Raw genomic sequence first — 72,089 nt, 5'->3', positions numbered from 1 at the left:
TGGTATCATTATAATAAAAAATTATGATTTCAGGTAAACGACCACCTTTTCTAAATATCATTACCTTTGTTTAGCAGTACTGACAACCATTTTCCATTTAATACAATAATCCAATAATAAATTTAAACTGGCTTGTAACTCTTCTCTATTATTTGCAAATATAACTATATCATCTGCATACAATATCAAGAATATTTTAAACAAATTAACATCTATACCCTCAAAACCATTTTTTACATATATATCTTCAATATCATTGATGAACATTGAAAAGAGAAAAGGAGATAGACATTCACCCTGTCTGACCCATAAAACACATTCAAAGCTGTCACTAAGCCCATTACAATACTTAACTCTTGACTTTACTGTTTTGTACATTGACATTATAATATTCAAAATATTACCTCGGATACCTATTAATACAGAATTAATTTCTGCCATATATTTTCTCGATTTATGTAGTCAAAAGCCTTACTAAAGTCTATGAATGCACAATATAATTGGTTACCACTATTAATCATATGGTTTATAAGACCATGTAAAAATATATATTATCTACTGTGCCTAACTTAGAACGGAAACCTGCCTGTGCCTCAATATACACACTATAATTTTCAGCCCAGTCTTTTAATCGGTTGTCTAACATTCTTGTAAAAAGTTTACCTAATATGCTCAAAAGTGTAATGCCTCTATAATTATTGACGTCATTTATACTACATTTAATTCTTCGAACATGATATTAAACTACCCTTGTTCATATCTTTCAATAAAATATAATACATCTTCGTCAGCATTGAAAAAATGATCGTCTGGATTATTAACAGATTTAAAATACTGTTCAAAAACATCTATTGATATATTTGTTTCTTTGATAACAGCACAGCTTTTTAACATCTTCCAGTATAACTTTGCATTTTTATATTTCGCCTCTACCAACCTATTAGTTTCATTTTCATCATATTCATATCTAGATTTTCTTAAACAAGATTTATACTGTTATCTTGCATTTACCATATTATTTCTATTAAAATCTGATTGTTCAGCCCTGTACTGGTTTAATGCACAATAAAATAAATGTCTTTTATTTTCACATTCTACAGTATACCAGTTCTGACCATTTTCAACATAATCATTTTTTCAGAATTTACATTCCGTTTAAACAAAGGGGAAGCAACTCCGTCAACAATATCGGCAAGTTCATGTATAAAGTAATTAATATCATCATTACATGTACATTTCTCAATATCTTCTTGAAAAGTCTGCAATGCAATTTAACTTTTGTATCATTCGCTGACAAAACCTCTTCCAAGTATATTTATAATTTACTTGCTCATAACAATTATCTTCACATACTGTATTCATATGAGGCTTATCAAAGACAAAAGTAAAATCATCAAGCAATGGTCAGACAAAATATTCGGATCTGGTACTTTAAAATACTTTGCATACTGAAACAGATTTTTCGAACTTATTACAAAATCAGCCACGCTAGATCCTCTATTACCGACAAATGTATACCGACAAATTAAATATATAAAGAGTATATTTTACAAAAATCTACTAATAGCCTACCCTGTGTATTTACAGTTTTGTCACAAGATATACGTTTCTCTTCTACAGGGCTTCTTTACATATCGTTATATTCCTCAAACTCCTTAACATTATCTTCAGTAGATAAACAGTAACTTAATTCTCCACTTCTAGCATTTAGATCACCTATTATCATCATGTAAACATCTTTATATTCACCAATGACAGATATCATTACATCTTCTGATAATGAAATACCTTTTAATGCTTTATCATCATAAAATGGCGATTCAGTTGGCGGGACATAAGCAAAACATATAATTGTATCATTACTAAATTTAGTCAAGATTTTGTCAACAATAAATATGATCACAATACAACAATCATGGTTTACACGTCTTATATACGGTTCTAGTTCATTTTTCACGTACACTGACATTCCGCCCAACCGTGCATTTTTAACAGCTGGTAAAAAATAACATTTATGAGAAGCCAAAATATCCTTTGATGTATCATTATCTACTTCCCAAGTTTCTGCAAGGGCGAACAAATCAAAACTATTTACACAATGTACATATTGTATAAAATCTACAAATTCAATGTTTTTCAAAATACCCCAATATTCCAAAATGCTATGCTTATACTGTTATTTAGGCCTTGGCCTGCCTGCTAGTCAACATTTACTTCCATCGGATTTCCACTATTATGAAAGCTGACATCACTGTAAATACCTTCCGTAAAAGGCTCAGACTTATTTTTTCTTTTAGCGATAACGAAAATTCTTTCGCTTTCATGTTTAACATTATCCTGTCTTATGTGTAATTTCCCCCTGTAAAAATATCCTTTCCCACGCTCCTTCAACTCAGCTAAACATGACCTCTGTCTAGTAGTAAGGTCTTCAGAAATTCTGATGTTACGTTCGCGTAAACGATCTCTACCAACAAACAATTTTTGTTTATTTTCGACTGATCTGAATTTCGCTATAACAATTCTATTATAATCACTTTCCGGTCTACCTAAACGATATACTTCAGATAAGCAATCGGTATTCCATCCATCATCTGGACATGCCACTTTACATACGTTGTTAATGATTTTGTTTTTCGGCGATTCCTCCGTTTCATTAGAGGACGCTTCGAGTCCAAATACACATAAATTAGTTTTCAAATGCTGACGTTCGACTCTCTCTACTGCATCTTCAAGTTTGACAAGGCTTTCGAATTTCTGTTCACAGCTTTCCTGGATGGCATCAACGTCTAACTCTAACAAGTCTTTGTCACAACGTATATTTTCAACACAAGACTCAAGTTTAGCAACTCTTTCTTGTAGAACTTTATGTTCATAACCAAGCCGATCAACTCTAGTTTTCACTTCATCCCTTGAAAGTATCAAAAGTCTAGATGAAAATCTTGAATATATATACTGAGTCCATAATGTCTCCTGGTGTGCACAGATTTTAAAATTTTCATAAATGTTAGGAGGCATGTTACAACCATTAATGAATAATGAGGCTTCATTTGTAGTTGCCGCCATGTCAAGGATAGTATTTGCAAGTTTTATACTTGTCCCTATCGTGAGAATAAGCCAGATTCCCATCAAAAGCAGTCTAAGTTGTATATCTGTACCGTATGTGAATGGTGTATATTTGTCATGGTTTAAAACCTCTGCCTGGCCCGATCCTTAAACGGTATGCATCAATTTCAAGTATGACCGTGTCGAGTCAATATAATCAATCTATTGTCTTCTAAAAACCTTTTATAGTGTCAAAAGTATTATGCAATACATTTATTTTACTACCCGAAATCACAACCAAAACATCTGCTACATTCACATTTATTACGATCATGTTTATTTGTACATTTAAGATATGCTTACAATCGCATATTTTAAATACCAGCGCATATGACACTGTAAACAGTGCAAATCCTACATACGTAATTCTCATTTACAATAAAAAGTAATTATCAATAGTTTGGCAAAATATGGCCACTCCAATGTCTCTAAATCAGTCGACCGGGAGGAAACCAGACGTATTCGTAAAGCACCACGCCATTACTCCCCGGTGGCTTGGAAGCAATAAGCAGCGCCACACAGACACAAGGGATACCACAGTACACCACACAATTAAACATTCCCATAACGCGACGGTAACTGCCAAGTAATGAGGAATATTTAGCGGACCAACAGAGCAAGGCAACAACGTAGTGCGACTGTAAGCAAGGCAAATACTATAATAAGCAAGGTTACAGTACACCATAGTAAATTAAACATTCCACGCAACTCGACGGTAATTGCCAAGTAATGAGGAATATTTAGCGGACCAACGGAGCAAGGCAACGTACTGTAATTCTAAGCACGGCAAATACTATAATGAGCAAGGCTACAGTACCCCACACTAAATTAAACATTCCCCATAACTCGACGGTAACTGGCAAGTAATGGGGAATATTTAGCGGACCAATGGAGCAAGACAACGTACTAAAATTCTAAGCGAGGCAAATACTATATAATGAGCAAGGCTATGACATCAGCGAGGCTATAACAAATTTAAGCAAGACTAGTCAGATATTGCCAAGGCACTAGAGCAATACCTTATACACAGCAACTTCCCTACTATGACAGCGTCCGAAAGCACGCCCGATCGCCCCCACGGTCGACAGAATTTTTCCCGGCTCTTAATAATAGGAGTGACAAAAGGATAGAATGTGTATTAACGATGAAATAATCAACCTTAACTCTAGCAATAAGGTGTATATATTCAATTACTTGATAAAAATATTTAAGAAGTCATGTAATAATAAAACACAAAAAGTTCTTAGATTCTCATTCACTGACCATAAAAATTGTCTTTGAGAAAAACAAGCTAGGTTCACATTCATGAGTATCAACGTTTTACAGTTCTTGAATCCACTATCTAAAAGATTGCATCCAACAGTCTTAATCTGTGCTGCCTATTGGTTGGCGGAAAAGTTCCATGTATTTCACTAATTCCAAGAGCATATAACATTGTGTCTACTTTCAAAACTTGAATATATATGTAGTGTTTGTCTATTGGAATAGTAATCCAGTTAGTTTACAATTTACTTCGAAACATATGCATTTCGCGTTAGATTTTTGTCTGGAGAGATGCTGATAAGCATTTCGATTTGACTGTTTAAACTAGTGATTTGTAGCCCAGGAATCCAACTGGTTCAGCATCCGTGAAAGGTACCTGGATTCTGATCACTTCCCATGTTAGCATCCAGACAGCAGCATGTTATCTGAAACAGTCAGATTGCCATTACAGAATTAAATGTGCAATAATAAAATTTATTGTAGTATACAACAAAAATTTTGTATTGGGGTGTGGCGTGAGGGCAATTTAACATCGATCTGAAGCGCTAGCCAATACACCTTAAGTTCAACTGAGAATATTGCACGTGGTCTCGAGTTAATATAACGCTCGAGTGGTTCCCTGACGCATAGGCGTTCGTCCTTAATCTGTTATATTTAGACAAGAAACTAGGAAACAGGATAACTTGACAACAACGATAGTTTATAGTTTAAACACCTAGCAACGAGATACTGTTGATTTCGGGAGAAAACAAATGTAATTATTTTTTAGGCAAAATATTTTCTATCAATCTAAAACAGAAACATATTTCATCAAATAATGATAAAATGAAAATTTTCTTTAATTTCCCTTAAAATTGAGAAAAAAAGCTGATTGTCCCTTTTTGGGGCCTCACAAAAACAATAAAAATGGATTTTTTAGCCTGGTATTTTTTACTCTGGTTGAATAGAAGAAACAATAACAAACGTTTTAAGGTATGATGCCATATTGTACTAAAAAAAGTCTACGGATTTGTTAACCAGGCCTCTTTTCCCAGTTAGCCAACTGTCTAGTAAGCATAAGAACGAAAAACAAGGGTCAATCTATTAAGTACATGTATTATAAATCACACTTGGGAACTTGTTATTTTGATTCTAACCGCTTAGCTAAGAAGGGAAAGCGTTGTCTACGGATTGCGGGGTCGCGAGTTCGATCCCCGGGCGGGGCGCATGTTCTCCGTGACGATTTGATAAAAGACATTGTGTCTGAAATCATCCGTCCTCCACCTCTGGTAATTCATGTGGGGAAGTTGGAAGTTACTTGCGGAGAACAGGTTTGTACTGGTACAGAATCCAAGAACACTTGGTAGGTTAACTGCCCGCCGTTACATGACTGAAATACGGTTGAAAAACGGCGATAAACCCAAAACAAACAAACAAATATACTAGTATCAACAGCGTTGGAAAAAATTATAACTATTTTTTACGACCGTGCTACGCACCTGGATGACGTCATTGCACACGCGTGGGTTATTGCAGAACAACCCGAGATAGATTTTGCTTTACATGTATGTAGGTTATTTGCTGGTCATGTTAGAATAGTAAATAAATAGAAACCTAATATTATCAAATTTTTGTAATAAAACTCACGAAATAGTTATATACTTAATAACTTAATAAAAAACATAACATTTTAAGCCGCATTAGCTCTAGTGGGTTTGGTGTGTTTTAGGGGGGAAAATATGTGAGATTTATTCGGATAGAGCGAAAACTACCGTTTTGTACGCCATTGCCCGCCCGTTGTGCGTAAACGGTTTGGAACTGTGATTCGAAGTTAGAATTTTCGGAAAGTTTATTCACTTGCCCAAAAGACGTCAAATCAACGATAAAGAAATATTGACCTGAAACAATGCACATGTCAAAATGCTCATAAACACATTTCTATAACAAGGGCTAAAACAATTTCAAAATGACTTTTTCGATTTTCTTGAGAAAACATTATACATATGATTGCAGTATATTTAAGTGTATATGGCTCATGGACCCATACAATGTCCTAAATACGTTACTGCCACCAGTGGTATAAAATTAAAGAAGAGCTTTCTCTTTACGCAGTGCATATGTGTCGGGCACCATTATCGTGGAAAGAAATCGATACACGTGTACATCTTTCATATTATCAAAACTGAAATCTCTAGGTCTATTTATTTTAAATCAACATGGAAAATTTTGCACTCCACTCCGTCTCGATCAAAGTTTAATAAGCGCACCGGTCAAACCTAAATGTATTTTTATAAGGGTGGGAGCGGGACCGATTTTCTGGCTAAGAGTAGGGTATTCTACACTCAAAACTTTTATAGAGTCTATTTGATAGACCAAGACCTGCATATTTCTGTGGAATTCAAGCGTTCACGTGTGTAAAAGGCTTCAAGCGTGTTTGTATAACATAACGGTAGGTTTTTACAGTGCTCCCTCTCTACAACACCACCCATTAGGAGACGGAAAATTTGGTTGTTGTTCGAAGGGAGTTGTTGTAGAGAGGTAAAATAAAGAACAATAAGCATATTTTGGAGTCAGTAGCAAGTGTTGTTTCAAGGAGGGAATTGTTGTTCAGATGGCGGCTGTATATATCTATTATATGGATTCAGAGAAGATATTTAAGGTTTCTGTTATATTAGCTTATAATTGTATACATATCACACACGTGGGCATAGCCATTGTTTAACCTTGGGCAATAATTTGAACAACTGCGGTAGACATACTACTTAAGTTATGATATGAAGATAATGTATTATGATATGAAGATAATATGTACTATGGTATTAAGGTACTGCACTATAATTCTTATATATTATCGACACTAGATTATTGTTGTACCGTGTGGTGGACAGGAAATAAGTGCATTAACTCAATACATATGCTTCAGACAAGAAATGATTAATAAAAAAGAAATAAATAAATCAGACCAACCGAACTCTATATTATTTAATGAACTGAAATGGTTATCATTTAGAAACAGATGTCATTATCGCGCAGCGGCCTTTGTGTATAAATCTCAGAAAAACCTATCACCCAATTATATAAAAGAATTGCTCAACTTTTCCAGTAATAACGCATATAGCCTTAGATCGATTTCAAATACAAATGTAACAATTGAGTAACACATAATCAACGAATTAATTACATTAAAGCTTTTTTTTTCATATACCGTTGCACATTACCAGAATAACACTCCTACAAATATTTGTTCTCTAACATCTCTAAACTCATTTGAAAAGTCACTGAAATCTTATTTGTTACATGAATGTACCAGCTAAGGTTTTAGATTATATGAAGTCTTTGACTGTAAAACTTACTCTGTTTTATGTATAATGTTTAAGTATGAATGCGATTTTAGATAATGTTTTGAGAGATAACGTTTGTACATTATATTTTTATATTACAGAAGGCCATGTTGTAAAAATTTCATTTGCATGTCTGTGCATGTTACCTTCTGAAAATGAAGAATTTAATATTATTATTATTATTATTATTATTATTATTTTTATTATTATCAATATTATTATCATTATTATTATTATTATTATTATAGCCAAAACATTTTGTGTAAAATTGTTTAAAAACTGGGGCCTGCTGTTTCTGACAAGAACATTATTAAAGTGACCACGCCCTCTGGCGGCCATGTTTACGACAAATCAAAATAATACGAACAAACTTGGTAGAAGGTCACACAAGGACCATTTGTGTGAAATTATTTTAAAATCGGGCCATCGGTTACATACAAGTAAATTTGGTGGTGTTGCACTTTCCATTACCTTTCATGAACAGACTTGTTTTTACGATGGAATGATAATGTAGAGGTTTGAAGATAAATGAAGAATTTTAACAGAAGTAAAATGTCAGTTAATGCGCATAAAGAGCTATAATAATCTATATTTGTACAAATTGTACATTTTCTGTTTTACCTAGTCAATGTAAAAAAAAAAGCAATTATATATTTTTACCATAAAATAAGTTTATTTCTAAATCAAATCATGAATGAAGAGCAAAGGTGACAAAGGGGATTAATTTATACCTTAATGACCTTGCTGTGTATTTAAAATCTTTACACATTTGAGTTTCCATTGGCTGCAAAATTATTACTTGTATCATTCTATTTTACGCTAATGATATTGTTTTGTTAGCTGAAGATAAGCATGATTTGTAGGGATGGGAACGAATACTGAAATCAATATTCGAATATTCGGTTTGCCATATTCGAATATATTCGAATATTCAGTTTGTTTTAATGGAAGCTTTAAAATCTTATTAAGTAATTGGCAATACACAATGTATCTCCTAGTTTAAAACGTGAATCATCGTACGTAATAAGGCCTAAAAAGATCTTTGTTTCGGGTAACCCGACCCTACCTAGTTAAACTCGCCGACCCTAGCGTTTCATTTCACGATTCTGTCAGTATAATTATGAACATATTTAACTTGTTCAGTGTTTTAGCTTCAAAATGATTTAAAAAATCAAATCGATTATAATTTAAACCGTCGCAACTTTATCTAAAATAGCAGGTCGTCCCATTTAGGCTGATCACTACCAAATAGAACGTAGGCTGAACTCCACTAAACCCAGCTGTTCTTTATTTCATATAAAATCCACTTACTTCATAACGGTTCTTCGACATTTTCTAGCATATCAGATTTTCAAATATAAATAGTACTAATCTTTTTTCCTTTCCCAGTGCCTTTTCTCAACAGCAACGCGTTTAAATTACTTTTACCCTATCGTGTTTCAGGATGTATCACTTTGCATTCTATCGAAATCGGCATGTTCCTATTGTATCCTATGTAAAAATGGTGGCGTAAGAATCTAATGTTTTGAAAAGAGAAATTGAAAGACGCGTAAAGGAGTAAATTTAGCAGGTTGTATTTAGCGAAATGTAGTTTTCTGATATAAAAGTTAACACCCCCTTTTCTTTTTGTTTTTCTAAAGTAGCCATATAGTTCTTTATGGGAATATAAGTCTCTTTAAAATCTGATATGCTAGAAAACGTCGAAAACCCGTTTAAAAGTGAGTGAATTTTATATAAAATAAATAACAGCCGGATTTAGTGGTGTTCAGCCTTAAAGCACGTGTCGCGTTGTTGTATTACCGCCGCTATTTTGAAAATGTTCAATCGGCGTGTAAAAAGCAAGTAAGGCAGACTAAAACCTCCTTCAACATGATCTAATTCATCAGTCGTATGTTATTTCCTGATTATAATTGAGCCGCGCCATGAGAAAACCAACATAGTGGGTTTGCGACCAGCATGGATCCAGACCAGCCTGCGCATCCGCTCATATCATAAACTACTTCGAATACGGCCGATTGCGGATGAAAACCGATCCTGTGGACGGTCTGAAATGAAGTACCAAAATATTAAAAAATCGTCAATATTTACAAGTTTGGAACCGTTTTCGAAAAAAAGAAAGTTCTAGAACTTGTTGTTACATAAAACAGGCGCCAATAAAAATGAACAGAAGATAATAAGGTATCACTTTTACGCCTAATGCAAACTGTTAACCCGTAACGATGACCCCAGCTAGCATGCGCGGATCCAGAGTGGGGTCCGGGTGTCCCCTGGAAATTCCCACTCCCCCACCAAAAGAAAGAAAGAAGAGAAGAAGAAAAAAAACAGTTTTTCGAAAAAGCAACATTAGGATTACATTCAAAGTGTATGTAGCAGCTGCTACATACGACCCCGACGTAATTCATATTGATGTTAATTATGTCAAAGAAACTAAGAATTTTACCTTTAAGAAAACTTAATTTTATAATTTTTCCCACACTTAACAGGTTAGTCGTTCAAACTGTGAAAATAAGGAGTGTATTGTATATAAAATTGCGGCGGAAATGGTGTCCTTAAATGCTCCTAAAATGCCCCAGAATGCAGGAAATGAAGCACTGAATTTTAAAATTTGCCAGGGTGGGCATGCCTTCGGACCTCCCTAGCTGGGCCGCGATTTTTCTATTTCAGCCTGTTCAATAAAGACAATTCCTGTTCTTTTATACGGCTAACATCTAAACACACAAAACACACCGTCAAATTATTTAGTGTATAAAGACACATGTTTGTCATAGCTGGAACGATTGATACGTAATTAGCTAGACCTTCCTGGTCTTAGCGAGGGGGCCGGTTGGACCCTCTCTGAGAAAATTGGCTGGGTCCGCCCATGGCTAGCTATGCATTGCATTTTTCTTGTTAACTGGACATCTTTTGACATGCATCTGACACATTTACGCCTGTTGCAAACTGTTAATTCGTAACGGTGGCCCCGGCCAATTATGCTATCTTCTTGCTAATTGAACATCTTTTGATAAGCGATAAACAAACACGACGAAACAAACGGTTCTATTCTGTAGAATTAGCATGCTTATATTGCCAAAAATCAATGATACTTATTTTTTAAAAAAATATCATACAGTCATTTACGAATATTCGAATTTGATTTTCATATATTTTCGAATATTCGTTCCAATTTCTAATGATTTGCAAATGTTGCTCAATGCTATGAGCGATTGGTGTAATGTTAACGATATGCAAATTCATTGTACAAAAAAGTAATATCGTAAATTCTAGATCACCTTCGGTTAACAAGGTTGACTTTGTATCTATATTTAGCACATATACTCGATATGTTTAATAATTTAGGTTACTTAACATTGAAATGTACAATACGGGGATATATTTGGACGAGTACCCAGCTGCGGCTCGTCCAATATGGTTTTCCCAGCTGGGTTAGAGTCCAAATATATCTCGTATTGTACAGTTCAATGTTAAATAACCTTTTTATTCTATATATTTTTTTTATTGTAGTGTAAATTAAAATGATTCACTGAATATTGTATTTCTGCCTTCCTCATTTCAAGACGCATAATCTAACTCAGCACACAGAGCGCCTACTTCACCCGTTTCGTTCAAATTTAGTTAATCCGGTATATTCCGGGGTCTGTAATTTATCACGGGCGCACCAGCTCTGTTTTTAGCCACAGCCTTTCGGACTTTGTCGTATGTTTAACATAATGTAATATATTGTACGACCACATGTTGCGAATGAACGTTCACGACTGGATAGATACATACTTGGGTATAGTACTAACAGAACACCTCCATTTTAATGGGCCAATTCGTTTCACTTTTGCGGCGTACGCCGTTTCACCGCGTGCAACTGTCTAGGCGTTCGCTTGGCTTCCCGGCACTGCCCGGGTCTGTCCGGCGTATGCCGGTGTGCGCCGGTCTTGCATGATAGGCAGAGCGGCAAATAATATATTTTCGCGGTATAAAATCGGGTAAACATTTGTGAATTTGCGTTAGTACCAGTAGATGTAGAAAATACTGCAAGAACTTTGCTAACTTATTTGGAACATGCCACAAGAGAAATTCATAATAAATTTCCATTTTATTATTATTTTTTTTTGTATTTGCATCTAACGTGGCCGGCGTACGCCAAAACGTTCGTTTATCAATAAACGAGATTTTTTTTTTTCCGCCCACGTGACCGGCGTGCCCCGGGTTGAGTGAAACGAATTGGCCCAATATAAAAGCTACGGCATTCGCCCAAAGTGAAAGCCGTGCTTGCAAAATGTAAAATAACTGGTGGCGTGTTCACTACGTTGTATGACATCGTGGTGTGGCCTGTAATAAGCTATGGTGCGGCAATGTGGAGTTATTGGTCATTTTCTTCTATCAATGCAGTCCAGAAGAGAGCGAGATGGAGATATATACACACCAAATGCGGCTTTTGTATGAGAAATTCCTGGCAACCCCCTATTGTTCACGAGTGTAAAACTATGTCCGCTTACTTAGCCTGTATTTGTAATACTCTTTCAATTATACTTACAAGACATCGGCCATATTTCTCCATCTGTTCTGCGTAAAATGCACCGCTCAAACAACGTTGGAACCACTTGATCTGATAAAGCCATGACCAGTGTGGTCATGTATGAAGAGGAAATTGATAGCTGAATGGCTTGAAATTATCAATTGGACCACGAGTATTACTAGAAGAGGTATAAATCAGAATTTACCACAGGGCACTACTGTAATATGACAATGCCTCCAAAGCATCGCTCTGCATATTGTACTTTTTTCTGGACGAGTAGTCGTTAATGCACATCTATGAGCAGTATAAATTAATGATATATTATATTATATGTCCAGTTGTTCAGTTGTTTCTGAAAGTTTTTGGAGTGGCTGGTACTAGTTCTCGGTAAACTTACTAGCATTATATGTTGTGTAAAGATATGAAAGGGGAGCCAGCGTTCAACTATTACTGGATGTGCTTTTTGTTGTTGGATTTAACGTCGCACCGACACATGATAGGTCATATGGCGAATTTCCAGCTTTAATGGTGGAGAAAGACCCCAGGTGCCCCTCCGTGCATTATTTTATCACGAGTGGGCACCCGGGTAGAACCGCCGACCTTCCGTAAGCCAGCTGGATGGCTTCCTCACATGAAGAATTCAACGCCCCGAGTGAGGTTCGAACCCACATCGATGAGGGGCAAGTGATTCAAAGTCAGTGACCTTAACAACACGGCCACGGAGGCCCCCTTACTGGATGTGCTATCGCTTCGCAAGTATAATCGGTTATATTCCTGATATACCTGTGACGAAGCCCTTTCCTTTTTACTGAACAATATTTACGTCAGGTTTGGGAATGCAGTTTTCAGACAAGTAATTGGTTTTCCCATGGGAACAAATTGTACACCCCTTGTCGGAGATTATTTTTTATATTGTTATGAAAAATATTTCATGTTGGGCCTTTCTCCAGATACACAGGCAGACATTATTACTGCATTTAATATATACATCACACTATCTAGATGATATACTCAATATTGATAATCGTTTTTTTTTTTTTTTTTTTTTTTTTTTTTGCTCAGTTGGTGGATACTATTTATCGCCGGGAGCTGCTGTTAAATACAACTCGGATACTACTGCTTCATTTCTAGATTTACATCTCTCTATTTACGACAATTTTATATGTAGCATAATTTATGACAAGAGGGATGATTTTAATTTAATACTGTAAATTTCCCCTATTTGGATGGTGATTTACCCAAGAATACATCTTATGGGATATATATTTCAATTAATTTGGTTTGCAAGGGCGTGAAGTCATGTTGTTGATTTCAGTGAAAGTAACAAATATATTACAAATAAGCTTCTTCAACAGGGCTACCGTTATTATATATATATATACCTTAAATACATTGCTAAATTTTACTATCGTAATTCAGATTTGGTTTTAAGGATAACATGGTGTAATAGCCATATTTCATATCTTGTAACTGTATGGTAATATTTAAATGAAATTTGGTCACTTTAAAGACATTAAAAATTAAAAACATTTCACAGAGAAATATTTCGAATTTTATCATTTTTTGGGGACATAATCAGTATTTAAATTAACATTGATGCTTATGGGAAATATATGATTTCTTTGATTATGAGAATCTGAGCTTGAGTTTCGAGAAAAAAGTTTGCGATAGAAAGCTGCATAATATGATTCTGATACAAATATAAAAAAGAAATCTAAAATTACCAATAGGTAAAAGGAAAAAAATATTTTTGTCTAGTTTTCAGGGGAGATAACTTATGAAAAACCAAAATATCAGGAGAGGTAATCTTAGAAGGAAATTTTTGAGAAGTTCTGACACTATATGACTTGTCAATACATGTATGGATCTTATTTCAAGCGTTTGACATTTTCAAAGCTTACATTACCAAGTTGTATGTACGCTTTTGGTGAAATTGAAGCCTATTACGGGTAGTCATCCTTAAACTACAGTAGCAATTTAAAGACACTTCTTCGAGAAGGTATATCAAAACCCGATTTTTATGGGGATGTTGTTAACATACATCGTACGATTTTGGGTCATAGCAATTTTCCAATTGTATTTAGTAAAGTCATTAAACGTTTTTATTAAAAGAGGTTATGACCCCACTGTTTTGAGGCACACCGCATGTTTGGTGTTCAGCCCTTACATTTGGACGCTACGCTTTTCTCTTTGATTGTGTCTGATGGAACAGGTGGAGGACTCTGTGGTAAGTAGTTCTTAAATACCACCAGTGCTGAGCTATTTTGATTTCCGTCTTCTGGCCTGTTTCGTCGGGTCCTTAAGTGTGTTTGCCTTGTTACTCTGTCTTCTGCAAAGGCATTGAATACATGCGTTTTATGTTTATAAGGAGATATATAGCCTTTGCGTATGATAAGGTTTCACCTGGCGGGGATAACTTTTATTTACACTGCCCTGCGACTTTGGAACATGGTAGGGGTAAGAGTGAGGTTAGGTGCACCATAAACCGGTTTAAACTCCCCAGCGGAGGTTTTGCCACTGACCGTTCGAAGGCGATGCCCCACTGTGTTCCTTTATTTGTTTGTTTTGTTCTTGTGTGTGTATGTCTGTGGTTGTGGTGTTAGTTGATCGTATGCGCGTCCGCGTGCTGGGTTCTCGCGTTCTCCGCGTCCGACATTCTTTCTTGTTTTACTGAATGTAAATAGATCTATACAATTTTATAGCTCTTCATGTTGAAAAAATAGTGTTTTATCTTAAATTTCAGAGATAGAGGAAAGCATACTTAAAAATCGTAGTTTTAGGTACTTTTAGACAAAGTGCAGATGACCAAGTTTTTGATGCATGAGAATGCTTGTAGGTATGTAGTCCTACTTAATCTTCGTATTTAAGTGATAGTGTGGCATTTTCCGTAAGGGTTTAGAGAAATTTGTAGACATTTGCATTTGCAGAAGTCATCATTTTTATACGCCCGTTTGAAAAACGGGACGTATTATGGGAACGCCCCTGGCGGGCGGGCGGCGTCCACAGACTTTGTCCGGAGCATATCTTCTACATGCATGAAGGGATTTTGATGAAACTTGGCACAGTTGTTCACCATCATGAGACAGAGTGTCATGCGCAAGAGCCAGGTCCCTAGGTCTAAGGTCAAGGTCACACTTAGAGGTCAAAGGTCAAATTCAAGAATGACTTTGTCCGGAGCATATCTTCTTCATGCATAGAGGGATTTTGATGAAAGTTGGCACAATTGTTCACCATCAGGAGAAGGAGTGTCATGCGCAAGAACCAGGTCCCTAGGTCTAAGGTCAAGGTCACACTTAGAGGTCAAAGGATACAAGAATGAAAACTTTGTCCGGAGCATTTCTTCTTCATGCATAGAGGGATTTTGATATAACTTGGCACAAATGTTCACCACCATGAGGCGGAGTGTCATGCGCAAGAACCAGGTCCCTAGGTCTAAGGTCAAGGTCACACTTAGAGGTCAAAGGATACAAGAATGAAAACCTTGTCCGGAGCATTTCTTCTTCATGCATAGAGGGATTTTGATATAACTTGGCACAAATGTTCACCACCACGAGACGTAGTGTCATGCGCAAGAACCAGGTCCCTAGGTCTAAGGTCAAGGTCACACTTAGAGGCCAAAGGTCAGATACAAGAATGACTTTGTCCGAAGCATTTCTTCTTCATGCATGGAGGGATTATGATGTAACTTGACACAATTATACACCATCATGAGACGAAGTGTCATGCGCAGTTCCCTTCTTTAGAATTACTTCCCTTTGTTGTTACTATAAATAAATTATTTTGTAACTTTTTCATTACTAGTCGTAGGGAAAAATCGAGACCACTTTTCTGTAGTACAACATGCATGCTACATCCAATTTTGAGGTGTATTTTGACCAGTCTCTACCTGGTAAAGATTTGCGTGAGGACTTACAATTTTTTTTTTTTTTTTTTTTTTTTTTTTTTTTAATATTAACTTCCCTTAGTTGTTACTATAAATAACTTATATTGTAACTTTTTTATAACTGACCTTAGGGAAAAACCAAGACCACATTTCTGTGGTACAACATAGATGTTACTTTCCAATTTTAGGTGTATTTTAAGGTATCTCTACCTGGTAAGGAGTTTTTTTGTGGACTTAGAAACCACAAAATTAAAATTCCATTTGCAAATACAGGTGCTAGAGTAAAGAAATTTGCTGTGACGGGCGTATATTGTGACATTCTTGCACTCTTGTTAATTATGTCTCCCACCACACAGTGTAGTGGGAGACATATTGATTTACTACAGTCTGTGTGTCTATCTGTGTGTCTGTCTGTCACAAAGCTTGTCCGCACGCTAAGTCGAACATTTCTCATCCGATCTTCACTAAACTTAAATAAAATGTGATTGACCACAAGACCTCGGCCAAGTTTGCAATTGATAACTAGCCAAATCCGCCAAGGCACTTTTGAATTATGGCCCTTGAATTACTGATTGAGTCCACTCGTCCAAGCCGTCTAACTGGGTCCATTCATCTGAGCCATCTAGAGAAACTAAACTTTTTTCATCGGGGCAGTTCTTGGAGACATGCGCTTTTCTTAAAAGCATCTCTAGCCGTATCAACAAGTAACATAGATACGATGGAAGTAACTCTTAATCATGACCTCCACAAAATTAAGTCATGGTCCAAACAAGGGTTAGTAAATTTTTACCCTTCTAAAACAGAAGTTATGTTCTTTTCCTGTTGCAGTAGAAACCGTCCGAACTTATATTTTAAAAATGTACACCTAACATTTGTTGAACATCATAAACCTCTTGGTGTTTCTTTTAGTCAGGACGGGTCATGGCATGAACATATGGCCATTATAGTCTTATCTGCCTCGAAACTTTTAGGGTCAATGAAAATGTTAAGATTTCAAATTCAACGAAATACCCTCGATCAGAAATATATATATATATCTTATTTACGTCCGCGTCTGGAATATGCCTCGTTGTTATGAGATAATTGTGCCAATTATGAGAAAGAAACATTTAAAAAACATACAATACGAAGTTGCTAGGGTTGAACGGGTTTAACAAGATTAGTATCTATTCAAAAACTATTAAATGAAATCGGATGGGTATCTCTTGCGGACAGAAAAATTAATATTTAGTGTACCAAGAAAACCATCATTTATTTTCACAGTTATTCTCCCCTTTAGTCGAAAATGCACATGAAAATCAATACTAGTTAAGAAATAATGTCAATTACGTATCAATGGCCAGAAGAATAGAATATATATTCTAAGTCAGTCATCCCTTCAGCAATACAACTTTGGAATGAATTACCTTTAGATATTAGAGAAACAGACTCATTAGCAAGTTTCAAAAGAAAACTCAAGGATATATACAAACCACCAATTGTTCCATCATATTTTACAAGTGGCGATCGCTCACCATCAGTACATCAAACACGCATTAGAAACAATTTTATCGCAAAACGACAGTATATCTAAATAACATATAGTCTGCTTTGTCAGGGGAGGGCCTCCGATAATGTTGTTATAACTTCTGGCCCAACCCTTTTGTATATTTACATCGATGTATTTATGTATGCTTGTTGTATGTGTGTGTATTGAATATGTATATATATTCAATAAAATATTGTTAAGTTAAACTGATGACGTATCTGAACGAATAGTCGTTCATGCATATATGTACTTTAGTATGAACGATATCACTTAATGATATATTATATTAATATGTCCAATTGTTTTCGAAAGTTTTACGTGTGGCTGGTACTAGTTCTTAATAAAATCATCAGCATTACATATTGTATCAAGATAAAAAAAAAGCGTTTATATGCTACAGCACTGTTTATCGCTTCGGAATTAACCAGTCGCAGCCTGTCAATCAAACTTACATATGATCCAATCAGATATCGACATTTTACAAACACGTGTGTACCACTTATCGCAACCATTTTCCTTCCACAAGTTGATTGTCTGGGTTAGCAACTAAGTAAGCATCTGTCTTTAAAATCTAGTTAAAACTCTAAATTTTATTGCTAAACTGTCGAAGTGAAGTTAGAGTTGTGAAATATATTTTTTCCCTTAACCAAATGAAGAGACATGCAAACATTGGCCTTTTTACAATAATAAGCTGGAGATGAATAGACTCGAGACCTTAAAACTTACATCAAATTTAAAATGTAGCACCTTAGACAATGTATTTATATCATATAATAAAAAATATCAACTTTGTACTCGAAGTAACTGTTATTTAGCAGAGACAAAAATAATTTAGTACGCAATTTTACGAAATACATGTACTAAACAAGTTGAAACATAGCAAAAGTCCCTTCTAGAGCACATATATAAAAATATGTAAATTATAAATGATCATCTTGTAAAGTTTGGGTTGCAATGTCTGTCTTAAATATTAATCATCAATGTGTGGAATCTCAGGATCGGACACAAGGAGAAGAACATTCTACTTTATTGACATTCCGTACCCCCCGTTTACCGGGTATGTGCTCGTGGTGTGGGGGGGGATTACATTTTGCTCCAAGTGTGCGTTTATTTCTGTACCAAAAAATTAAAATTTTGAAAAATGAAAAAAAAACTATATTGTTTTATACTGCATAAAATTGACAAGACCGCTATTTCCAAAGTATTTACGTTAAGTTGTTGAATCTAACAACAAAGTAAATCCGTTACCACTTCCTGTCGAATAAATACGGCAATTAAGAAACACTGGCTATACACATTGACACGGTCAGTTCTTGTCCATATGTGTATCATTCGATGCATGAATGTTTTGTGCACAATTAGAGGGTCGCAATGGGGTTTGTCTTCATATATTGACCTTGCATTCGAAGGTAACGACGTATGTTAACCTTTGTGACAAATACGATATTTGGCTTGTTTCAAAAAAGCCGCTTTTCCATTCTCGGGTTTAGTAACATGTAATCCGCGGAGCGCGTTCAGTCAGAGAGTCGCCTCAATTAGGAAAGAATAATTTTAATGTCAGAGGTTATTTCTAAGGTCATGGAGTTTCATTGGCCAGCATGTAATGACAACAGCTTTCGAGGTCAGTAGATCAGTCAAGTGTGACTTACCAATTCTAAGTGTTCCCTCTCAACAATAAACATAGCCGAAACCTTTAAGCATTAAATTCTAAATTAACAAGGTACTGCTCTGTGAATGAACAAGTACTGTTCAATCAGTACTTTACGTTACATATGAACTAATTGGGCCGGTAACCTTTTTTTATCAGAAATTTTGTGTTTTGTGTTTTTGTTTTCTCAAAATCTCTTAAAGTACTGCACTAACTTTACAAGAAATAATGATGCTTTAAGCTTTTGAGCACTTAGAAACCTTTATTGATATGATAAATACCACTTAGATTTTCAAATACGGATGAAACTTTGAAATATTGAAGAATTTAAAAAGAACTTACTTAATTATGAAATCACACAGACTCCCCAAACTGGACGAAGGACCTGTGTGAATCACGCTGTGAATACCTAGCCGCTTTTAATAAAACATAGAACAAAATATCCCTATATATATATATATATATATATATATATATCAAAAAGGTATTTTCGAAATATAGACTTTTTGGATGTTATGGATACAATTTCAGAGTCCTGTTCTCCCCAGTCAGCAGCTCAGCTCGTCTCAATCTTTGATATTTCTGTATATTTCCAATGGCGCACGCGCAGACAAGCTATCAGCGAGATTCGAAAATATTTCAGTTATTCCGCAAATTACACTTTAATAAATGCATTAGACCAAGTACGTAATCAGCACGCCTTTTATGTCGTGTTATTAGTACTGTTTAGTTTCTCAGCTTTTTGAACATTTCGGCCAAGGTGGTTCCAATACTCCCGCTTTGTATATTAATAGTATCTAAAAGCTCAATACAGATTGAAATTATGAAGTAAATCACCCAACATTACGAAAGTGGGTGGGGTACCATTATTTGCAGTTTTTACGGCATAATCGACAAACGGCCATTTTTTATTATTTTTTTCACTGCTGGACCTTCACATATCTTGTAGAATCCAAACTACTTCCACACTGGTGGTATAGTTTTCCCTGAATAGGGGAATAAAGCTTTGATTGCATTATCATTTTGATCGTACGCAGCATGCTTTCCCTCCGTTTTGGTTAAAACACACTTAATAGCTGTTCTTCTTTTTTCTTTATAAAAGTGACATATTTCCAATGGTCGCAGCAGACATCAGGACCCATTTTATCTGTAACTTATATTTTCTTGAAGACTATTATCATTGCTGAAATAAAAATCAAAAGAAAACAGGGGGTCATGCTTGATGCAAGAAAACTTTTTTTAGTCAAACATGCAAACTTCTTTTTTGTGAGCCTACTATGCGATGCATGGCTCTTTGGCGGTGTTTGTGGTGCTTTGTGCTTCCGGAAAATCTATCCTTACATTTCATCTTTGCTATCAAGACAGCGTTTCTCAGTTTAAGCCGGAAGACGAAAGATGATTACTTTGATACTATCACTAACACCATCTCCATGATGGACGGAGCTGACGACATATGCCCTACAACACCGCTATGTCTAGTAGGTAAACTCACCTACCTAATAGTTTCTCTCAAGTAAACGCAGGTCATAATTGCGCTTCATTCTTTTTGCGGGCTATTACTTTTGAACCAATTCATCTGAGTGTTACCCATCAGGGTGCAATTCCTTTCAGACATCTCCCATGGAATGAGTTCTACAGAATCCTTTAACATATCCGCCACAATGGAGCTAACTCCCCCAGAGTGGTCTACATCCATATCAGAACTGAAAATCACTTCACCATGTAGGCTAATTTTCTCAGAAGGACATCCTGCTTCTGAGACTGCCATTGCAAGGGCTGGCTTGCCACTCTCGCCTTCGGTGTCATCTGGGGTTCCATCTTGAAACCTGTAGACAATTGTACTCATGCCCTTGTTGGTCCCGGGTTTCCCAGATGCTACGTGGCGGCCGACCACAGAAGTATTTTCTGGGTTCATATTTACCAACGGCACTGCGTAGTCTACATCATTATAAAAGGACCACCGACTTTCATCGGACTTCTTACTGTATTTACAACCGCCACAGGGCAACTGCTCCAGTCGTCTCCCAGCATGGTAGTTTTTACAGTGCCTCTCTTCAGCCGGTATTCTAGACAATGCGTCAGCATTACCATGCTCACAGACTGCCCTGTGCTACAGCACCATCTTATATTGAGAGCTCCTCTAACCATCTCGACAGTTGATCTTGAGGCTCTCGAAACCCCATTAACTCGAGTGTTCAGTCAGTACAATAAACGATATACCAAGTAAATAGTGTCTAAACTGCCTGGAAAATTAATTACAGCAAGAAGTTTCTTTCTGGTGACACAGTCATACATCTGCTCTTTCGTAAGAGCATAACTACTTTATGCAATGACCTTCTCCTTGCCGCCCTGGTCTTTAAGTAACTCTGCCTCAATCGATTTATTCGAGGCATCCGTGTCTTGATTGTTTTTTCCTACTTGTTAGGGTGCGTGAATATGCTTGTGAGTCTATAATGGTGCACTACTGTTTTTTTGTATGTTGCTTGTTCGTTTTTCTATGTTATTCAGTTGATTGTAGTTGTGTGTTTATCTTTTGTACACGAATGTCTGCGCTATTGTGGTTTACGTTGTAGTGCGACTGTTTTTAAAGAACATTCCCTTGTATATTCGTCCTTGTTCAACTTTCCGCTTCGGGTTCCTCGACCCTCCCCCCCCCCCCCCCACACACACCCTATTTCGCCCCTTACCATTACCTTCCCCTCCACCCTCCATCAATATTTAGAATAAATTAATATGTACTTGTTGGATGTTTGAAGATGTTTGAAGCAACCCGTCTGAAATATTTTTCTTATTACAGCTTTTTTTTTGTTGTGGGCCTACTATGCAAATGCGTGGCTCTAGAGCTGTTTTTTTTTTTTGGAGAAATCTACCCTTACCTAACCTATTATATTTTGATAATTGTCGACAATGCTAACACAGGCGGCTGCGTTAGAGCCTCTTTCAAAGCTTCAAAAGCTTAAGCCTGCTCTTTCAGCCATACAAACTGATGTTTACCTGTCACAACATAAAAAAGGTTCAGCTTACTTTGAAAAATTCTTAACGAAGCCTCTATGGTAGTACACTAGGCCCATAAACCTCTCCACATGCTTTGCACCTGTTGGAACCGGCCACTGCTGGAGCACTTGAATGTCAGCCTTAGAGATAGCTAAGCTATTGATACTGACATTCCTCCCCAAGAATTATGTATCTTTCTGGAAAAATACATCTCTTAGGCTTAAGTTTCAACCAATATGTGCAAAATTGCTGCAATGCCTCTCTCAGGTTAACCATGTGGTCTCTGAAACTCTTACCTAACACAACGATATCGTCCAGAAAGGCTAACACGGCTTTCCATGTTTAACCTCTGAGGACTAAATTCGTGATCGGGCAGATATGACTGGTGCTCCACAAAGACCGAACGCCATTCGCATATGCTCAGAAATACTATATATTTCGTTATGAAAGCATTTTCCGGTCTTCCTCCCTGATCGGTACCTGCCAGAATTAGCACCCAGCTTTGAAAACCACACCCTACCCGAGTGTCAAGACAATCATCCGTCAAGGGCAATGGAAAAACATCTTTCACAGTTGTTTGTTTTTGTTGTTTTCTTTTTTCATTCAAAGCCCTATTTTCAATACACCACCGTACGGGACCGTCCTGTCTGATATTGGCTCTTGGATGACCCCTGCCTTTAACATTTTATTGAGATGGTTCTCCTCCCTCACAGCGAAATACACAGGCGTGCGTCTTAAAGGGAAAACAATGTTGTTCTCATGTTAAATCAGTCTGCTAGGATTTCTTAAATCATTTAAAGAAGTGAAAGATAATAGGAAAGGATAGATTTCACGGAAGCACAGAGCATCAGAAACACAGCCCCAGAGCCACGCATTTGCCAACAACAAAAAGAAGCTGTAATGGAAAAATATTTCAGACAGGTTGCTTCAAACATCCAACAATTACATATTAATTCATGCTAAATATTGATGGAGGGGAAGTCAATAGTAAAGGGCAAACTGGTTTAAGACTAAGAATGTTAGGAGCATTTAACATTTTTTTAAATGGCGGCTTTTTTGTTTCCATAGCAACAACAAAATCAAAATGGCAAAATTATTAAATTTCTTAGTACATATCTGAACTGTGTATACTTACTTCTGTAAAATGATTTCTCTACATTTTCCAGCTATAATGAAAGAGTTACCATTTTTTTAGACCTTACACTCAAGAAACATATGAAATTAATCTACAGTGAAACACCGCTCGCTCGAGGTCGCAAGGGGATGAGCAAAATGCTCGAGTTATCCATGGTTTCGAGCGACCCGAACATTGACCAACATACGAAGGAAAATTGAAGTTTTATTGTATCAATTGTCATCGGTACCATTTGCAGAGGAAACGGTGATACATGATAATAACAAACCCGTGACATTTAAAAAAAAACGTATCACAAACGTTATCTATGATGTAATAAGTAACTACATGCTTGCTTTAATCTAAAGCAAACAGTAATTGATCAATATTTGATCAATAAAACTTTTCTTTAACCTTTCGTTAATAATTAATCTCATTATCAGATCAAATATACCGACAAACAAACATTTAAGATAGTCGGGGAATAGACAACGCAATTTTCACGGTGTGCGAAAATTTTAATTAACCGATACATTCTGATCGCCGAAGCTGCAAAAAAATTTGACACCTCTGCTCGAGTTAGCCAGAAGCAACAAAGAGTAAATTAATACACAGGGACCAGGTGTCATGCTCGAGCGATCGAGTTATCGATGCTCGACCCAGCCATGGTAATTTCAGATAGAAAATAGAAGGAAATCGGCCGGGACCACATGAATTGCTCGAGCGAGCCCGGGTGCTCGAGTCATCGATGCTCGAGCGAGCGGTGTTTAAATGTATTTAAAAGGTTATTTGCTAAATAAGGAATTCAGCAGTGTGTAAATAACGTCATAATCACACTGAAATGGCCGCCTCCATGATCAATCATTTTTAAAATTTCAAACTGCCATATTTTTTCAATAATGGTCCGAATTTAAAAATTCTTTCAATATGAAACTTTTAAGGATGGATTTTTTTATACAATTAACTTATTGTCAGGCTTTCATTGCCCTTTAATCATTGCTGAACTTGGTCGGCACTACCCGTGTCAATTACATGCTCAACCGCAGTAAAATTTCCAAGATCGAACTCATCTTGTTCAAACACATTTTGGTGCTCAATAAGCAACTGAGTCAGTTGCCGTTGTTGCTCCTCAAGATGTTTACAGGATTCGGAATAAACTTGGTGAAGTTGGTGCGGGAGAGCACTATCACTCTCCTACCTAGGAACAGTGTCCTGTTGCCACCCCTGGTCAGAAATTTGATGAATGCTATACTCCTCATCCTCCTCCCCCAGATCAATGATTTCAGACACTGGATAAGCTCTTCCTATCTCAGGGCCCTTTGAAATCAATTTATACCTATTAATGGGGTTGACGACACATACAACTGGACCAGTGAATCTTTCCCTGACCTCCCTATGCTTCCATACCTTAGAGAATTGGGCGGAATAATCGTGCGTTTAGACACAGTAACTCTGGACATTGATAGAAAACCAGTTAAACCATCTACATCAAGGGTTATGTGCATGTCGTCAGTGATTACTAGTATTATACCCTTACCCATGTCCAAATCGAATGGCCTTTATGATACCCCCACAAAACGAAGTTTGGGCGGGGGGTGGGGGGAAGGTATATAGGAGTGAGCTTGGCAGTCGGCTGGTCGGTCGGTTGGTCGGTCCGTCCGTTGGTTTTGCATGGTTTCCGGATGATAACTCAAGAAAGGCTTGACCAATTTAAAGAATTTTTGGTACATAGGTGTAACATCAGAAAATACAGGTCAAATTGTTCGAATTTGGGGTCAGTAGGTCTACGGTCAAGGTCACAGTGACCCTGAGCAGTTAAATGGTTTCCGGATGATAACTTGAGAACGTTTGGGCCTAGGATCATAAATTTTTGTACATAGGTGTAACATCATGAAATGCAGGTCTAGTTCGACTTTGAGGTCTGAAGGTCAAAGGTCAAGGTCACAGTGACTCGGAACAGTTAAATGGTTTCCGGATGATAACTTGAGTACGCTTGGGCTTCGGAATATAAATTTTGGTACACAGGTGTAACATCATGAAATGCAGGTCAAGTTCGACTTTGAGGTCTGTAGGTCAAAGGTCAAGGTCACAGTGACTCGGAACAGTTAAATGGTTTCCGGATGATAACTTGAGAATGCTTGGGCCTAGGATCATAAATTTTGGTACACAGGTGTATCATCATGAAATACAGGTCAAGTTCTACTTTGAGGTCAGTAGGTCAAAGGTCAAGGTCACAGTGACTTGGAACAGTTAAACGGTTTCCAGATGATAACTTAGGAATGCTTGGGACTAGGATCATGAAAATTGATAGGGTTGGTTATGACTAGCAGATGACTTCTAATGATTTTGAGATTTGTCGGTCACAGGTCAAGGTCACAGTGACCCGGAACATTTAAACAGTTTTCGGACAATAACTTGAGAATGCTTGGGACTAGGATCAGGAAACTTAATCTGGAGGTTGGTCATGTCAAGCAGATGACCCATATTGATTTTGAGTTCCAAAGGTCAAAAGTCATTTAAACCTTTTACGGATATTAACTTGAGAACGCTTGGGCGGAGGATCATGAAACTTCATAGGGAGGTTGATCATGACTAGCAGATGACCTCTGTTGATTTTATGGTCAGTAGGTCAAAGGTCAAGCAAGTTCGGCTTTGACATTGGCTTAGTTCTGTGACAAGGCCATATTGTGGGGGTAAAATGCGCCACTCCTGTGACAACTCTAGTTACAGAGGATGTCAAAACAAAGCATCTGCCCGCCAGTGTTGTTAACAGAAATTCAGCCGGAGTTTTGATCAATGGCTTAAATTTACCAGAAGCTCCTGCAGGCATACTAGGTCTGAAGCTGACAATGGCTTGTGAGTCGCCAGACCTAGCTTGAGCATCTTCGGCCTGAACACATGACAAAAACCTGGGCCCTTTCTTAGCCCCGGCCTCTTCATCACTGTCGTGATGCAACTATAATTTATTCCGGTTAAGACAACTATCCGCGTGATTGGAATAATTTTTCAATTTTTCGACTAATCACACTTAAAAAGTGTCTAAGACCAAGAACGTAATCGCCTAAGCACAACTACGCTTCTTTTGATCCCTTATATCCAACCGTTTTTAGACTGGCAATTTGGTCAAGCATAAAAACGCTTTGGAAGCGATTTATTGGCCGACAAAATATGGACTCTAAATTAAGGGTGTCACCAATATTTTACTTGCTGGATATTTAGTAAAGCACGGAAGCACTTTCTAATTACTTGCAATGGTTGATGATGCTGTTTGACGAAATGGACGTCTAAATGTCAGGAACGTTCAACAGGAAATCACTCCTTTCAGCTCCCGGTTAGGTTATTCTCCCGTAGACTGTCCCAGACTGTACACAGGCACTACAGTACCGATGACAATTCATCTTTGTTATTTCTTTCTCTTCATTTGATACTGAATACTAAACATTGCAGGGCTATTTCTTTCAGATTTTAGGATAATACTGGGTCCAGTAAACTTTGTGAAAATGTTGCGTAAGTTACAGATTTAGCAAAACTATAAAAGAAACAAGTGGTGGAGCAGCAGTAATTATTTGATTGTGGCGAGGATGGCATTTGTAGACCTGTTTGTTTATTTATTAGAATAAAATATTGTTGAATTCCTCTCCCACTACCTATATACAAAATTTGCCCCTACATTATAAAGTATTTTGTTATATACCAAGTCATGTTATTTTTAGGATGTGCAAGAATCTTATCCTTTTCAGTTAGCCGGTATTAGCCAGGGCAGAGTGGCAAAATCAATTGCCTGACTTGCGCAGCTTTACCCTGATATAGGAACAAAAATAGGTTCACCATATTTTACAAGAAAATATACGGACAAATATGTAAAAAAAACATATTTAACCACCCCTGCAGGGGCAGGAATTTCTAAAGGTATTTACCAGTAATCTGTGTCCTCATCATGAATATTATACTCTTGAATTTGTAAAAGAAAGAGAAAAGTAGTTAGAAATACTGTACAAATGACATCAATTCTAACGATATGGCTGTTTAATATAATTAAACATCAAATAACTGAGTGATAATTCATATTTGAATCATACATGTATAATTATGGAACATACTGTACACATACTTAGCACATTTTAGTTCACTGTTGAAGAACAGACTTTATTTTTCACATAATCTGTTCCACTATCACTTCAGTTATATCTAAATTTATTTTTTTAATTTTTTTGGGGGGGGGGGGGGGGGGGGGGGTTAACGTCGCACCGACACAATTACAGGTCATATGACGACTTTTCAGCTTTGATGGTGAGGAATATCCAACGTGCTCCTCCGTACATTATTTCGTCACAAGCGGGTGCCTGGATAGAACCACCGACCATCCGTAAGCCAGCTGGATGGCTTCCGCCTATGAAGAAGCCTATGAAGAATTCAACGAGCCGAGTAAGGCTCGAACCCACATCGGTAAGGGGCAAGTGATTCGAAGTCAGCGGCCATAACCATTTGACCACGGCGGCCCCTCATATCTAAAGGCATTCATGCAATACTTCAATATCATATGGTGAAACGGTGTATGAGCTAAAACTGCATTTGAATTTCACGAGTGAGAAGGCACGAATGAGTTAATGTTAGGGCTGAATGTCATGTTGCTTTGTTTTTATATGCCCGTTTGAATTTTTTCCGGAGTATTTCTTCTTCATGCACGGTATATTTTGATGTAACTTAGCACAATTGTTCACCATCAAGTCTGTGTATATTCCAGCAGAATTGTCATCATTTTAGAATGGCCCGCGTACAATATTTTCCGTATAGGATACATAGATGATAATTGCTCGTTCTAGTGTCAAAGTAGCAAAATTGTGCTAAATATCTAAACTTGACTGGTCTGTCTTTCAATTTAGGCAATACCATTTATTATTCGAAGGGATGTTTAATAAAAATTTACTGACAGAATAGCGAGCAGTCGGACAAAGAGTCTGCCTGCACGGATATGTAGGCTGTTCTTGGTCTGCACTGGTCGTAAAGACAGGAGCACTTTCCGCTTAACCCTTAGCCTGCTGGCGGCAAGTGATTCTGCCTTTGCGACCAGTGCAGACCAAGATCAGCCTGCACTTCCGTGCAGTCTGATCATGGTCTGCACTGTTCGCCATTTAGTCAGTATCTTTTTGGTAAGCATCCCTTTTAACAGATAATGGTACTGTCCAAATTGAAAGATGGACAAGTTCATTATAGAAATTTAGCAGGGTAAGGGTTAATGATTCTAAAGTAGTCACTGACAACCACCAACATAATGGAAATAGAAATTGAACCAGTGGGAGAAATAATGTCAGACATAGACATAATTATTCAAATTCTACAAATAAAGACAACATAAAATAATAGAAACAGGCGAGTTTTACCCTGGGATTCTGTTATCGGGTTGTTTACGAGACCCGGGAAAGCTGAGCTCATTTGGAGAAAGTAAAACACAACGCCAGATCTATTTTAATCTGTAATAAACCAAAGAACCAGTATTTCCTACTTGTTTCAGAGCGTTCTTTTTTCTTGAATAAATTTAAATGATTTATCAAAATAACGAGTATCAAAATATTAAAATATCATATCAAAACACAACTTTCTATAAATTAAAACAAAGTCAACGTAAATTCAATAATAATCTAATGAAAATAGAATTTTATGCCCAAAAAAATCAAACTTCTGATAAACTATGTAAAGAAATTTCTTAGCTGTAATAAACCAAAAGAATCCGTATTTTCTACTTGTTTCTTTTATACACAGTTCTAAGTAATTCATTTACGTAATCACGTAATCACGGAAATTGCTGCAAATTGCTTCACGTGATCATTTACATTTATTTTGTATCTTAGGCACACTTATTCACTAGTTTGTTTCATAGATAAGGTTTTCTAAATTTGCTTCGTTTTACTTTTTTTGTCTTGTAACACGAGACAGGTGTGTCAGAATAATTTGTATATTTGATATATTAATAACGTTACACATAAGCACAGATAGTGACTGACTCCCTTTTCATGCTACCATTGCTATAATTATATTTGCATTGCTGTAAAAAATAGGATTTGGGTCATTTATTGACGATTTGGGTTAATTACAGCGTTAAATTGATCCCAGCATCACACATTATGCTATATAAAATAGTTAAAGGGAACCAGTTATTTGTTAAAGCAAGTATCCGTTATGAGATACTATGTACTGATTTGGACCAATCAGAAACAAGTTCTATAAAAAGCACCAAGGATTCAACTAATAATTTATCCCAGTACCTTGATAAGGAAGTTATTGCAACTACCCTGTCAAGGCGGATAAATTATTTTTAGAAAAGATGTTCGAAGTTCATAGATTAAAGAAGAGTTGCAGAATTTCAACAAGGTTTCGAGCTGTAGGACCAGCGCATAGGAGTTTTACCTTAAGAGTAGTTGAATGCTGTAGACGATAACAAATATAGGCCGAGCATCGGAAAGCTGAGGCAGAAACCCAGAGTTTGGTAGTCAGCTGAGATAATAGGAGGGTTCCAGCTTAAAGACGGCTCAGCTTTATTGGAAAGAAAGTCAGGACCGGTCTCTTATATATCAGAACCAGAAAATACTGACTTAAAGTAGTCCATGTATCTATTGATAAAACTTGTTTTAATAGAAATCAGTTTCATTATAAGATATGTTGATATCAAAATATTCCTCAATACAAAAAAAGGGGTTATCTCGCAACAAATACGCGCAAGATAAGCACAAGCGTTGGTAGATGGGTATGTCAGTTGGTACAGCCAAAGCATCGGGGATATACATAGATATGTTGGTACAGCCAAAGGATCGGGGATATACATAGATATTGTAGTTGAATGTTACATGTGATAGCATATAGGCGTTGAGCATCCAGGAGTCAGGGTAGTCATATATAGTTGCAACTTCAATTAAGAGGATAGAGGCCGAGCATCTATGCGATAGGACTCGTATCCTGTTGATTCAAAGACATTGTCTGACGGGAAAGTTTCAGTAAAGGTACCCGATACACAAATAGGTAACATTTCGATGCCTGGTGACCCCATGCTTTTTCTTTTCATTTGAAAGAGTTGTGTCTAGTAAAAAAGATGACTGTGATAATATGCAAGAATCAATAAAGACATGTTTTGGGACTGCGAAATGATAAATGTTATAGTACAATAACCAGATTTCTGTTACAGTATCATTGAAGACCATAAAGTAAAAATAAGCAAAAATCTCTAACATATTTCGCATGAAATTTATATTTTCCTTTTCAGTAGATAAAACACTTTCAAAAGATACCGAAAATATATGAGCAAACCCGGCATCAAAATTTAATATATCTTAATACGAGGGGTGTTCAAAACGTTTTGAGACTAATGCGCTTCCGTAGTCAGTTACCATTCAATTTTCACGAAATTCACGAGATCTTATTGTTAGCCTTTCGTTGACAATCGAGTAAAGTCTCGTTGAAATAAAATCCATACGTTTTAAGGTTTAGGAGTATATCAACAAAACACAGAAATACTTATTTGATAAACGAACAACATCGTTACCAATATTTTACCGTACAACGGTTATTTAAAATATTCTGAAAATGTTGTCTCCTTTTGAAAAAGAATGCCAGAATGTAGAGTAATATATACGCTATCATTACAAAAACTACAAAACAAGTATCAGTATAATGATATAAACATTGACTTCCGGAAAAGGACTGCCTAAAGGAACCCCACTTCCGGACAGTCAAACGCCTTTAAAAGCTCACCATTTTCAAAGAACTGTTACACATGTTCGTTGTGATGCATTTGCAATAGCGTGCGAGTGTTGAAATTTCACATACCTAGGTGGAACACAGTTTTCAGCTATTGTTTATTTTTATTTCTTTACAAATGGCATTCATTTCCAAAGGGGGACAACTTTTTCAGTTTTCAGAATGTTTTAAGTATCCGTCGTACGGGACAGTACGGCAGAACATGTAATGGTCTGGTAAAATATTGGTAACGATGTTTTTCGTTTATCAAAAATTTCTGTGTTTTGGTGATATTTTAGTGCTACAGTCTCAAAACGTTTTGAACACCCCTCGTAACACTGTTACATGGAACTTGCTTATTTGTGGATAGGATAACTTTAGAGAAATGTACTAGTATTTTATATACTTAGTCATTGTATTGTTGCTGAAACATATCTTTGAGATGATATATAATAATTTTGAAAATTCTATCGATATCTACGCAAGTGACTCATCTGAAACTCGTGTAGGGTTTTATGTCGATTCTTGTCAAAAAGACTAGTTTAAAAGTTTGAAGTTGATATATACAGCAAGTGGTATATAGTGGATTGGGTTAAGAAAACAAATCTAAAGTATATTTATTTATGAAGTTGTTTCTGCTTCCGACAGATTCTTTAAGGTACAGTGATGAGAGATTGCGATTGATCACCGTCCATCGTTCGTCCATCATCACTTTTCTTCAAACGACATCTTTTCAGAAGACCATTAGGTAAGGTTGACACCAGCTATAGCGAAATCCCCGTTATATCCGGGGTTTCTTTAAAACGTATATAGTATATATATATAGTATATAGTGAACAACTTCCTAATACATGTAGTTTGTTTGACTGTTTGTTTTCAGTCTAACGCCGTTTTTCAACAGTATTTCAGAGTTTTGTAACGGCTGGAACTAAATATTTCCAGTGTTCCAGAAATTAACATTTAATGCAAGTCAGTCCCTACATGGTCCCATTTGGAAAAAATGCAACACATAGCCCTGTGTAAGCAAAATCTTACATTTTATCATATTGTTCATGTAATTTTGATTCAAGATCCATTTGATCATCCAAGATATGTCTAATTTTCAATCAAAAGCATGTTGACATTGAGAAAGATACCTTTATTGCGTTATGATGATGTACAATTTACAAAATACAAGATATGCAGCATAACAGTGGTAGATATCAAAATATGTGAAACATTTTAGATAAGAAGTTAGATTCTGTTTCGGAGGTCTGAAATAAATTAAAAAAATTCTGACCTCTCGCTACTGATGATATGCATGACTGTTTAGAATCAAAAAGCTAAAAAATATTGTTTTGCTATCACTAAATACGTAACTAATTTGCGAAGTGTACTGAACAAATATTAATAGGCCTACAAGAATTAACATTTACTACAAATAATTAAAATTTGATATTGCAGTAACCACTCCTAAGCTTTACACCAACTTCAGTATCATTTTAATTTAAGCGTAAAAATGTTTGTTTCCGGTATCCCGACCTACCCTATTTTTTTGGCCCGACCCTAAATGTTATTTATGGCCTTGAGTTGCAAAACTGCCCTTTCATGGCCAGTGATGGTGGAAATCAACTTACTGGTACTCTAAAGGCATAACCCCTTTATTTGTATTCATTGGATGCGCAGGCTGGTCTGGATCCATGCTGGTCGCAAACCCACTATATTGGTTTTCTCATGGTGCGGCTCATTTTATTTAGACTTTTTATTCAGACTTTCTGATAACCATTACGGTTAAAACGAAAGCTTAAAAATTCATTTAATGCTTAAAACAAAAAATAATTTCTAAAACTTTATATTAAGGAGGTAGGTTACCTTTATATCTGTATGTGCGCATGTCCAACCGGAAGCTAACGTGACGATTTACGACGACGTTTACGACAAACTAAATGTGTTTGTATATTCATTCTTCTAAAAACAAATCATAGACCTGTCTTCGATCTGACGCTTAATGGTTTAATAATGCAGAAATAATGAATAAATTGCCGCAGAAACGCTTCAAAACAATGTTGCCTTAAAATGACGTCATTGACGTCATGACGTTACGTGTCAGTTACCGCGCAAAATAAATAGCTTTTATCTTGAAAGTATGTAATTCTGTGCATTTTCTTTATTCAAACTATTTTCAAATAACCATTATTTGCTGAAATATTTTTTAGGAGTCTTTTGCTCTGAATAATAATCAATATTTTGCTTCTTTAATGTAGTTATATTGAAATGTTATGCGGAATGTAAGAAAATGGATGATGGTAACCAATGTTATTTGGAATATAGTTGGGTGAGAGGTTACTTGTTACGGCCATTTTCAAATAAAAAATCTAGCAGTTTCATTTGTAATACCTATTTTTCAGGTTCCGTTGATATTTGTTACTTATATACTAAAACTAAGATCTAAAATTGTTCAATTTCAGTAAAAAATTGTGGTTTCTTATAATGAATTGATGTTACCATGGAAACGAAGCCCGTGACCTATGTATCTAAATGTAAAATTCAAAAGCGTTGACACTAGTCTATTTAAGAAACACAGCTTCGGCTTTTTATTTTCATTTCAACAATATCCATGAGAATAATAGTAGCATGCTGAACGATTTTTCCATGAAAAATGCCAGACGAGGGGCACTGCTGTAAGTATTCTAAGCTTAGAAATTTGTTTGAATAAATGCAGATAACACGAAAATATAACTTACGTTAGAAATAATATGTTTTAAAGCTACATCAACTAGAAAGATAATCTTATTCAATATTATTTTATAAGAAATTACGTCAAAAAGCAAGATATAAGCCATTTTAAACGTCTCTGTTGCCATGGTTACTTTAAACTTTAAGAAAAATAGGGTACCATGTATAGTGCTTGGTATTTTGCTAATAATATTACCCAAATATTCCATGTTGGTCATTAACAGAATGGCACTGAAGCGGTCGAAAACCCCTATTTTTATACATAATTGTTTAAAAATGAGAGAAAATGCGTTACCATAGAAACACGAGCCCCGCGACATATACATTTAAAGCTTATATTAGAAAGCTAACGTGCATACTAGTAAAATTATAGATTATGCGGACTTCTATGAATATCAATGAAACTAAAATACACCGAAAAGTGCTAAATATCCGTATTTTCCTTCTTCTTTCAATAAGAAATACCTTTGGAGGGTCATGTTCTTCAAACCTGGGTAAAAATTGAACTTGAAGGGACAGAGACAAACGAAACTGAGATTTTAGCAGTTAAAACTTCATATTACACGAAATACAAAAAGATGCTGCGGTTCAACTAATTTGAATTTACCCTTGTAACAAGGTAACCTACCTCCTTAAGACGAATGCAAAATGTGCAGTTGCTCATATTGAAAATGATATGCGCTACAAAATTGTTTTTCTATTTTCAAAAGCATAATGTATGAATTTTCCTAGATTCGTATTTCTGAATTTAAAAGTTTTACCAATATGAACAAAGTCGGTGAGTGTCAGTACTTCTGGTATACATTGTTTTCATAAATATTTTTATATTTGACCTTTTATATTTCGGACACTCTGTATGGAAGTGACACGCATTCTCAAGTGTTTGACATACATCTTTTTTTTCATCTAGAGGAATAATAACTGGTTCATTACCCACCAGAATACAGAATCATGACTATCTTTGACTTACCCACCATCCAGTCTCAATCTGTAACCTATGAGAGACGCAATTGACTAGCAAAATTTATGTACGAGAATTGAAACAACTAAGATACAGTTGAAATCTAAACGGCGAAATGTGTAAGTATAATTACGTATTACTTGAATAATTTAGTTTCGATTTCAAGTTTTGGACCAGCATGCCACTTAGTCATGTTATTGGCTTAGTTAATGTGATTTTGCTAAATACAAGAACAGGTTAACGTCACACACACCTGTCCGAGCAAAAACCCTAAAGAACACCAATTACATACATTGTGATGTTCAAAAGAAACAATGGGGGTATTTATTCTTTCACAACAGAATAGGCGAAAACTTAGTGGGAAACAGTGAGTAACATTTTTTTTTTTTTTTGTTGTTTGGAAAATTAATAAATCGTATGGTTAACTTTACTGAAGAAATAAAATTGACGTTTGTCACCTTATACGTCTAACTTCTGTTAAAACAGGGAAATAACACATCGATCCTTTTTACAACCACATTTAATGCCAGAAAGCATTTATAACATTTTAGTCGATAACTTCCTAATATGCTTTCAGACGTTATATTGGTTAAAAAAATAACCTACAGGCGCAAGGAAATAAAAACCAAAATCCATAAATAGATGAATGCTATTTAAATGGTATATAAAGAAAGTAAAAATCAAATATTTCACAGCGAACAGAGTCTGACAAGATGGGCAAAGCTGCGACATCAAAGGTATGTTGAGTTAATATATGCGCAATTAACTATGCATTGGTCAAGGAAGGTGTTTGTAAAACATTTGTAAATGTAATAAAATATGTAAATGTTACATTTTTTTTTATTAATTTCTTTTATGTTGGAATAGTACTAATTTTTGTGTCATAAACTGTAAATCCATAATAATTATATGTCTTATTGGTGTGAAATATAAAGTGCACGCTTTATGCAATTGTTTGCAAGAAAACACACACGCCCGCACGTACGCACGTATGCACGGGGTAAAATACTAAAGACCAAGCACGGGCTGATTCTGATACTATTTGATGTTATATTTAGCGACATAGTACACGCTTATGAATTCATCCAAAGTTTGTTAAAAAGGAATACCAGCAAATTTCCTAGACTTTCTTTTTCATGATATTGATGCATTCGTTCTCTTTCTTTACATGTATACATTTCACGAGGTTTACCTAGAGAAAAATGTCAATATCAGTGCAAATGAAAATATTAAATTGTTAATTTCTATGCATGCCGTTATTTATTCAATTCACCATAACATTGTACGCGATCCTGTTTGGTCGGGTTTTTTTTACTTTTAGATAGTTATGCATGTATTTTGACAAATCCTAAACTTTGGAGTTCGGTGGGTTAGTTCAATTATGATTATCTATGTGATACATCGATCAGTATCTATTCAAAATTTATAGCGAAATTTATCCAACAGAAATTGTTATGGAAACGTCTTATTAAAATGTAAGTAACACTTAATTTAAATTAAATCCTAACAAACATAATTGCAGTCATATTTGGTAAATGGGGATAGTATTCGCAAGTCGAAAAAAAAAATGCGAAAAAAGCAAGGTAATAACTAGACAGCTATGTATATGTCGAGTCAAATGTTGTTGAAATAAAGTTGCAGTTTTATTAAGAAAGTACTATATAACTTTAAAGAGAAGAGTTTATCAGCATTTATAAATAATCTTCATTTGGGAAAATGTTCAGAAGTATTTAAGCGGTTTGGCACCCATATGCAATATTTAATGTTTTCGATGTAAGTAATGTGTGTTGCTAGTGTGTGTACCTTAAAAAGTGTAACTATTTGTGTAATATGTTTCATATCCAGGGTTGCCACGCCTACGTGACTTTTTGGTATCGTACACACACGGAAAATCGCTTGATTGTTTGCAATAAAAACGAGCGCTTTTCTCGGCACAAAACGTCTGCAACTCTTCATCAACACCACTGTCTCCGAACACTTCGCCCAATCGCCCAAATTTCAGCGTGTATGCTATGTACACAGTTTGTCCGTGAAAAAAAAAATACAACAACAAGCATTTTTGCGAAGTTCAAGATTTTCTTGCATACGCTTTGTGACGAATAAAGCACCTAATTTTCTGTATTCGATACACTTTATTTTATTAAAACCTGTCAAATAACAAGTAAATTATAAGCAAAAATGTTACCTAAATCGAGTGATTTTCCCCCGCGACTGTTTATAAGACTGTTTATACGATACCGAAAAGTTGGCCACCCTGAGGGAGAGGACATGTATTATTTTATCTCATCTCTGATCGCGACATAAACAAAAGGATTTTTATTTTCAAACAATATTTTCTGTGTTTTATCTCGTGGCTCCAATATAAACTGAAATAAAATTTTTAAAATGTGTTGAAATCAATGATTTTGAAGGAACAGAAAATATAACAACACTGAGATGAAGTCGGGGCGATATTTTACGGTCGCCACAGCACTTAACACCCGCTGTGAAGTAAATAAAATCTGAAAAGTAGATCCCTCGGATCAAGATTAAGGCAAACAGTGAAAATTGCAGACTTGGTTCTTGAGCAGTAACGAAAAATGCGACACTGTCGAATTTGTTCTTTACCACCAGAAAAATAAGTTTCGCTGTAATAAGTAGGATTTTTCTGTGCGTACGAACGTGCGTGCGTGCTTGCACGTGGGTGCATGTGTGTAATTGATTTAACTTTTGATGTCCGATTTTGAAAGAATTTTCAGAACAACGGCATCATTGTTCGTGTTTTTATGAATGACGACAGGATGCACAGGCAATCTCGCGGAAAGAACTTTCCTTGATATGTTTTTTATGAATAAAGGCACATTTCAAAATATATTTTTAATATAAATACTACTATGACAATATTTTTTTCTGCACATTTCTGACGACATCCAGCTAATATTGAAGATTTGTTGCTTTTGGTGTGTTTAAAAACATTCATAGATTATGTCACACGAGTGCCTTTTCATATTAAATTTATTAAATGAGTTGAATTTAATAATAAAATGCGAGGCCCTGCCAGTTGAATTAAATAATAAAATAAAAAGATAAAATTTAGAGTGGAAAGTCAAAACAATTTTCACTTCATAACATTATAAAACGACGAGGTCGATCGTTTATAAATGTTGTTTGAACACGCTTTTGCTTTAAATTATTTCTTGATTACTATTTTTTTGGTTGGGTTTAACGTCGAACCGACACAATTATAGGTCATTTGGCGACTTTCCAGCTTTTGATGGCGGAGGAAGACCCCAGGTGCCCCTCCGTGCATTATTTCATCACGAGCGGGCACCTGGGTAGAACCACCGACCTTCCGTAAGCCAGCTGGATGGCTTCCTCACATGAAGAGTTCGACGGCTCGAACCCACGTCAATGAGGGGCAAGTGATTTGAAGTCAGCGACCTTAACCACTCGGCCAAGGAGGCCCCTTTAAGTCTTAATTAAAGGTTATGTATTGGGAAATGACATTCTCAAACATTCCTATTTTACACACGCAACACTAATCATTTAATCATTACAAAAGTGTTAATATGGTTCTTGCGGTTACAAAGTGTATCTGACTCGTGCTATTTTCTATTTGTAGCTCGTGTCTCATCTTTTAGTTGTAACCCTTCTCGTTCTGGCAACATGCTCGGCTCACAAGAATGGTTATAATTCACAAAGGGGACGAACATCAAGCCGCCGGGGAGTAGGAGGAATTGGTAAGTCTTTGTTGATATCAAATAAATGGAAGTAAAATGGATACTACTTACGATGATTTCTGCATAATTTAAAAATTTCAAAAACTCAGTATCAATACCATTTACCATTCTATAATTATATGTAACAGTCAACATGTGTTAGATACCCAGCGTATAACATTAACCGTGCCACACTTATGGACGTCACTACTAAATACATATATTCGATACAATGTTGGTTTTCATTTACTCTTTACTACAAAGAAAACGTTAACGTTGCTGAGGTTTATTGTTTAATAAGTAGATAATTATACTAGTAAATATTACATGCATTATTTTTAATAAAGATATTTCCTTATCAATGATTGACCGTCTTTTGGGCAAGTGTATAATCGTCTTCAAATCCCAGTTGCCAACCGTTTACGCACAACAAGCAAGCAACGCCGTATCCGAATAAATCATATACATTTTTAGCATCAAAGTCTTCCATATAAAACATATCAAGCACCGTGACTGAGAGCCAACAAACCAACAAGAATACAAAGAGCTGTCCGTAAGTCAGCAAATGTTCAACTATTCGAATTGTTGCCCCTGAAGCAGGAGTATTACCCTCAATGTTAAAATATCTATAGAGTTTCAATCCAGTGTCTGCATTAGTTTTGGAGATAGTAACTCGGATGCAAAACAAAACCAAAAAAAAAAAAAAAAAAAAAAAAAAACAAGATTTTTCTAAGTCCAAAAGAGGGCATAATACAGTTCGTAAAATACTTTTAAGAGTTATGAGACTTGATGCTATCACCTAGTTGTATAACACTGAAGACACAAATAAGGTTTCACATTAATATCTGCATTAGGTTTGGAGATAAGAACTTGCATAGGATTTTCTAAGTTCCAAAGGGGACATGATTTGTCCGAAATACATGTCTTTAAAAGTCCAAAAGGGGGCTTTATTTGGCTAAATGCATGTCAGAGTTATGGATGCTATCACCTAGTTTAATATCACCTAGTTTTATATCACCAATGACTAATATGAAGTTTCAATTCAATATCTGCATAAGTTTTGGGAATAGTAACTTGCATGCGAAACTTTCAGATGGATTTAAGTCCAAATTTGAAGGGAGCATAATTTGGCCAAAATACATTTCAAAGTTACGGGACTTGACCCAGTGAGGTTGGTAACTGACCTAGAAAAAGAAAAATAAGTTTCAAAGTACATACCTTGATACTTGGAGGCAAAATTTTAACCTAGGTGTGACACCGACGCCGATGTCTGAGTGAGTACAATAGCTTGGACTATTCTTCGAATAGTCGAGCTAAAAACTAGGTTCAATCCTACTTAATTACCTACATGCTTTTTTATTTAACTGTTTTGCTTTCGCAAATTATCTTCGTCCGCCATTCTTTTCGATGACAAAACGGGGGATATAAAGAACGTTTTTATTGACGAAGTCTTCTTCCAGATTTTATACATATTCATACCCGAACATAATGCAGCAATGACAGGTGAAGATAATTTACCGAAAGCAGAAAAAGTAGCTATTTAACTGAGCAGTGAAGGCTATTTATCTTTGAGTTTGAAGTTTCAACTTGATTTAACCTGGGTAGTGTTATCCAGAGAAAGCACTGTACGGACGAACAGTACATACTTATGTTAAAATATCAAAGATTTTAAGTAGTACAATTGCTATTCATATATTATGCAGTTTGCATGAACTTTGAATTGTTCGCATCAACTTTGTTTCTATTTGCATTATTTTATCATTAACGGCATCGTGTTGCTTTTGTAATATAGATCAATGCTATAGACAAGGTGAATATGCATGCCGTCCTTTGGGAGTTTTTGTTCCGTGTTACACCTTCCACCAAAGATGTGACGGAATTGAACACTGTCCATTGGGAGAGGACGAGATGGGTTGTGGTGAGTATCTTCAAACAACTGCTCAAACAAATCAATAAACGAGTTCTATTTATCAAAACGTTTTCAAAGAATTTAAGGTAAAATATAGCTCTGTTTTATAATAATGAGAAATAAGTATTGCGTTCTGTAAAAAAAAACGTAGCAATTTATACAAGAATATTATGTATTTTATTATTGCTAATATAACATTATTAGCTATTAATTGTGCGAGATGTGTCGTATTGGCCAGAAATCATAGGGTACGTAAACTGCACATTTTGATTGGTTAGCAGCCTAGTTTACTAGGCATAGTACAGTATACCCATGTAAGATTGAAATTTGACCCTTCTGATTGGCAAGTCCTTTTTTCTGCTACAATATTGAGAAAAAATCGAAGAGGGAAAAATACATGAACAGTTTCATCTCATCTCACCTCACGCATTATTGGTGTTATTGACTATAATAAAAACTCGAGACTTTCATGATTCAAGCAAATAATGTAATCTACAAGGGCTGTTCGGAAAAAACAAACATACACTATTCTATTATGTAAAGAGCAATGTGAAATATATCATTGTAATTCGCAATCTTTCTGTATTTAAGGTTGTCCGTACGTTTTATGTAACATTCTTGCTGATAGGGGAAGCGGTTAGAACATTTTAATTACCATAGCTACAGATAACCGGCGCAGTCGCTTTTTCAAGATTTGAATTTAAGATATGACTCACCTAATGGTGAAGATTTCAAATGTTCAAAACAGTGTTTTAGCAATATAATGTATCCAGTGGGAGACTTATATGCAAAATTTAAACAACTGTTATCGTGCTTTTGTATAGATTTTGTATAATACATAATTTTTATTTCCACAAGCTCAAGTAAAGACACATTTCAAAGTGATGGCCACTGTCCAAAACATTTGCAGAGAAATCATTATACCATCAATTTTCATCAAAGAAACTTCAAACTATTTGTAAACAATTATAAAATACAAAAAAAGAAAAAAATGTGAATATCATTTTTTTTCTAGGGTGTCTCAAGTAAAAGGATTTAATGAGGCAGAATTCTAACTCCAACGTTGAAAAATTAAGATCGACTCTTGTTGGACTGTTTTTAATTATGGTCACTTAGCTCATAACTTACCTTGGGACAGAAATAAAACCTATCTATATTTCTTCCACAATATGTAATCGAAAGAGTAAAGGCGAAATTTATCGCATGTAACTCAGTATCTTTAAAGATGTCTATGCAACCTTCTGTTTCATAGATAAATTCACTTTGAACAGCAAGAAATCACTTATCAAATGAAAATGTTTCACTTTTGTACAATAAATCAATTATAAGTCTTAAACCTATGCCCTCTGAAAAATCGAAGTAAAAAAATTGAATTCTCTTCAAAAGGAGGTACTCTATTACACGAGTCATACCGTAATTGCCTGTTGGCTAATTCGTTTCACACAACCCGGGATACGCCGGTCACGTGAGCGGCAAAAGAATTCTCGCTGGTTTTAGAATAAACTAACGATCTGGCGTACGCCGGTCACGTGTGCTGCAAGATAAAATTAACAAACATCTAATTTGTTATGATTTTTTATTTTCACCTATTTCAAATTAGTTTGAGACTGTTTTCTTGAGGTGTGTTTCTTCTTTTACTGGTCTCAAATGTTTATCCGAATATATCTCGCTAAATTATATGGTTTGCCGCTTTGCCTATCTCGCAAGACTGGCGCATAACGGCGTACGCCGGGTTGACTCGGGTGGTCCCGGGAAGTGAAACGAATGCCTAGCCGGTTGCCAGCGGCGGAACGGCGTACGCCTCTTATGTTAAACGAATTGACCGATTGTTCGCACTGCATTGATAGTACACTTACTTGGAAGTGCAGCTGTATTCCAGAACAATGATTTTGATATTTTTCTGCAATGGTTTAAGTGATTAAGTTATCAAAATGTATGTCGGAATACTATTATGATATATACAATTAGGGAAAACATAATCGGAGAAGACGTGTTGATGTTTGTCTCTATATCCTTACTACGAAAATGTCGGAATAATATATGTAACGAAAGTAAGCCGGAACATATTAGCATGCCGCAAAACTTTAAGTAGCGATACTGAAATATCATGTATGAAGAGATGTTAATTATGTCGACATGATGTCAACATGATGTGTTCCATTGAAGCACGTCGACATACCATAACATGTCTTTACCTACATGAACACGCCAGCAGGCTGTACGATATACGCGTCCATTGACATACTTTTTCAGTATTCTAACCAAACAACGTATTATGATTTAGGTACTGTTCATCGAAATTAATTAGAAAATCTACAAATATAAATCAATGCGAACTTAATTAATGAAAGGGTCTTGATGACGGCACGACGTTGTTAACGTCGTTGAATTATGATCACCGTGCGCTGGGTTCGTATAATTGACTGTTTTTTGAGGAGGCGTAACTCCTAATTGTATGATCATAATCATGTCAAATTTGCAGCGGGGGTAGTTGAGATATTGAGAATCATGACGGTATATTTCTTGTTTTGCTTCGTTTAAGTATATAAAAGTTAGAGACCACGTCTATGTTACTTTTGAACAGCCTTCGTTGTAATGGTAAGACTTGTCCTGTGTCATATAGCCTAGACTGATCCAGCTTTCTTTTATTAAAAGACCACACAGTTTAAATTTATATGCGGCTTTTATCTAAGATTACCACTTTTGGTATAAATTTTTGGAAACAGATGGTAAATTGGAGTTTCGAAAATTATGTTCCGGTGATTTTGAAGCCCGCCCGCTTAGCTCAATAGGGAGAGCACAGATCTACGGATCGCGGGGTCGCGAGTTCGAGCACTTGGCGAGGCGTATGTTTTTCGTGATGATTTGATAAAAAAGCATTGTGTCTGAAATCATTCATCCTCCTCCTCTGATTCATGTGAGGAAATTGGCAGTTACTTGCGAAGAACAGGTTTGTACTGGTACAGAATCCAGGAACACTGGTAAGGTTAACTGCCCGCCGTTACATTACTGAAATACTGCTTAAAGGGGTGTTAAACCCAAAACAACAAACTAACCGATGCTTTTGACGCACGGTTATAAAAAATTCATTGGTTAGTTTGGCAGTACTTACTTTAACCCAGTAAAAATTGATGTTGTTGTTTTTTTTTGCATACGTCTGTGCTCAAGCGTCAGCTACAGTGATCCCTCCGTCCATCGCCGTCCATCCGTAGTCCGTCAATAATTTTTTCTGTTACTACATTCAGGTCGCCAGACTTGGGGCTGATTATACGTGTTAGTAATTGTTTACATTACAATTACTTTGATATTTTCTAATTACAATTAAATTTGATTACTCTAATTTTGCATTAGTAATTGATTACATTACATTACTTGCACTCTAGTAATGATGACTACATTTGGTTACTTTCAATATAACCATTTGTTTGGATGACAGAAATATAGGCATATATAACTGAATATTATGGGTTTTTAACTTTTACAGATTTGATAATGCAATTAGTGATTCAAAAGATTTGACAATGCAGTTAATGATTCATTAATCTGTAAATCGAGAAACTTCATTTTTGGCATTGTCTCTCACTGTAGGCTATCATGGCACTAATCATCATTAACTTGTGAAATTTATTGCATTTTTTTAACCTTAATTGAAAGCTGTGGCAAACAAACTAAAACATAATTTCCATTTTCTAATATTCGGTATTATGCTTCCAGGTATTTTTATATAAAATCAATTACCTTTAGTCAAAGCTGTATAAAAACTTATCTTCAAATAGGTTAAAAAGTTAGATATCAACAATGCACCTACAGAAATTATGGAAGGGCACATTTTACATTTTGGCCTTTATGGGCCCAGAACAACCCTTTGGTTAATATGAAATAATTCAACACCCACTATGACATCTTTCAGTAAAGTGTTGAAAGGAATGGTTGGTTGCAGGAAAGGGACTGCTCACAAACATTTTGAAGTATAAATTAGCCTTAATCTAATAATTACATTTTGATTTCAATTCGAGCATGTCATGTTTGCATAACCCAGGGGCATTGTGTAAATTGTTGGTATATTAATTGCTAAATGTCATATTCTCTCACCTGTGTATAATACCCGAACCCACTATACATAATGTAGGAAACATAGTGGGTTATTGATTCTTAATAAGTTAAGACTATAATAAGATGGCAAACTGCATTTATCATACCTCTCAATTGTTTAGGGATAATAATGAACTGAAATGTTTTTGAATACATTGAACTTGTTAGGAATATTCTCCAGATGAAGTGAAGCAAGCATATTAGATAATCACATACATGGTAAATTTATATATTTATACCCTGGTGTCATACTATTCCTCATGTAATCAGAGAGTAATCAAAAGTAATCATAATTACAGGCAGAAAAATCACTGGAATTGATTAAATTACATAACATGTAATCAGATTGAGCTGATAATCAACTACATTTGATTACTTGTATTTGAGTAATAAATTACAGGTGATTACAATTACTGTATTCGAATACCCGTAGCCTGCAAATCGCTCATGTCTCGCTAGTCTTTGTGAATCTTTTACATAATGTTTTAATGTTCGGGACCACAATATGTCAGTAAAGTTCCAAGTTACTAGAGCAAGAACCAGTGTAATGATCCTAAGTTAGTCATAGTTGTCATATTTCATATTTTGTAACAATTTAGAAGTCATACTTTTTAGCATTCTCGTGAAACTTGCACAGACTGTTTATGGTTACAAGTTCAAACCACAGTCACTCGGGGTCAGGACCACCACGCACCCCATTCTCCGCCGCCCCTGGTTATGTTTAGCGAACATTTTTTAGCATTATGCAGTGAGCATAGGTGGGGATCATAAAAAGCATTTTGTAACGATTTCAGCTTGTTTTCGGCATTTTATCATCAATGCTATTAAAGTAAGAAGACGTGAAACAGTGAAACTGGCACTAGAAAACAATAGTCGATTTAGCTTTTGAATTAGTACCTAGATCTACCTTTGAATCCCTGGTATTAATCGACGATTTTGTCAAATGACACAGGTCCTGACAACTGACGTTCGGGCCCATCAATAATTATCATAAATCGACCAATGTTAGGCCTAGTAGGCTACTTGTATGGCACACTTCCCTGCGACTTTATCCCAGCCTTGCACAGCGCATATCGTACGCGGGTACCAAACTTGGATCAATACCGTTCAGATCTGCCTATAGGCAACCAGTAAACAATCGCCCCCGAAATAGTCCTAACATTTCAACAGAACAGTTATAACATGCATGACATATAGATATGTATAGCTGTCCATAATACATAGAATGCTAAAATTTCTTCGTGATTCTGTAAATGATTATATTACATAATGAAGGTACATGTAAATTAACTCGTCCCCTATAAATAAAATATCCGTATGAATGGAACTTTTTCGCCTTTGGTAAGGTAAAACTCAATAAAATAATACACATGCAGAGATAAAGCTAGTAAGTCATGAGAAATGTATTAAACAAGAATAGGATAAAGTTTATGTTCTTTTAAATGGAAGCTATGACCTCGGTCTATAAATAGCTTATTAAACAAACATTACAAAACCGCCCAGACTTATTGCATACTGGTTCCGAGCACAGTTTCATTCATTATGAATTATACTGAGCATTGTAATTATATTTTAATAAAGGTATCACTCTAGTAAGATATGATTTTGCATATAATACAATAGATAGGGGCTGCGTGGAATAGCACTAGTGAGCACATTCTACGATTAGTATTCCGAGAGAGCGTACATGTTATATGAGCCACGCCATGAGAAAACCAACATAGTGGGTTTGCGACCAGCATGGATCCAGACCAGCCTGCGCATCCGCGCAGCCTGGTCAGGATCCATGCTGTTCGCTAATGGTTTCTCTAATTACAATAGTCTTTGAAAGCGAACAGCATGGATCCTGACCAGACTGCGCGGATGCGCAGGCTGGTCCGGATCCATGCTGGTCGCAAACCCATCATGTTGGTTTTCTCATGGCTAGGCTCATATTTTGTTACAGAATAATATTTACATTTACAATAGAAACTATAATATTATTTGACTTAACGCCATTGAACAGTAGAATAGGAATTTTGTTTCTAACATATTTTAAAAGTTCCGTATCAAGAAAAGAAGATGACCGCGTCGGGAATCGAACCCCGGATCGCCGCGGCAGTAAAGAAATTTTCCCGTCGTCGTAACCAATAGCGCTATTGCTGAAGTAGTGAATAGTCCCTTCAAAATATAGATAATTTATAATGGAGACAGTTTACCTGGAGTAAAAGCGTGACCAATGCTGTTCGATTTTCATCGCAAAAAGTAGTAAAACCAGTAATTAAGTTTTAAAGCCTTCTTAAGAAATATAGCATTTATTTCAAGATATCTAAAAAACATTTTTTTTTGTTATCGGACGATCTGGAGGCATACTGCTTTAAAGATATAGGTTCAGTGCTTTGGAGTATTGTTTATTTCTGTGAGACTTTGCATGTTAGCTCAAACTTTAGTGAATGTATAGATCTAAAAGGATATCAGTAATAAGATTTTGTTAAGGTGCCGCCACAGTCACAATTCAATAGCAGTTCATATTTTTAGGCCGAGTATTTTTCTCTTGAAAATTGCACTAAAGCCTTAACAGTTGGTCAAATTATCATCAGCATTTATTTTTTTTATTTATCTGTGTCTCATTCACATGCATATATTCACACATAAAACATAAAAGCCATTTTAAAAAATGCATATGACCTTTCTTGACATAGAATTGTAGAACACTATTTAATCAAACATTAAATTACAACCATAACATTTCTAGTTAATAACTGAAACAAGATTTACCCTGTAATCAAAACACTAATATTTTATTTGAACCAGTAATATGTATGCAATATTTATAGGTTATTAGCTTTGTATCGGAAATTATCTTGCCTCCTACAAGTTTCTTGCATTTCTATTGGTCAAAAGACGTCACGTGGAGACAGGATATATTCCATATCCTGCTAGTATATTTCAGATATGAATTTTGAATAAAAAAAATGGCTGCCACACTGTTGGCTTAACTGAGTCAAGTCAGATTATTTATTAGCTCCAGTGATAGTATCGTTTCCGAGAGTAAATGTAGTGTTTTCTTGCCGATTTCATTCTACTTAAGTTGAGGCTCATGAAGTTTGACAAAACGGAATAACTCTGTATGGGATACACGGACGTTGAAAGAAATCTTGTTTTGGATGTTAAACAGTAAAATCATCGTGAAATAAAGGAATTTACATATTTGTTACTCAGCAGTTTGTTGTAGGATCATTTAATCTAGGTGCAAGATAAACGGGATGAAAGCCGAAGTGTCAAGACATTTATGACATCGTGATATCCGGTAACTTTCGAAGGGATGGAACAAGAAGTTTATTCGTGTTTCTAATCTAAACCAGTTCATAACCTGTGTAAATGAGCTTTTGTGTTTGTGATTTTACCAAAACACAGGTCACTGTGTATTTTATGGCTGGTGTAAATCAACTAGTGATGACCAAACAAATGATTTGTAGGACTCCAGTCTGCACTGTAAGTAGCTTTGTTAATTTACAAAATATGTTGATTATAGCATGTTAGTAAAGAGTAGTCGTCAAGATAAAATCGTTACACTGCTTGTTGGTGACAGGATACGGGATATACGCTGTCTCGAAAATCCATATCAGGCTCGAGCTCCGCTATCGCCTGATGTGGATTTCCTCGACAGCGTATATCCCGTATCCTGTCACCAACAAGCAGTGTAGCTAATAATATGCACGAGCTCTTCAGTGGAAATATTGCGCGACTTTAGGAGCGCAATATTCTTTCGCTGAAGAACGAGTGCATATTTTCCGATGCAAAGATATTAACCTTTTTATTACATACGCATCTACACGTATAAATATTATGTAAATATCATAGATATGTTCAATATCCTGAATAGAATTGGCAATACTGAAATAAAAAAAAAATGGTGCAACAACACACACTGAATTACGTCACGCACCCGATATGAAATTCAGGCGTCAGTATATGGAAAAATATTGACGTTTCCAGTACAAGTGTAACTTAATGGGGAATAAAAACGAGTATGTAATAAATATATATATACACATGCACTGATGCAAACAAATACTTATATTAGCATCGCTACATACATTGTATAAACATACATATATATTGCACACATAAATATAACACATACATAAACAGATATATAATACACACCTACACTACATATATATATTCACCCATCCACATATGTATTAAAGAGAATTCCTACAGTTTTTTTCCTTTCATAGATTTTTTTCAAATTCACATATTTGATAGGAAAATTTGTGCTGAAAACCGAAAACAATGAACAAATAAAAACAATGGGTCACCAGGCTTGTTTTTGTGAAAAATTGTTTTGAACACACCCAATATTGCTGAAACTGCCAGCGATTTTTCAGCATTTTTATAATTTTCTGCTTTTTTATAAATATCAACTTTTATTTATGTTTTTCTTGTGTATAAATAATTGTATTGTGAACATAAAAATGGCTAAAATGCATGAGTCACCAGGCTAAATTTTATGTTAAGACCGCTTGAATACAACACCTGTTCGGACGAGAAATGGCGTGAACCTGACCAAATTGATTACATGTATATCTGCTGGAAGTTAAAAAAAGGATTAAAAGGATTAAAAAATTCTTATTTCTTTCTATAATTGAATACCAAAAAATCAGAAAGAGATATTTTCTTATCAATACAAAGTTAATTGTCTAACATTACATGAACAACACTGTCTTTGTACTAAAATGCGCTGGCAAAACACAGCCACAAAAATAGCAAGATACATGTTAGACATGATTCCTGTCAATACAACATAAACCAGCATCAACATTTGATTACTGATAAAACTTAGTTAAAATGTTATTTTATTCAAGATTCCTCATATTTAAGATTGTCTGTCACGTCTTTCAACAAATGTTGACTTCACTTCAATTTTCCATAGAAAGTGTCGCCTGCGCAGAAAGATGCGCATAAAAACTATAGGAATTCCCTTTAATATACTTACATACCCATATACATAAATATACAAATATACCCATACATACATACACATGCATACATATATCCACATTCATATACATACATATATATCGACAAACATATACACATATATCCACACATACACGCACATAAAAAGTTATAAACATACATACACAAATATACCAAACATCATTCAAGAAAGACAACTCAACATCCTGTATAATCTTAGCTGTTCATATGCCCAGTAGATTTATCTTCCCTTTTTACACATTATTATTACATATATACCCATATACATAAATATACAAATATACACATACGCATATAAACACACACACACACATACACACATATTTATATACATATATATATACCGACAAACATACACACATATATCCACACATACACACACATAAAAAGTTATATACATACATACACAAATACCACACATCATTAAAGAAAGACAACTCAACAGCCTGTATAATCTTAGCTGTTCATATGCCCAGTAGATTTATCTTCCCTTTTTACACAATATTCAAGTTTTATTTACATGATAAAACTAAGGAGCCGTTGCTAACACCATATAAAATGTCCAGTTGATACATTAAAAAATGAATAAGGAAAACCGGCACTATCACAACATAGAAGCACATGATGATTCATAGTACATACGCCGCTTGTAAAATGTAAAATGTTTGAGTCTCGTTTACCCCAAAATATTGAAATCTTATGGGCAGTAAAACTTCATTAAAACACGTATTTACAAAGAGAAAATTAAGTTCTTTTTAAGTGCATTATGTATACTGCTAAATCTTAAGGATTTTTTATTGAAATTGTTCCTGGTTGCTGCATTTGACACCAAAAGACACCCCCATGTAAATTTAATTTCAAATGTTGTTTGTACATGCATTACTGACCGCAGCTAGCCACATCGATTGTTCAGTGTAACCCTACACTAACACTATTGTTTTATATTGGGAGATAAGATAGTTTTTCATTGTACAGTCAACCTATAATATCACCTGTTAATATAACTGTAAATTATGTGTGAACAAATAAAACAAATTGGATAAATTGTTGGTGTTTGGATTTTTGTGTTTAATTTAGTAACCATTTAAAATTTCAAAATAAATTCCCTTAAGACAGTGTTCTTCACGGTCTGCTTTACATTTGGCTGTATTTTTTTTTTTTTTACATGATTGAATATATACTGAGTTTGTCTAGATGTAAAATTGCAAAATTATGTCATTTTGGCCAGAGAAAGATATCAAATATTAAAAAAGATAATAGGTAAGGATAGATTTCTCAGAAGCATAGAGCACCAAAAACACAGCTTCAGAGCCACGCATTTGCAAAGTAGGCCCACAACAAAGAAAGCTGTAATGGAAAATATTACAGACGGGTTGCTTAAAAAATCTAACAAGTACATATGAATTTATTCCAAATATAGATATATGCTCGGTTTTAAGGTTAACCCTATATTTTGTTCAGCTAAAGTCAAAACTTGGTAACTGAAATCTATTTCTGATGTGATGTACTGAAATACTCACTGAATTGATCGTCGGTCAGTAGCAGGGTTGTAGTAATGCTAATGCTAATGCATTAGTAATGCTTTCTTTTCAAATAATGCCAAGTAATGATTTATGCCACAATTTTAGCATAAAAATAATGTCAGTTTAATGCCAAAGATAGTAATGCTAATGCTAATGTTTAGCCTTACTTATGCATTATTTTCTTTATCACTGAAAAAAAAAACATAATACATACGTATGCTGTTATTTCCACGGGTTATAGCAGTCCTCTAATACTAGTAGATTGTTGTATGATTTTGTTAAACTGTCTAATGGTATAATTGCCTTTATTTCAGTGTACACCTGAAAGATTTTGAACAAAACATTTAAAACCTGGGATAGCTCCAAAGTACAAATTTATAATAGCCATTAAAGTGTGGCATTATTAGTTTTGTTAACCAATATATCAAACAGAATCTATTGTTATCTTTTGACACCTTTTAATCAATTAACAGTATGCCACCGATAGTGATGTTAAAGACTTAAGGCAGCAAGCTTTTACATGCCATGTCAAATTAGGCTGTTAGGGGGCCATTAAACAGGTATTAGACTTTCTCTTGCGATTAAAATGCCCATGAATGCTCTGTACTTCAACATAAGTATTTTTATAAAGAAATGGTAAAAGAAAAATTCAGATATGATACAAGAAAGTCATACAGGTATTTAACTATAGATGACCTAAGTAAACTTAAATGATTAAATGAAAAACAAACAAATAGTGTATGTGATTATAACAGGCAATGATTCACTAAAAGTAATGCTAATGCTAATGCATCCTATGTAATGCTTATTAAATGCATTATTTTAGCAAAAATGAGTAATACTAATTTAATGCCATTTTTCCGAGTAATGTTAATTTAATGCATTACTTTTGCAAATAATTATTAACAAGCCTGGTTAGTAGTAAAGTTTGTTTGAAGCAAACAGTCCATCTATCTAAATTCAGTTTAAGTATGCGAAGAAAGAAAGCTGTTATACAACAACTTTAGAATTTCCACCACTCATGCCGTTATTAATTTAACATTAAAAACTTGTTTTCATCGTATCAGGTAATAGCTGAATTGGCAGCTATGTGCAAAACAATATGAAAATACTCAAAATTAGAAAATGATTTTTTTTTCGCAAGCCAATATTAACGCTAATTTGAGAATTTTTTTTTTAAATGTAATACCTTGTACTCGTATCGTTAGTGTGAAGTATGCAATTGTTTAGTCGTCGTAACGTGGTTCGTCATTGTAGTGAGAGTTCCAGATTGGAAAATGTATGAATTGATGATAAAACGAAAGATTCAAATATTCAAACTCAGTCCGACAAAAGACCACCAATTTCACCACTTGGATATCACAAGATTACATAGTCGGCGAAAATCAATTTTAAATGCATGTATTTTATTCTAGCATACATGTTACATTTATTTCAGCGACCAGAATAACAGTAACAAGAACGTCCTTCTCCACAACGACATCGACAACGACCACAACTTACACTACGACCTCGTCAACGACTGTTTCTGCGACAACCACCACGACCGTCAGCAGCTCGATAACAACCACCTCGACATCGTCTCGGAAGCTTACAGCCATCGTACCATGGAAATTGACAAGCTCATCAACTACGCTGATTGAAACCACCACAATTTCATATACTCAATTAGTGCAGGTGACCAATCCCGCTATAGGAGCCGCGTTTGGGGCTGTCGCCATCGTATGTTCAGATCTTGCCGCCGTACCTGCCGCTGGAGCTGCTGTTGGTGGTAATAATGTTTACCAGGTTATTGTTTCAACACCGACGGCAGTTATTTCGGCAACAGCACACGTAATGTGCATGCCGTCTACTACATCATTTGTTTAGTCAAAAGAAGCATTTCTAGAACATCTTTGAGAACTTCTACAAGTAATCAAGTTACATTTACTAAATGAAGGGGTTAAGTTTACCAACACATTCATTCTCTTCTGTCAGTATAGACCGCCTTGTTATAACAACCACAAATGGTAGTGCACCTGTAAAAGAAGATCACATGAAAATAAAAGGCAAATGTGTGGCTCTGCTAAGATATATTTGGCTGAATTCTTGCCTTTATGCCTCACATTGCATATTTAATGTTTGTTTAAAAATGACAATGCACGCCTTGATAAAAGGAACAATTATGCAAGAATAAACAAAAGGAAAAAAAGATGAAATACAAGGCATCGAAATTTCGTATAATTTTACCATGTGATGCTTTTTAATACTGATAGACACGTATAAATTTATTGCCATTTACACCAAAATTCACACTCGAATCAATGTATAATGTCTGTAACAGACTATTTCGAAATGCTAAAGCACAATGATTTCATAAATAATGTGATAAGCCCTTATTTTTTGTACTTTTCAAAATGTTTTAAAAGGAAACAAAAAGGCACCGCTCAGGTAAATTCGGTTTTATTGTGTAATTTGAGTCTGAAGTGGGCAATGTGTTTTTGATTTCGATATCTTACAGTCGCATGAAAATATTTTTAAGCTTATATCTGTTAAATATGTAGGTTCTTTTCTGCACAACAAACATTTTTGGGATATTTGTATTTCTAACGTTCATTATTAGACCTGAGCCTTTGAATACGAAATTCCTTAATTATTTTCTGAAATTATTAATAAGAATGGTACAAATAGCGGTCTTCAGTACGTAACAGGTAATAAATATGTTGGTACAAAATGGCCGCAAACATATGCAGTAAGAATACTTCTTAAATTTTTATGTCTCTATTTTCAACATGCATAAAGGTATGTTTCTATGACAGGCTTGTTATTTGAAGCCTTGATGTATAACATTAACCTTTATCCCTGGTGAATAAAATTATAAAACATCGTTAATATGTTTCTTGAAGTGTTATTTTTAGTTACTATACAAGACCTTCGTCGAAGCAAACATTTGGCCAAGGCCAAGAATAAGCCATATATTTTCCCGCACGAAATTCATGAAAATATCTGTCTGAAAATGCATCTTACATTCAAATATATACTGCAATACCTTCTCATTAATGTATTTTCATAATCTATCCGCTAGCTAATGCTTTTATATTATTATTGTTTATAAATTCTCTAGCTGAAATATATATATATTAAACACATTGCCTTGGTCTAATATAGGTCATTATAAGACACCTCATCAGTTTAAGGCCTCATCACACCGGACTAGTTCTCAAAACGTCCAAACCCGTCCTAAAAATCGTAAAACGCGCTGCGATCTGGCTAGAACGTTTGTACTTTGACCGGATAATATCCATAATGTGCATCTTTATCCCGTTTGAAGTCCGTTTACAGTAAGTTCAGTTTTGGAAAAAATGCCATTTCACCTCATATAGACACCGTTTGTAAACAGTCCAAACCCATTTGTAGTCAGATTAAAGCAGTTCGTAACTAGTCATACTTCGTTCCGAGTAAGTCAAAATACGTTCTGATTAGTTTGTAACTCGACCAACTCGTTCACAGAGAGTTTAACTCGTTCTATTACGTCCTCATCTCGTCTCTAGTACGTTCAGAACGTAAATTGCGATCACGATCTGGCCCAACGGCTATAAAAAGCCATCACGTTTCGTCCAGTTCTCATTCTCGTTCCTCTCTTCAACCTCTAAAAACATTCATAGCTATTGGCAAGTACGATATGCCTCCACAAAAAAGTGGGGCTAAACAGATGGGGTGTTAAAGCAGTAAAAGACCCAACGTCTCAAAGCTCCTACATATCAGAAGCCAATACAGGACCCTTAGCGTAAAAGTCGAGGGGATGAGCGTCAAAATTTGTCTCCTGCACCTTCTGACAACTCTGTATCAAAGTCCGAGGATGAAGGAGGACAGTGCCTTCTCTCTTGTGTTATCATCACATTGTATTCTTACTCAGCTCTCACCAAAAACTGCATGAATCCAACATTTAATATGTTCAGGACTACAATATTACCCATGGTTCCGGCTTAACCTTGTGCCCAAATGCTGAACCTGTTTGGCAACGGCCTGAATTTAAACCCTACCTTTGGTGATTGTACTACAGACATGACCGGCGTTGTAGGAACTGCGAACAAACGTAATAAACGTACTAAAAACGAGCGGAGCGTACTGAGAACCTACTGCACACTCTTAGGACTGATTAGAAACTTATTGTAAACTTTGCATTTAATTTTGGTTGTATTCAGACGGAATAACGGCGCACTAAGGATACAATGCGGTCGTGTTAATTCTGTCTGTGAACGGGTTGAACGAGCTACAAACGGATCGGGACGGTGTGCAAATGTACGGAAAATGACGCCCGATCGCATTACGTCATACCACGTCTCTAGTACGATCGAAGTACGGCAGTTCAGTTCTTAGTACGTCCATCTCGTTTTAAGTACGTTATTAGTCCGTCTAATTGAAGAACGGGATGACCGGCAGAAAATTTTGAGCAGGCCCAAATTCCTGGAGCACCATTTCCGTTCGATCCCGTCCCAGCCATTCCATAAAGTTCTTAGACAGACTGTAGAACGTTGCTACTACGTCTGTTCCGTTGGCACAGTTTGAGCCCGTTCGGCTACATTTTTAGAACGTATTGAAAATGAGCTTGGTGTGCTGGGGGTATTACCAAACACCGAAAAATATTGTCAGAAAACGTCATGAAACGCTACTGGTAATATTTTGTTATAAAGAAATACATAAACGTTTTCAATAAGATCTTAAGATTCTTGGCTTGGGAGAGGGAAGGGCGAAACAACAGAAAAAAAACAAATAATCTATAAGCATTTGTCATGGAACCTTCATAATCACTTATTGACATACATGATGTCCCAAAACACAGCAAACAATGAATCATCAAATATAAAACATAATAAAATGAAGTATAGTGATGATGACATGTACAGAACACATCATTTACTAAATACAGACATTTGAATAATTCAGACTAGACATTCACAATTTGGTCTTCATTTTAGTTTTGCATAATTCAACGTTGCATCTTGCGCACTTCAGACTGCAACACAATTCTTATTTCTAGAACTTTATGATATTACTACGAAAGCCGAATCTTGTCGAATGAGAAATATTGTTCGAATCTTTTACAAGATATCTCGTAACAACGACAAAACATCTCGAAATAACAAGAATAATCATCACCTAGTGAAGAGAACAGATCTCGTGAAACGAGGTAAGATCTTGTAATTACAAGAAATAATACATAATTACAACATGATAATCTCGTAAAAAGAAACAAAAATTTCGATATTGCGAAAAAAGGATCTCTTTATAACGAAAAAAATCACAATATTGCGAAAAACAAAGATCTCGTTATTACGAAAAAAAAATCTCAATATTGCGAAAAACATCTCGTTATTACGAATAAGAAAGACATCGTTATTACAAAAAAAGCGGATTTGAACATCAAAACAATAATTTGAAAACAATTTGACCATCATTCTAGCATAAAACCGCTGTTTTTTGTTGTTGTTGTTGTTTTTTTTTTTGTCACTTTCGGGGGTGTTATAACAGGAGACAAAACTTGTGTTAACAGAGAGATTCTCGCGCTCATGTGGTGTTAAAACATCTGTTTAAATATACGCGTTCCGTAGCAAAGCGTATACGTATTGCGGCCCCAAAACAGTTAATTGAAAAGGCATTTTCCAGATGGTTTTTTAAACGTTTCTGGAAAGCCTAAAATATGTTTGTTGTACAATAATGATGTAATGACATTACTCTAGGAAGGTTTACTTACTAAGAATCTTTCGGAAATGAAAGACGTTTGTTTGTTTTCTTGAAGTTTTTTTTCTTTGTTTTGGGTTAAGCGCCGTTTTTAACAGTATTTAAGATATGTAACGGCAGACAACTAACCTAAACCCTGTTCCTGAATTCTTTACCAGTACAAACCTGTTCTCCGCAAGTAACCGCAAACTTCCCCGCATAAATCAGAGGTGCATGACGAATGATTTTAGACACAGTGTCTTCACAGAGAACATCCGTATCACCCGGTCAAACTCATGACCCCAAGATCTACGCTCCCTTATTGAGCTAAACGGTTGCCCTTTGGAAGTTGCATCAACAGAGTTTATACTATATTTCACTGAACATGTATGCATGCACTCGTTCTCTGCAAGTAACCAGCAAATATTCCCCACCCTAAATCAGTGGCGAAAGAAAAATGACTTTTGATAGCCTTTCTTCTGTAGAATTACCATTGAAAATATCTGGCTTTCGATTCACATTCTTGTTTTGATTAGCTCGATAAAAATATTTATGAGGAATGTCGCAAAATAAAAAATATCCATGCATTGGTGAAGGTCAACCCAGACAAAAGGAATTACTTTGTGTGACCTTGACCTAGAAGCCTGGGAATTGGGTCAAGCACGTGACACAGCATCTTGTCGAAGAGAGCTTTTGTGCTACGTCATATTAAAATCTCTTAATGGATCAGCTATAGTTTAAACACTGTTAACAAGTGGCCCTGACCTTAATCCATGGGATAAATGAGTAGCAAATTGTTCCTGTTTGTAAAAGTGGCATCAATTAACTACAAGAGGGACATGGTGACGCTATATTGCACACCTATTAAACCTGGCCTTGGAATCATCAAAGATAGGGTCATAAATATGGCCTCCAGGGTGTTAACACGTTTTTCCTTTGGTTTGACCTGGTGAATTAGTTTTTGACCCAGTATGACCCAGTTGCAAACTTGGCTTAGAGATCATTAAGACAAACATTAATGCACGTTTGTATCAAATCAAAGCATAACTTTAGAACCCATGATGAAATCTAGCCGGTTTTCGAATGAAACCGAGATTATTTTGTGACTTAAGTTGTGTGTAAGTGTGGTTAAAAGCAAATGTAAAATATTACTTCTTTTTTGTTCACAAGGTAAAAATCAACAAAATTTGGCTCTTTCAGGGGTCAGTTAGGGTCCGGAACTCTAGAACCTATGATTGGATCTGAAAAGTTTTTCATTGGTATCAAAATCTGTTGTTGTTAAAGATATCTTGCTACTTTGTGTCAAACCATAAATGAAGTCTCGATATGGCTGCTAAAGCCAAAAAGCATATTTAGGCCCTTTAAGGGGCCATAACTCATGACGGGATCTGGTCAGTTTTCAAAATGAACCCAAATATGATGCCTATACAAATTGTATGCATGTTTTATCAAAATCAATCGCAATATGTGGTCTCTATCTTGTTCACAAGCTACAAATAGCAAATTTTGGCCCTTTAAGGGGTCATAACTCTGGAAACCATGATGAAATCTGAACAGTTTTCGAAAGGAATCGAGATACTATGCCAATACAAGTTGTGTGCAAGTTTTATTATAATCAGTTGCAAAAGGTTGTATCTATCGTGTTCACAAGCCCAAACTAACAAATTGTGGTCCTTTTAGGAGTTACAACTCTGGAACCCATAATGGGATCTGGCCAGTTTTCAAAAGGAATCGAGATATTATGCTAATACATGTTGTGCTTAAGTTTAATCAAAATCTGTTGCAAAATGTGTTTTCTACTGTTTTCAAAAGAAATTGTGAACGGATGGACGCACAACGAACTGACGACGGGCGATCGCAAAAGCTCACCCTGTCACTATGTGACAGGTCAGCTAAAAATGTAAGTCAGTTATAAAACTGTCCATGTGACTACACCCCACCCCGTGATGCCAAAGGTGTGCAGGGAACCTGAAATCATTTGATCAAGTAATTTTAGGCTATTGTCTCAAAATGTCTTTGTTAAAAAGATTATACTTTTGACAAAATAAAAGCTAGAATTTGCCCCGTCAGGTTAATTCATTACATTAAAGACATGACTGTGAGAAGTTTTTAAACATTTTACCTAGCAGATTTTAAGAAACATATTTACATGCAAAACTTGGGAGAGGCTCGTTCACGGACAAAGTTCCAACAAGATCCATAAAGAAGTGTATCAGAAGAAGTCCTTTTAAAGCCATTTTTCTACTTTTAACCAAAGCAACTCCTAAAAGAGGCAAAAAGTCATATATGGACAAACTTATGAAAGGACCTTATGCAGGTGCTACATACCTAGCTTGATGAAAATACAATGTTTAAAGAGTGAGTCATTTAAACAAATTGCTTTTAGCTGACTGGTCCCTTCAAGTGGCCGAGTGCACCCTATTGAGAGAATCTTATAATAATGCTACAAAGTATTATGAAGTCTGTGAAGTGGTTCATTCTTCTTTTATGCCCCAGGAGGATGTGGATGAAGTTGGAAGCCTAGCAGCGTGAAGTTGGCAGCCTAGCAGCCTCACTTTTCGGCGCAACGCCACCGAAAGGCCGGCGTTCGGGCCATCACGTGGCATCGAGTGATCACGTGATGGCCCAAACTCCGGCCGTTCGGCGGCGTTTCGCCGTAAAGTGTATATATATTAACGTTTTAATTATTTATGATGCATTTCAAGGTGAATTTATGTATTATATATTTTATTTAGGTAAGTATTGGAGACTAATTTTGAAAAATAACATGTTTATCTTTATTGTTTTACCGAATTGCGCAAAAGATATCATGAATGTGATGTAAAAATACTGGTTCTAAAATGTATGTTTTCTAACTTGAAGATCATTCAAATGATTTAAATGTTGAATATTGAAATTTGATCTTTGACCAGCTTTGAATATATATGAAATCAATTAAAAAAGTCAACCCTTTTATTGAAAGTACGTGCTTCTTTTATGACAGTATTACTGATAATTACAGTGTTAACTAGATCCCAGCATCACACATTATGCTATATAAAATAGTTAAAGGGAACCAGTTATTTGTTAAAGCAAGTACCCGTTATGAGATACTATGTACAGATTTGGACCAATCAGAAACAAGTTCTATAAATAGCACCAATCAAAGCTCACTTCTGCTAGGGTATAAATAGGTAGATGAGCCAGAGACCCAGAGTTTGGTAGTCTACTGAGATAATAGGAGGGTTCCAGCTTATTGACGGTTCAGTGTTATTGGAAAGAAAGTCAAGGCCGGTCTCTCATATATCAGAACCAGAAAATACTGACTTAAAGTAATCCATGTATCTGTTGATAAAACTTGTTTTAATAGAGATCAGTTTCATTAAAAGATATGTTGATATCAAAATATTCCTCGATACAAAAAGGGGTTATCTCGCAACAAATACTTGCAAAATAAGTACAAGAGTTGGTAGATGGATACATTTGTATGTCATTTGGTACAGCCAAAGCATCGGGGATATACATAGTTATGGTAGTTGACTGCTACATGTGATAGCATTTAGGAGCTGAGCATCCAGGAGTCAGGGCAATCATTTAGAGTTGCAACTTCAATTAAGAGGACAGAGGCCGAGCATCTATGCGAAAGGACTCGTATCTTGTTGATTCAAAGACATTGTCTGACGGGAACTTCAACAAAAGGACCATTAAAGTACAGAGTCTCAAGCCTAAAGGAGTTTGAGCTAATCATTTTTAATTAAAGATTGTTAGTTTGAAACATTTAGTGATTTGTCTAATCCCTGAACTTAGCTAGCTCATAATTGAAATCATTTACGAATTATTGGTACAAAAATCATTTATGCAAGGTAGCCAGAGGAACATTTATGTATGAGATATTTGGTCTCACCAGCTATACGTTTTAACAAAGGACATTCTATATCGTTTGTCAGCTAGTCTAAGACGGAGTCACCTTAGCGATTGGACCCATTTCATTGTTCAAGATACTAAAGGCGTAAGCACTTCCCTAAGTTGTATAACTCGTATCCTGACAAGGAGAGACATGATAGACCTGAGATTAAATCAGGGTTTCGGAATGTAAACAGATGGAGTACAGACAATGGAGTACTGACAATGTTAGTGAAAATTTCAATAAAGGTATCCGATATACAAATAGGTAACATTTCGATGCCTGCTGACCCCATGTTTTTCTTTTCATTTGAAAGAGTTGTGTCTAGAAAAAAAGATGAATGCAATAATATGCAAGAATCATTAAAGTCATGTGTTTGGACTGCGAAATGATAAATCTTACAGTTTAATAACTGGATTTCTGTTAAAGTATCATTGAATACTATAAAATAAAAACAAACAAAAAGCTATAGCATATTTCTCATGTAATTTATATTTTCCTTTTCAGTAGATAATACACTTTCAAAAGATACCGAAAATATATAAGCTAACCCGGCATCAAAATTAGATATATCTTGATACGAGGGATGTTCAAAAAGTGTTGAGACTAATGCGCTTCCGTAGAAAGTTACCATTCAATTTTCACGAAATTCACGAGATCTTATTGTTAGCCTTTCGATGACAATACTGGCACCAGAACAGAAAGAAAATGCCTCTGTACATGTTATACTTTACCCCTAGGTATTCTATAAGAATCATGCTCATGAACGGGAAAATATACTAACCCGTTTCGATCGTAAATTTCTCAACTTAAACGCGCAGTTCGTTGAATGGGTACCTAGTATATTGAACAAGCGATAATTTATCTTCCATCGTGCACCAGTCACCTTGTCTCAATATTCCATATTGCTGAGATTATCAACATATTTTATGCTTTCGTCAACGTTACAGAAAAAACTTGCTTGACCTTGCGTAATGAACATGCGGTCTAGAGGTCACGGCAGTGTGCACATGTTTGGCGAAATGTAAACAAACAAAAACAGAATTTAAAAAAAAAAATACAATTTTACACTAAAACTGGAAATGATGAATGAAATTCATTTTGCATATGATCTTTAATTTGAAATCGTACATTGGGCTGCATCTGTTCCGTTTATTTTATTCATTTTGCACATTTGTGCTGCATTTTCACATTTTAGCGAACACGTGTAGTAAAAAGACGATTGGCACACATTTTCACAACAGCCAATCAGAATGGTTCTGTAATCTAGAACGGAACTTCACCAGGGAAGGTCAACCAAGTTTTTTGTGTAACGTTGAAATAACTATAAACTAAGCGTGTTTTTCTAAGATAAGATGTATTGAAGAAATGTGACCGGAACACAATGGAAGATAAATTATCGCTTGTTTGATATCCATAGTACACATTTACCGAACTGCGTGTTTTAAGTATGAAATGCGCGATTGAAACGGGTTAGTAAATTTTCCCCTTAATGACCATGTTTTTTATAGAATACCTAGGGGTAGGGTATAACATGTACAGAGGCATTTTCTTTCTGATCTGGCGCCAGTGGTTGACAATCGATTAAAATTTAATTGAAATAAAGTCCATGCGTTTTACAGTTATTGTGTATTATTTATCCTATATTCGTACACACTGGTCATTTTTACATGTAAATATGAAACCTAGTAAAAAAATTAGAGATTCAAGGATAGATAAAAGTGCGGTGTATTTTAGGAGATTCTAAATGAAGTACATAGACACATTGGAATCAAAGTCAATAGTGTATCAAAAAGCATTGTTCACAGGTGGTTCAAAGCATTCACTAATGGATTGAATAATGTCAAAGACAGGAACCGTTCTGGCAGGACTCAGAGAGTAATCTCTTCCAGAAACATTGCTGCTGTGAAAACACTCATAGAAGGTGATGCCCTGTACACTTTACGTAGGATAGCTAGTTACCTGAACTTATCAACGGGGACAATTCAGAACATTCTGACGAAGTATTTGGATATAAGAAAGATTAATACCAGATGGGTACCCGATATCCTAACCGAGGATCAGAAAAAAGAAAGAGTACGTTGTGCGAAAGAAACATTGAAAACAGGCAAAGAGCTCGATTTCAGGAAAATAAATGAACTGATTACGGGAGACGAAACATGGATCTACTATTTCGAGTCACAAAGACGCATAAACAACAAACAATGGCTCCGCAAAGACCAGCCTAGACCCACCATTGCTATAAGGACTAAGAGTGCTAGAATAGTCATGTATGCTGTTTTCTTTAATTCGCAAGGCCCTCCTGTGATACAAGTTGCAGTTCCAGGAGAAAAAAAAAACTGTCACTGGAAAATTCTTTCGGGATAATATCTTGAAACGTGTCAAGGCGTTTTATAAAAATCGTCAGCCAAGAACTGGTTTTAGAGGGGTGTATCTCATTCATGATAACGTTTCACCTCATAAAAGTAATATAGTACAGAGGTTTATCGTGGCAGAAAAAAATTGTACATAAGTGAACCATCCCCCTTATTCTCAGTCCGTGTGACTTTTTCCTCTTCCCTGAAGTCAGGAGACGGTTTTCTGGGCGGCGTAACGCATCACGCAGCGCGCTGGGAAGTGCGCTCTACCAGTGTCTTTTGGGTTTTCCCAAGGGGAACTACTCTGACGCTTTCCGTAGGTGGATAGATCGACTTCAGAAGTGTATTCGTATTCATGGAAACTATTTTGAGGAATTAAAATAGAATGAATTTTGATATCTATTGTTAATATTCTAGTGCTACAGTCTCAAAACTTTTTGATCACCCCTCGTAACATATATAGAACTTGCTTATTTGCGGATCGGATAACTTAAGAGAAATGTACTAGTATTATATATACTTAGCCATTGTATTGTTGCTGAAGCATATCTTTGAGATGATATATAATAATTTTGAAAATTGTATCGATATCTACGCAAGTGCCTCATCTGAAACTCGTGTAGGGTTTTATGTCGACTTTGTCAAAAATACTAGTTTTAAAGTTTGAAGTTGATATATACAGCAGATGGTATATTGTGGATTGAGTTAAGAAAATATATTGAAGTATATTAATTCGTGAAGTTGTTTCTGCTTCAGAAAAATTCTTTCAGATGCAATGATGAGATATTGCGATTCATCACCGTCCATTGTCCGTCCGTCCGCACTTTTCTTCAAACGACATCTTTTCAGAAGACTATTAAGTAAGGTTGATAAAGCTATAGCGAAATCCCCGTTATATCCGGAGTTTCTTTAAAACGTATATAGTGAACAACTTCCTAATACATGTAGTTTGTTTGACTGTTTATTTTCAGTCTAACGCCGTTTTTCGACAGTATTTCAGTTTTGTAACGGCTGGAACTAAATATTTCCAGTGTTCCTGGAGTCTGTACCAGTACATACCTGTTCTCCGCAAGTAACTGCCAATTTTCCCACATGAATCAGACTTGGAGAACGAATGATTTCAGACACAATGTACTTTATTAAATCGTCACGGATAACATGCGCCCCGCTCAGGGATCGCACTCATGACCCCGCGGTCCGCGCTCACCCTCTTGAGCTAAGCGGGCGTGTAATCGGCCTATAAGATAAAATATCTGTATTTTATTCAGAATCTGATTTATTTTCAAGATACGCCTACTTAAGAAATAATATATCTCATCCAGTGATTTGTCGTTGAATAAATCATTGTTTGGAGTTCAGATGCGAATGAAATTATACCACGAGGGCGCAGCCCGAGTGATATAATAATACGCATCTGAACGACAAACAATCATGGATTTATTCAAGAGCAAATCACTAAATGAGATAAATTATTTCGATTCTAACACGTTACCAAGGATTTTTAAATACATCCTTGACGACATTCATTAAATATTTGCCCGTTTTCAATCGGTTTCTTTTCCAGCGCGCCGCTATGCCATTTGACACCATGACGTAATAATTGTGATGTCAGAACAGTGATTTGTTGTGTAATAATTCACTGTTTTCTGCCTTCTTTATTTAACAGGAAAATGAATCTGATCGTGTTAGAATTCATGATAATCCTTTACAAACTACTGAGAATATCTGGAGAAATTAACATTTAATGCAAGTCAGTCCCTATATGGTCCCATTTGGGAAAAAATGCAACACATAGCCCTGTGTAAGCAAAGTCTTGCATTTTATCATATTGTTCATGTAATTTTGATTCAAGATCCATTTGATCTTCCAAGGTATGTCTAATTTTTAATCAAAACATGTTGACATTGAGAAAGATAACTTTACTGCGTTCATAAACATAGGCTACAAAGCACAAGATAATGTACAATTTACAAAATACAAGATATGCAGCATAACAGTGGTAGATATCAAACTATGTGAAACATTTTAGATCAGAAGTTAGATTCTGTTTCGGAGGTCTGAAATAAATAAAAGAAACATGGTCAGCTTTTAACGAGAATTTGCAAGAATTCTCTCCCTTAATTATTGACTATGTTAAAGCAATTCCCTTCAAACTGGATTGCCTCCCTTACATTAGCTAAAGTCGTGTCATTCATGACCTAAGTCAATAATTCTTTGTCATGGATTTTGGATTGATCTAATATTTTGCTTTAGGAAATACACTGAAATTAAGCTCGCATGTTACTCCATAGAAAGCAACAAAACATTTAGCCAGTTTTGGATATAAATCATGTTGTTCTATAGATTCATGTAGAAGTATTATTCATGTAAAGATATAAAACATTTCTGTAAAAGACCATTATTTTAGCTTATGATATTGCGAAATTCTCGTTGTCATGTAACAGAAAATGAAAACATATAAATAAATTTCTTTTCTTTTGAAACATTGAATCCCGCTAAACATTGAAATCCAAAAATTATTTCATAAACGACCTTTCCCACAAACACATGTTTACATAATAGTTGACCTCGAGAAAAACGAAAATTGTGTGAAGATGCATGTATTTCCATTTTGACTGATTGTTCTTGTCCATATAACGGTACTTTTGTTTAACATTCATGCATAAAAGTTTACCCTTTAAAACATGATAAAATAAAGTAATAAACTAAGCAATACTATATTGGACAGGCAATGGCAAAGAAACCCCGAGCAATTTAACAAACTTAAAAAACATACATGTTACTAAAACACGCACACACATGTTTTATTTACTGGTCTTGATCGAAGGTTTTCCATAGAAATTAAAGAAAGAAAGAATCTATATATTGGATTATGAATCAAGTTTCTGATTTTTCCTGATCAGCATTGGTGTATGTGTAACATAGAGATTCTTACTCATTTTTTTAAACAATTAGCTCTGATTCATCCTGTCTACTAATTTATAGTGTCTAAGTTACTTGATTATACATAAATCAAATATGCCATTCAGATCTGTGTTTGCACAGACACTTGGGGTTCGGACCCCCACCCACCCCCACTCTCCTCCGCCCTTGGTTAAGTTTAGCCAATAGTTTTTAGCATTTTACCATGTATTGAGCTTAGATGACGATCATAAAATGCATTTTGTAACATTTTAGCGTGTTTTAAAAAAAATGTATTTTTTACCATCAATGCTCTCAATACTACAAGATATGAAACATCGCACAGACACTATGGAAACAATAGCCAATTAAACTTTTGAATACGCCCCTACCAATGAATAAGCGGTATCATTCAAAGTGTGTGTTACCATTCTGTCAAATGACACCGGTCCTGACAAATATCATTTCTTTTCTGACGAGAAATCAATAAATACTATAAATCAATTTAATCTAAATTTTATGGAACACTTCCTTGCGAATTGATCCCTGCTTTGTACGGAATTCCGTTAGGGCCATCGCCTTTGTATGTGTTGATCTGAAACGCGATATTCGATAGTACGATGATGAAAACGCGAAATCACGAAACTACGATAACGAAAACGCGACAACACGATGATGATAACGCGATACTACGATAACGAAAACGCGATAATACGATAGTACGATGATGATAATGCGATATACTATCGCGTTTTCACCATCGTACTGTCGCGTTTTCACCATCGTACTGTCGTATTATCGCGTTTTCGTTATCGTAGTATCGTGATTTCGCAATATCATTATCGTACTATCGCGTTATCACCATCTTACTGTCGCGTTATCACCATCGTACTGTCGCATTATCATCATCGTACTGTCGCGTTATCACCATCGTATTGTCGCGTTATCACCATCGTACTGTCGCGTTATCATTATCGCACCATCGCCTTCCGGTGCGCATGTGCATGCTAAAAATGAGAAGATTAGAAGTTATACTTTTAGAACTACAGCTCCTGCTCTAGCGATAGGGCGACATGCAGATTCGAACGCGGGTGCTAGTGTGTGAAAATCTTGATTTGTATTGATGATCCTCCTATAGCTACAGCTGCTAGTTAGTCAAAAGCAAAAAATAATTAACATTTTTCCATGCTTTTTTAGCTTTCGTCAATTTAAGAGTCATTTACAGAAAATGAATTTAGGGAGACAAAGCGTGTTGGATGTTGAACAGGTTCAGAATGCTGTGCAGATATAATTTTACTGCATTTCTCATTCCTGTAAAATCATAAATAAAATGTCTGAGTAAGGGGGCGTTAACTCACTTTTGGTTGTAAACTGCTTTAGTTTTTATTTTATTTTTGCAGAAAATTGCCAGACTTTGATGCATTAAAAGAAACTATGTGCCATGAAAACTGCAAACAATATTCTTCGAATATTTGCGTGCGATGCTCCGATTTCAGTGTTGTTATGCGTCTTACGGAATTCAACATCAATGACCTGAGCTTTACAAGACATGCATTTGCTTTTCAGTGTTGAAATATAAACCATCATATTTGTGAAAATATTCATCATCATATTTGTGAAAATATTCATGTCAGACCAAAATAAAAACAAACAAAAAACGCCCTGATCATGGTACAATATAACATTCTTTATTTTCTTGTTATCATATACTATATAGAAAACTCGAACCGATTGACCTGCAGAGTTTTTGCCTAAGTACATATTTGGTTTTAGCTGAAAAAACTTTTTACAACCCATTAGCAAGCAATAGAAATCATTTTTAATTTCAACAGAGCTTAAAAAACAAGATAAATAGAAACCAGAACACTGGAGAGGAAATTCTTTTGTGCGCATGGGCACCGGTTGGCGGTAGTACGATGATGATAACGCGATAGTACGATGGTGATAACGCGACAGTACGATGGTGATAACGCGACAGTACGATGACGATAATGCGACAATACGATGATGATAACGCGACAGTACGATGGTGATAACGCGATAGTACGATAATGATATTGCGAAATCACGATACTACAATAACGAAAATGCGATAATACGATAGTACGATGGTGAAAACGCGACAGTACGATGATGAAAACGCGATAGTGTATCGCATTATCATCATCTTACTATCGTATTATCGCGTTTTCGTTATCGTAGTATCGCGTCATCATCATCTTGCTGTCGCGTTTTCGTTATCGTGGTTTCGTGATTTCGCGTCTTCATCATCGTACTATCGAGTATCGCGTTTCAGATCAATACATTCAAAGGCGATGGCCCTAACGGAATTCCGTAGCTTTGTACAGCGCATATCGTTACCGGGTACCAAAATTAATACCGTTACGACTACATTATACCGGATTATCGCTTCATCAAGTGTTACACGAGGTTTGTTTACATAGCGGAAAAACTGGTTTGTTTGGACAGGTATTTCTATCGGAGCACTCCAGAGTAAGTAAAAACGTATTTTTAAAAGTTGTCAGTTATGTTAGGTGCTAGCCAAGGTTTATTTTACTCGGCCGCAATAAATGGCCACAATATTATTTTAACTGGACAAGGTGGGACGGGGAAATCATACGTCCTGTCTAAGTTTGCAGAAGATATAGCCAAGAAAGAAAAGGTAATTTCCATTACATGCAGTACAGGCATTGCTGCAGCACAAAGTCATAACTCAGGTGAGCTAAAGTCCATGATGCCGCAAAATATAAAGTTCCCTACAGCATGACAGATAATATACGAAAACTATTAATGACAAAGCAACTTATAATACGGATCGATGCTTCCCTCAGCAATTATCCCAGAAAGGTTGGGAAGCAGTTAAAAGGAGGGTCATATATATTTATGGTTATTAGTTACTGCACTTGACCTCAATGTGTTCTACAACAATTTAAACTCACTGTATTCATAAATGAATAAAGTATTGAGTCAATACTTTATATACTTAGTTCATACTATTATGTTTTAGCTCGATTGTGATGAAAGCTACAAGCTTCAAGCTTCAAGCTTATTGGAACCACTCTCGAGTCCGCTTGCTGGAAAAAGCAGTACCGGTTTAATATGAAAGGCCATGGTCGCGACCCCAGTGGGGCTCGAACCCATGAACGCTGGAATGAACAACCGACATCTTATCCACTGCACCAATGACCCCCCCCCCCCCCCCCCCCCCAAACCCCCTCTATATTACTGATATACTTTTGACGTAATACAACTGCGCTCCGTCTCACTGATTTATATCAGTATGTAATTTAAAAGTATTATGATAGTCCCTGAAATGCTTTGCACATAAGGGGAGACAAGTCAACAAGAGGGCCCTATATCGCTCACCTGAGTACCATTGTTCTTAATTATAACATCATGTTCTGACATAGATCACATAGGCATACACTTTAAATATCGTAAGAAAAAAATATTTTCTTGCAACAGTCACTATTGACCTATGGGTCTACTAGTCAGGGCCAATCTCAGTACCAAGTTTGAGGGTCCTAGGCTAAAATGTTGCATTTTTTGTACTAGCATGACAATTCATTACCCCGGAACACTTAAATAACATTTAAAACCAGTCTCATTAGATGCTACTTAGGTATATTAATTTACATAAAATAAAGGGAAAGAATTTGTCATAAATTCAGTCAAAAGCCATCTACCCTGATTGTCCGAGTCCATATAATGGCATAAATGACATTTCAAATCAATACCTTCATTGGTTACTGAGAAACACCCATTTTAATTTGAAACCAAGGGAGATAATTTGATATAATCAGTCCATAGTTATCTACCCTGATAGTCTAAGTCCAACTTATGACAATAATGAAATTTCAAATGAGTCCTATAAATACTTACTGAGATAAATTCATTTTTTTAACCAGGGGAGGTAATCATACAGAGTACATGCCTTTACAACAATATATTAGAAAAGTAAGTAAAATAGAAATTTCTTATCATGGAAGACATAACTAACGTTTCAAACCAATCTCATTAGAAGCTGCTAGGTATATTAATTTACATACAAAAATAAAAGGGGGTAATTTATCATAAATTCAGTCAATATGTATCTTTACTGATTGTCCAAGTCCATCTGATATCATAAATGAAATTTCAGATCAGTATTTTCATTAGTTACGGAGAAATATACATTTTAATTTGAAATAAGGGAAGGTAATTTGACATAACATCAGTCCATAGTTATCTACTCTGATTGTCTGAGTCCAACTAATGACAATAATAATATTTCAAATGAGTCCTATAAGAACTTACTGATATAAATCCATTTTGATTAAAATCAGAAGAGGTAATCATATACAAAATAACTCCAGAACCTATGATTTGATTTGACAGATTCATCATGGACTCCAAAAATTATTGTTGTTAGAGATATTTTGCAAGTTTATATCAAATCAAACCATTAATGAAGTCTCTATAGGGATAGAAAGGCCAAAATGGCAAGTTTTGCACCTTTAAGGGGCCATAACTCTGGAACCCATTGTGGCATCTGGCCAGTTTTCGAAAAGAATCGAGATATTATGCCAATACAAGTTGTGTGCATGTTTGATTAAAGTTGATCTCAAAATGTGGTCTCTATCATGTTCACAAGCAAACAATAGCAAATTTTGGCCCATTAAGGGGCCAAAACTCTGAAACCCATGATGTGATCTGACCAGTTTTCAAAAGGGACCTAGATATTATGCCAAATACAAATTGTGTGCAAGTTTATTAAAGTTTATTGCAAACCGTGGTCTCTATCGTGTTAATAGCCAAAAATTGCAAATTCTGGCACTTTAAGAGGCCATAACTCTTGAACCCATGATGGGATCTGGCCAGTTTTCGAAGGAATCGAGCTATTAAGCCGATACAGATTTTGTACAAGTTTGATTAAAGTTGATTTCAAAATGTTGTCTCGATCGAGTTCTCAAGCAAACAACAGCTTAGCAAATTCTGGCCCTTTAAGGGGGCAAAACTTTGGAACCCATGATAGGATCTGGCCGGTTTTCGAAAGGAACCGAGGTACTATATCCATACAAGTTGAGTGCAAGTTTGATAAAAATCAAATACAAAATGTGGTCTCCATCGTGTTCACAAAGAAATTGTGGACGGGCGACGGACGGACGGACGACAATCACAAAAGCACTATGTGACAGGTGAGCTAAAAGCGGGATCAGTTTCAGTTATGTTTCTGTCACAATATACACCATCCTCAGGAGGTGTCATAAAAAATAGTGGCTAAATATGCTTTGATGACGCAAAGGGGATTTCATACGGATCAGGATGTTCAGCAAGGTTCATGCTTGGGCCAAAATGTTCAGTGCATATATATCTCTTTATGGAAGATGATACTACAATATACATGCCACTTATATTAAACAATAAAAACACTTAAAAATTAACCGAATTACTTAAAACTTACAACTGCACAATGTACACATGCATATGCAATTCAATCCCTTCAAATGTTTTAAGTTGTAAAATATACCCTGGCACTACCGTCTAAAATCATATATAATTTTGCTGCCAAACTAACACGTTAACGCCTCTGAAAAGGGTTAAACGGTACGACAGGACAGGTATCTCCATATATACATAAACCTCAAGGCCTGTGTGCAATCCACGTTTTATATTCATGCAACGTAAAAGTACAGCTTAATTGCACAAATATGAAGCAATATATATTTTATAACTAGGAAAACGATTAAGATTTTTAACACATTATAAAGTACTTACCAAGATATGCAGTTACGTGCTTTCCACATTTTCTGCCCGTTTATCGTCGTACACAAAATTGGACTATCGGCGACAGTAAGTAGTGATAATCTGGTTTAACATAGTCGTAAGCGTATTAATTTTGGTACCCGGTTTATGACATGCGCTAAACAAAGCGGGGGTCCAGCGCAAGCAAGTGTTCCCATTGTTCGTCCTATGTTTCATATCTTGTAGTATTGAGAGCATTGATGGTAAAACATACATTTTTTTTAAAACACGCTGAAATGTTACAAAATGCATTTTATGATCGTCATCTAAGCTCAATACATGGTAAAATGCTAAAAACTATTGGCTAAACTTAACCAAGGGCGGAGGAGAGTGGGGGTGGGTGGGGGTCCGAAACCCAAGTGTCTGTGTGTGTGTGTTTGTACATACTATACAATTCAATCATGAAATCAAATTTATCGTGTAAACTAAAGTCTTTATAGCTGTACAGGTGGCGGCTTTTCATGCTCTCCACGAACAAAACCTTGACAAA

At 35.7% G+C, this 72,089-nt stretch overlaps 1 protein-coding gene across 1 annotated transcript; it reads left to right on the top strand.

The window, feature by feature from the left end:
* The first annotated feature begins 35,375 nt into the window (after positions 1-35,375).
* Positions 35,376-53,845, top strand: LOC123557529 (uncharacterized). Its single transcript, XM_045349037.2, has 4 exons — positions 35,376-35,503; positions 38,368-38,485; positions 40,257-40,382; positions 52,413-53,845. Exons 1-4 carry the CDS (start codon positions 35,480-35,482, stop codon positions 52,841-52,843), a joined length of 699 nt encoding a protein of 232 aa, XP_045204972.1. The 5' UTR covers positions 35,376-35,479; the 3' UTR covers positions 52,844-53,845.
* Positions 53,846-72,089: the final 18,244 nt, after the last annotated feature.

This window comes from Mercenaria mercenaria, chromosome 5 (genome assembly GCF_021730395.1).
Source record: "Mercenaria mercenaria strain notata chromosome 5, MADL_Memer_1, whole genome shotgun sequence".
Taxonomy (NCBI): Eukaryota; Metazoa; Mollusca; class Bivalvia; order Venerida; family Veneridae; genus Mercenaria; species Mercenaria mercenaria.
This window is presented reverse-complemented; position numbering and strand designations above follow the sequence as displayed.

What these genes read in the sequence shown, in the direction of transcription:
- LOC123557529 (XM_045349037.2), top strand. Translation starts at nt 35,480, where the DNA reads ATGGGCAAAGCTGCGACATCAAAG. An exon ending in GCAAAGCTGCGACATCAAAG is followed by an intron (nt 35,504 to 38,367) that starts GTATGTTGAGTT and finishes TTCTATTTGTAG; the next exon opens with CTCGTGTCTCATCTTTTAGT. An exon ending in AGAGGACGAGATGGGTTGTG is followed by an intron (nt 40,383 to 52,412) that starts GTGAGTATCTTC and finishes CATTTATTTCAG; the next exon opens with CGACCAGAATAACAGTAACA.